The sequence below is a fragment of the Leucoraja erinacea genome, chromosome 28 (genome assembly GCF_028641065.1).
Source record: "Leucoraja erinacea ecotype New England chromosome 28, Leri_hhj_1, whole genome shotgun sequence".
Taxonomy (NCBI): Eukaryota; Metazoa; Chordata; class Chondrichthyes; order Rajiformes; family Rajidae; genus Leucoraja; species Leucoraja erinaceus.
The window spans coordinates 15644943-15716867 of record NC_073404.1 but is presented as its reverse complement, the minus strand read 5'-3'; the positions used below and the strand labels follow the sequence as shown (position 1 = coordinate 15716867).

The window sequence follows — 71925 nt, the reverse complement described above, 5'->3', positions numbered from 1 at the left end:
TATTTACAAACTGTGCTGCACAATGCCCTCACCTCAATCAGTTCTGGATCCGCCACGACGTAGAGCTTTTCTTCCGTCGCCTCCGCCTCCGTGATTTTTTCTATGGGAAGGAGTCCTCACCACCCAATGTTGAGCCATTCTCCCATGTCCACCGGTCCCCTGCTCTTGGACACCCCGAATAGCCTTCTACCCTCTCCGGACCTTTTTATTTCTAACTGCCGGCATAACATCAACCATCTCAACTTTTCCACTCCCCTTACCTACTCTATCCTCACCCAGGAAGAAGGGGCTCTACCCGAAACTTCACCCATTCCTTCTCTCCAGAGATGCTGCCCGTCCCGCTGAGTTACTCCAGGCTTTTGTGCCTATCTTCGGTTTAAACCAGCATCTGCAGTTCCTTCCTACACAATGCATTTTTAGTTGTCTATGCCTGGTCTATTTGTTCATTGTTGCAATGTGCTGCAAAGATTACGCGGTGCCAACACATTTGAATACAAGCCTTGGAAACAATTTTGTGTTTCTCTGTTATGCTTCCCAGTAGAGCAGAGAATCAGCCTTGCGAATGGATACCTGAATGATTGAATGAGTCATTGCCGGTCATTAGCACTGCTCTCACCAGTGAATAAACCTCCACAGCAACACTCTAGGGATCACCAGGTTTGTTCTGAATCCTGAACATGTTGAGCCTCAACCAGCACTTACAGATTGATTGACTTTTCATTCATTTATTAAGTATTTGTGGATCTTGTGTTTACAAGTTGGCCTCTTTATACAATGGATGTAATTGACCAGCGATGAACACTTTTATGATCTGGGTATGTTGGACTGTCATCTGCAAGGATGTGGACTCGGAGAACCTGAGCTAAGGGGAGAGGTTAAGTGTGCTAGGACTTTATTCCTTGGTACGCAGGAGGATGAGGGGTGATCATATAAGGGGTGTACAAGATCATGTACATATTAGATAGGGTTTTTCCCCGGAGTAGGGGAAATCAAGAGCCAAAAGGACATAGGTTTAAGGTGAAGAGGGAAAGATTTAATAGGAATCAGAGGAGCAACTTTTTTATTTACAGAAAGGGGGGGGGTGGGTGTATGGAACAAGCTGCCAGAGGAGGTAGTTGAGGCAGGTGCTATCACAACGCTTGAAAGATGTTTGAACAGGTACATGGATCAGATAGGTTTAGACAGATATGGACTAAACACAAGCAGGTGAAAGTGTACTGTAGATGGGGCATGCTGGTCGGTGTGGACTGGTTGGGCCGAAGGGCCTGTTTCCATGCTTTATGACTTTGTGTGATTCCCCCAAGACCTATGGCTTCTTCCCACATCCCAAACGCAGGTTAAACGACAGCTGTAAACTGTCCCGTGTGTAGATTGATTGAAAGGCTGTTGAAATGTGGGGTGAATAAGCAACAGGGAAAATTGATGGAATACTCAGAGAGCTGATATTGATTTGATGGGCCAAATAGCCTTCTCTGTTGTACGTCAGAATACTTCCATATCTCAATAAAATTGACTTCAGTCATTGAGTGTTAAATAGCAACAGATAATACTGTTGTTAGTTAGTTGAACTTTATACTTCTAGTTAAGGAATTGAATACAAAAAAACATTTATATTGATTGCACAAGTTAAAAATATTTAGTCAAAAATCATGCAAAATCAGACCCGCACATATAGTCAGCCATGTATCAATACATTGATCTTCACCAAAAAGTTCAAAAGAAAATAATGCCCTGGTCTCATTTGCATCTATAGTTTAAAGAAACCAGCATTTCACATATAAACCCAACAGAATTCATTTAAAAGAAGTTCCATAGTTGGCACAAATTAAGGTAGGAATTAAGAAACAAACCCAATGAGAAAAATGAGATATGTAATAACAAGCACATCCGTAATATGACAGCCTGCAAATAAGATGTCAGCCTGGCCTTTGAGAGAGTATGTGTCTCTTCACAATACTCTTCAGAGAGAGGGAACTTCCTGTTGAGCCCATACCAGCCATATTGCATGTAGTTTTGACCTCACTGCCCAAGAAAGAATCTACATTCCATTTAGCAAAGACACCAAAGATTCACTTGACTGCTTCCAAGAGTGGTTAGTTTGTTCTGCGAGTAGAGAAGGAGTAACCCGGGACTATATTTCTTTAGAATTGAAACAAAATAATCTTAAAGGGCTCAACAGGCTGGATAGGGGGAGGGACGTCCAGGTCCAGGAGTCAGTTTCCAAACAAGGGATAGGCCATTTGGGACCAAAACAAGGAGAAATTTCTACAGAGGGTAGATAATCTTCAGAATTCCTACATTGGGAGACAACAGAGGCTCATTTGTTGTGTTTATTTAAAACTTGGAGCAAATTCAGCTGAAACACGATTATTGTACTTGCTTTGGTCGGAGTAACATCTGAACAAAGATTGAATTACCTCCATAGAATGTTTCCTTGCATTCCCTTCAGAGACAGCAAGAGGGAGCTGCACATGAAAACACAGTCCGTTACAAGCAGCAAGAGAAAGTTGTTCTTTTGTACCAACTATCTATCAAACCCCCCTCGCCTGTATCCTCCTATTACCCGTCACGCTTTGTCCCGTCTCTCCACTCCTCCAGTTTTCTTCCCACTCCCCTATAATCAGTCTGAAGAAGGGTAACCCAAAGCAGCACCTATCCATGTTCTCAGAGAGGCTGCCTGACCCGCTGAGTTACTCCAGCACTCTGTGTCTTTTGGTGTAAACCCACAGAGGCTGAGACAAGCCCACCTCAATCACCACAGTGCAAACATGGCGAGGTTAAGCTGCCAAACCTGCGACTGATCATTTTAGGAGCTTTGCGAGCCAGGTTTGACAGAGAGGATCAGCACCTGAAACATTAACTGTTTCTCTTTCCACAATGCTTTGTTTACTGAATTTTCTGCTTTTATTGTAAATTAGAACATTGACAACATCCACTGGCAGTACACAGTACTGCACAAAACACCTTTTATTCCCCCTGTAGCTAACAAACAAAAACATTTCCCAGAGGAAAACTGTAAATTTTTGTTTTAGTCAAGATGAAGACATTCAGACCTGTCCAAATGCTTCGCGCGTTTCAGACCTGCAACTAACTAACCTGCACAATTGCCGTTGCAGTGACGCCAACCAGCTTTGGGGAGACACAACCCCAAAGCAAGCTGCACCTTCGGCCAGCTGTATGCAAGGTAAACCAGAAGTTCACACAGTTATTGGAGTTCTTTTGCCCGTTAGACAAAAGAGCAAAACGTACAAAGTATTGGGAACTCTGGGAAAAGTATCTGTTCATTAACAAGTTTGTGACGAAAACAAAGCTTAAACAGCATCAACGATTTCGGTTTTCACAGAGTGCGAGTAATCCTGCAGAGGGAGTGTTGGCTGCAGTGTCCAATCGGTTTGAGTCTCTTGAGAAGCAAGCAGCTTCTTCTCTCCAAATGCCACTTGAATACCTGGAAGCAAAAAGGATATCACTGCAGCTTAAAGTCATAGAGTCATACTGCATGAAAACAGGTCCCGTCGGCTCAACTTGCCCACAAGTGTTGTAACAGAGTGGAAGTATTTTGATATGAACCCTATTACAGGAGGTCCCCAGGTTATCACAGGGTTCTGTTCGTGAGAACTGTTCCTGGGTCGGACATGAACAGGAAGTGTTTGGGAGATGTTCACAGTAACAGCCGTGACAGGAGAGCAGTCAGGTCCCGTCAACCGGACTCATTGACTCTGTGAGTGAATGAGCAAGTCTCCTCATTCCTCCCAGCTCTCCTCAGCTCCACCAAGCTCTCCATCGTTGTGGCTCTGCAGAGCGGTGGGGGGAGAAGTCAAGTGGAACTGCCTCTTTCCCACCAAGCAGAAGATGCCTGCAGCCCCGCAGCATCCAGCAAAACCATTCCCATCCACTCCCAAATGCTTGTTCATAGATACTGGGTGTCCATAAATCTGACACTCGTAGCTCAGGGAGGGCCTGTATATTTGGACATGTTGAGATCGCACCTGGCGTATAGATCTGGTCTCCTTGCCTATAGCAATTGCCACTTGTATGCCATAGGGAAGCAGTACTGGAAAGATTCTCTAGACTGTCTCCAGAGAGACTGGGTTTGCTGTGCATTGAGTGGTCTGGGAATATATATTTTAGCTGTTCCAAGGAGAGGAGATCGCATTGAACATAACAATCTTAAAAAAGTTTAACAGTTGAGTTTTTAGAGATAATGCGCGGAAATAGGCCCTTCGGCCCCCCAAGTCCGCACCGTCCAGCGATCCCAGCACATTAACACTGTCCTACATGCGCTAGGGACAATTTACACTAATACCAAGCCAATTAACCTACAAGCCTGTACATCTTTGGAGTGTGGGAGGAAACCAAAGATCTCGGAAAAAACCCAAGCGGTCACGGGAAGAACTTACAAACTACTCCGTACAGACGGCACCCGGGTCTCTGGCACTGCAAGCGCTCGCTGTAAGGCAGCAACTCTACCGCTGCTCCACTATGCTGCCCAGGCTGGAGTCAGGGATGACGTTTGCCTAGCTAAGGAACTCTAGACCAGGGTTCAGCGTCAAGATAAGGGGTAGGCCATGTAGGACTGAAAATAAGGATTAATTTTTCCATTCAGTTGGTGGAAAGTTGCTGGAATTCTCTACCCTGGTGGAACATGAAGACTCAGTCATTTAAGACAGAGAGAAATTTATTGCTGGATATTAGGGTAAATCAAAGGATGTGGGAGCTGTGCAGGAAAATGGGAGCTCTGGTAGAAGATCACCCCAATCCGGATGAATGGCAGAACAGACATGAGAGGCAGCTCACTCTCAAGTGCCAACCTTAGCTCAGTGGTGGCACTTACACCCACATCATGATAGGGTCACCCCACTTCACAACGAAAATGTCCCAACAAACACGCCCAATGTTAGAGGGAGTGCTGGAACAGGCATTAAACCGGGTTCTTGCTCGGTCTCAGATAGAAGCAAACGATCTTTAACACTCCATGGAATCTATATGCTCCACACAAGTGCACTAAAAGAATACACAGCGGCATGGTTGCGCACGGTAGAGCTGCTGCCCCACAGCGCCAGAGACCCGGGTTCAATCCTGACTACTGGTGCTGCCTGTACGGAGTTTGTACGTTCTCCCAGTGACCTGCATGGGTTTTCTTCAGGGTCTCTGGTTTTGTTCCACACTCAAAAGACGTACATGTTTGTAAGTTAATTGCATTTGGTATAATTGTAAAAAAAAAAATCTCCCTTGTGTGTTGGATAGCTTTAGTGTGCGGGGAATCGCTGGACAGTGTGTACCCAGTGGGCTGATGGGCCTGTTTCCGCACAATATATCTCTAAACTAAACTACACTAATCTGATCACTCACTACGACTGCTGGCCAAACAGCCGGCATGTCCTTTCATTTGGGAACCAGGATTTCCCATCAAACTTACAAAATATTTAAAAAATAAACCTGCTATAACATCAAGGACAGCTTTGAGGTGTACCATTAACAGCATTCAAGCATGATTTTGTGTGAAAATAATGCAAACTTTGATGTTCTCCTTAAATGTAACTCAATGGGTTGTTAAAGTGAAGTCTGAAATTAGTAAAATTTGGGCCACATTGAAGAGAGGAGACAAGGAGAATTTTTTTTAAAGAAAGGAGATGAGGAGGGATTTCTTTAAGAAAGGAGATGAGGAGGAATTTCTTTAGCAGAGGGTGGTGAATCTGTGGAATACATTGCCACAGAAGAATGTGGAGGCCAAGTCAATGGATATTTTTAAGGTGGAGATTGACAGATTCTTGATTAGTACAGGTGTCAGGGGTTATGGGGATAGAAAGATCAGCCATGATTGAATGGTAGAATAAGGCACAGTGCTAGCATTTATTTCAAGAGGGCTAGAATACAAAAACAGGGATGTAATGCTGAGGCTCTACCAGGTGTTGGTCTGGCCACATTTGGAGTACTGTGAGCAATTTTGGCACTATATCGTAGGAAGGATGTGCTGGCCCTGGAGAGGGTCCAGAGGGGGTTTACAAGAATGATCCCAGGAATGAGTGGATTAACATATGATGAGCATTTGATGGCTGGAGTTCAGAAGAATGAGAGGGAACTTCATTGAAATGTACCGAATAGTAAAAGGCTTGTGCCGAACGCACTATAGTGCCGAACGCACTATAGAGTGAATGTGGAGAGGATGTTTCCACTAGTGGGAGAGTCTAGGAATAGAGGTCATAGCCTCAGAATTAAAGGGTGTTTCCTTTAGGAAGGAGATGGGAAGGAATTTATTTAGAGGGTGGTAAATCTGTGGAATTATTTGCCACACAAGGCGGTGGATAATTGTAAAGTAAAGATGGATAGATTCTTGATTAGTACGGTGTCAAGGTTTATGGAGAGAAGGCAGGAGGATGGGGTTAGGAGGGAGAGATAGATCAGCCATGACTGACTGGCGGAATAGACTTGATGGGCTGAATGGCCTAATTCTGCTCCTATTACTTATAACCTTCGTATACTTGATGGGCAGAATGGCCTAATCCTGCTCTAACTTATGAAGAATGGAAATTCCAACCAGGAACATGATGTTTTACAGGTAAACCTTGCCCCAGGTGGAGTCAGGACACTAGGTCTCAGTCAGTAAGAGGTGTACAGATACATCTACATTCCCAACCATGCATCCCTTTAGCCGGATCGTCTCGACACGTAACGTCACCCATTCCTTCTCTCCAGAGATGTTGCCTGTCCTGCTGAGCCTGATCTCTGATGACGATGAGAAGGCCTACCAGGAGGAGGTGGCTGATCTGGCACTCTGGTGTCAGGACAACAGCCTCCTCTTGAATATGAAAAAAACGAAGGAGCTGATCGTGGACTTTAGGAGGGCACATCACCCGAGGACGTACACACCATTGGAGATAAATGGGGATACTGTGGATAGGGTGAGCTGCTTTAAATACCTGGGAGTCCACATCTCAGAGGATCTGACATGGACATCACACACTGCAGCACTGGTGAGTAAGGCAAGGTAGCGCCTTTACCACTCAGGCAATTGAGGAAATCCAGAGTGTCTCTGAAGATCCTCCAGCGCTTCTACTCAGCGGCTGTGGAAAGCATCTTGCCCGGAAACATCACGATTTGGTTTGGGAACTGCTCTGCCCAGGACAAGAAGGCTCTGCAGAGTGTAGTGCATTCGGCCAAACGCACTATGAGAACTACACTCGCCGCCCCCTGCAGGAACTATACATCAGAAGGTGCAACTCCAGAGCCAACAAGTTCATGGGAGACACCTTCCACCCCAGCAATGGACTGTTCCAGCTGCTACGGTCAGGCAAACGCCTCCGTTGCCATGCTGTGAAAACATGGATGAGAGGATGAGAAGGAGTTTCTTTCCAGAGGCCATTAGGACTGTAAACTCCTATCTCACCAGGGACTAATTTACTATACCAATTTACTGTTGTGTGATGTCTTTTTAAAATTGCTGTTTTTTCCTGGTTTCCTCCCACAAATATGTAATATGTGAATATGTGATTCTGTTCCATTCTGTTTTGTAGTTTTTTTGCACAAATCCACAAGCTTTGCCACTCTTCATTTCACGGCACATCTCGTATGTGTATGTGACGAATAAACCCGACTTGACTGGAGTTACTCCAGCTGTTTGTGTCTATCTTTGGTTAAACCAGCAGCTGCAGTTCCTTTCTACACAGATACAACTTTGGTCATTCCCATTCCTCCACAGGGAGGAAGGAAAGAACTCCCTCCACTCCAGTGTCATATTAACAAGATCACAACTGGGAATTAAACAAAAACTAGGGTTGATTTCAATGTGCCCCGAATTTTAAAATAGCAATTGCAGAGGGGACCCATTGCTCAGCCTGACATAACTTACCAACTGTTCTGACTTTGGGTTTGATTGTGGTTTGAATTTTCTTGTTGTGCAGTTGATTCACTCCACAGAATCTGTTCACTCTACACAACTGATTGCTCAGTCCGACAGGTGTGCGGTTGATCATGCTGCCCGTGCTTGTCGATCGCCTGATCTTTGAAGATGGTGGGCAGTTGTTCGTAGAGGGGACATTTGCGGTCAGGGTGCAGCCGTCGCTCGAGCTGATCAAGCTGGACGTCCCGTTGGCGTTCTTAAAGCTCTCTTCGTCTGTGGTCTCGTGGATGGTGTACATGACCGAGGTGCTGGCGTCAAACAGCTGGTGTATGACCTGCAACAGCAGAGACAGGGTTAACTATTCTGTCACGAAGGGGGGGAGAAAAAAAAGGACAGTGCATTTTGAGAGACAACTGGTAGGGATGGCAGTACTGTTCTTTTACGGCCTTCTGTAGAAGTATCCTGTGTTCTGATCCGCTTGCTGGACGGACCTGGACATTCGGTGGGCTGGCTGACCGCCGTGTCCATTTTCAGCTTGTGCCTGGGGGAAGAATAATTAAAGTAATTTTATAAAGATGAGTCAACTGAACTGACAAAGAACGTGCAAGTACAATATTAGTTGAGAACAACTGATTAACATTAACAATTTATCCATCCAAAATTTTCAATGTGTTACATTAGGGCGGCCTTACAGTGCCAGAGACCCGGGTTCGATCCTGACCTCGGGTGCTGTCTGTACGGAGTTTGTACGTTCTCCCTCTGTCCACGTGGGGCTTTTTTGGGTGCTCCGGTTTCCTCCCACATTCCAAAAACATGTAGGTTTGTAGGTTAATTGGCTTCTGTAAATTGCCCCTAGTGTGTAGGATAGAACTAGTGTATGGGTGATCGATAGTCCAGGTTGGGACTGACTTCATCCATTTCGCCACTTACTTCAATCCAGCACTCATATTCACCTGGACCATTTCCGACATCTCCCTACCGTTTCTGGACATCACTATCTCAATCGCAGGTAATAAACTACTGACACTTCTTCCCACCCTGCTTCCTGTAAGGACTCTATCCCCCTACTCCCAATTCCTCCATCTACACCGCATCTGCACCCAGTATGAGGTGTTCCAAACCAGGGTATCGGAGAGGTCCTCATTCTTTAGGGAACGGGGGTTCCCCTCTTCAACTATAGATGAGGCTCTGACCAGGGTCTCCTCAATATCCCGTAGCTCCACTCTCACTCCCCATCCCCCCACTCGTAACAAGGGCAGAGTCCCCCTTGTCCTCACCTTCCACCCTACCAGCCGTCACATACAACAAATAATCCCCCGACATTTTCGCCACCTCCAACGGAATCCCACCACTGGCCACATCTTCCTATCTCCTCCCCTTTCAGCTTTCTGCAGAGACCGCTCCCTCCTTAATTCCTTGGTCAATTCATCCCTTCCCACCAAACCACCCTCTCCCCTGGTACTTTCCCTTGCAACCACAGGAAATGCTACACTTGTCGCTTTACCTCCCCCCTCGACTCCATCCAAGGACCCAAGCAGTCTTTCCAGAGATTAACCTGCACCCCCTCCAACCTCATCTATTGTATCCACTGCTCTAGGTGTCAACTGCTCTACATCGATGAGACCAAGTGCAGGCTTGGCGATCGCTTCGCCCAACACCTCTGCACAGTTCGCATTAACCAACCTGATCTCCCGGTGGCTCAACTCCCCTTCCCATTCCGAATCCGACCTTTCTGTCCTGAGCCTCTTCCATGGCCAGAGTGAGTCCCATCGCAAATTGGAGGAGCAGCACCTCATATTTCCGTTTGGGTAGTTTACACCCAAGCGGCATGAACCTTGACCTCCAATTTCAGGTAATCCTTGCTTTCTCCCTCTTTCCCCTCCCCAGTTCTCCCAGAGCCTACTGTCTCCGCCTCTTCCTTTCTTCTTCCCCTCACCCCCACATCAAACTGAAGAAGGGTCTCGACCCAAAACGTCACCTATTCCTGCCTCACCCGCTGAGTTTCTCCAGCATTCCTGTCTACCTATGGGTGATCGATGGTCAGCTTGGACTCCAAACGGGGCTGAAGTGCCAGAAATCTGGACAGCCATTAATAATCATAGGCCCCCCATCTCTCCCTCATGATCTGAGGTTGGGCTCTGGGGTTATATTTAAGGGGAACATGTCAGATGTTCAGGCCCCCTTCGGACCATAGCACAGGGAGCATCTTTGCACCCGATGAAAGACGGGATCCAAGCCTCAAAGCAGAGCCGTGTGTTGGTATAAATCTCGCCGCCCTGGTGTTGCCAAGGAATGCCTTGTTAGTCATCCAACCTGAGGGATCCCCAGCCCGTCAATCACCACCCCCATATCTCAATTTAAGGGGAACATTAATGCATTTCGTTGTCTCTGTACTGCCGCCCAACGCTACTGCCGCCCAACGCTACTGCCAAGGACACGATTCCCTACCCTCCTCCACCGGTTTGACACCACCCATCCCAATACACAGCCACTGCTCCCCAACTGGCCCATGTATCCGCCTCCGTCCCAACTCTGTTTGCCCCCTCCACAGCCCACACAATGCAAGAAAACCAGCAAATGACACAAAGTGTTGGTCACTCAACAGGTGAAACAGTATCTGTGGAGAACGTGAATAGATGATGTTTCATGTCGGGACCCTTTTTCAGTCGAAGGGCCGAAACTTCACCTATCCATGTCCTTCAGAGATGCTGCCTGACCCGCTGCGTTACTCCAGCACAGTGCGTCGTTTTTTTTTTGCGAACCAGCATCTGCAATTCCTTTTTTTCTGTGAAGAAACCAGCAAGTTGATCACAAAAGCAGCTGACAAATAATTGGTGCTGAAAGCACTCAGCATCAGAAAAACAAATTGTGCTTCATGGCAAGGGTTAAGCTAAAACATTATATCTTTTTCCCCTCTCCATAAGATGCTGTCTAGCCTGCTGAGTATACCTAGAATTTTCTCACTTTATTTCATACTGCCAACATTTGCAGCATTTTGCTTTTCAGCTGTTCTTCTTCTTATCGAGACCACATCACAAGATTAGAAATTGTTCAGCCAGAGCTGAACACACTTCTCAGCATCTGCATACAATGCGTCTTGCGTGTCTTGTACGTGGTGGTGGAAAGATTTGTGGAAACAGGGCCGCGACGTGAACGCTCTTTCCTTGACCCCTTTCAGCTGTTGACCAATAAAATTAGAGTCCAACTTGCCCATGAAGCCCCATTGAATGACTGAGGGTCTCCACAAGGAATGCTGACCACAAGCAAAATTGGTTGATGTTGTAGTGGTCCACACGTTGCGTAAACACTCTGTTTTTATAATTAACAGATGCAGCCCCGTCACTCATGCGCACATTGTTAATATTTTACTACTATTGTGCCATCGCTCGTGAGCACACCCGAGTTCCACTCCAACTGCCGATCCTTCGAATTCCAACTGCCGCCTTTGAATTCCAACCGCCTAACGGGCCCGCCCCCCTGACCACGTGATTGGTCGGCCCAGACCACGCCTGGTCCACGCGAGAGTTCGAGCCCGACCAACGATGGTTCGATACCAAAATGGCTCGGGCCGCCACATGCCCCCCCCCCCCCCCCCCCCCCGAACCAATGTAATGGAAGCGGTTAGGTTCACAAGTGAGGCGGCCCGATCTCGTGTATGGATCTCGTGTGTTTGGGGTCGCAGCTGGCAGAGTTGAGGGCGGGTGCGGTCGTGACGGTGGATGCCCTCTACGGTGGGGTTGTGCTACCTGCCCTGGTTTGTCAATGTTCAAGTGCGCCGGATTAAGACTGTCTACGGAGAGAGTCTCGTGCCTGCTGTCCATGTTAATGACAAAAGTCGTGGTGCCGTGTTGCAGTACCTGGAAAGGACCCTCGTAAGGCCTTTGCAGTAGCGTACGGTGCGAATCGCAATGAAGAAAGACGTACTGGCAGTCCTGGAAGGTGGCGGGACGTTGGAACTGGCGAGAGTGCCTACCTTCTCCCGAAGGCGCATCAGAATGGTCGTGGGTGGTTCCTGATTTCCACGTACCGCTTGGATGAAGTCCCCGGGACCGTAAGCGGGGGCGCCGTACGCCAGCTTGGCCGAGGAAATTGCCAGGTCTTCTTCCGAGGCACTGCATATATGCCCAGCAGGACCCACGGCAACTCGTCCATTATGCCCGAGCACGCGAGCCGTGCTTTTAGGGATGCCTTCAGGTGTCAGTGAAAACGCTTCACTAGGCCGTTTGCTTGCGGGTGGTAGGCCGTAGTGTGGTTCAGCTGAGCGCCAAACAGCCGGACCACTGCTGACCACAACTCGGAGGTGAACTATGCACCTCTGTCGGAAAAGATATCCACCGGCACACCAAAGTGGGCGATCCAGTGGTCAGTGAGGGCACGTGAACACGTCGCAGTGGAGGTATCCGAGAGCGGGATGGCTTCCGGCCATCTCGTGAATCGGTCCACGATAGTGAAGAGGTGGATGACACCTCTGGATGGGGGCAGCGGTCCAATGATGGCGACGTGGATGTGGTAGAAACGCCGGTGTGGCAGGGCGAAATTCTGCAGCGGCGCCTTGATGTGTCGCTGAATCTTTGTGGTTTGACAGGGAATGCACACCCTAGCCCAGTTGCCAACCAGTTAGCGCAACCCGTGCCACATGAACATGGCTGCCATCAGTGCCGTTGTTGCCAGGATGGAAGGGTGAGCCAAACCGTGGTGTCAGCGGCCCAAATCGCATATCCTCCAACAACAGGCTTGAGTTGGAAAGCCTAGGCAGCGTTCTTGAGGCCGAAAGGCATCGGTGGGAACTCAAAGGGCTGTCTGAACTCGTCTGCGGAACTCGTCCTTGGCCAGTTGGACCTTGTCAGGGGGCAGCCTGCATGCGCGTGCATGGAGTGGCGGTCCGATGGTGGGGATATGGTGCTTTACCCCATGCTTAAGGCTGGCCATTGTGAGCTGGGGGGTTATGATGTTGGGGAAATCGGCCAAGATCTGGGCGGACTTGTTGTCGGAGGTCACCAAGCCGAGATGTGGCGCAATCAATTCAGCGTGGCGCAAGGCGATCGACTCGAACGTCTCAGAATTGACGAGCGTTGTCCCTTCACGTCAACTACGCCCAGAAGAAATCGGCGCCCAGCAGAGATTAGGAAATGTCGGCACTACTTGAAGTGACAGGAAGGTGAACCTTCCTGAGGACCCCATACGTCTTGATTATGCTGCCGTTGGCGGCGGCCAGAGGAGATCCCCTCTTTCTAGAATGAGTGTCGGCCCCCGATGGACACAAAACACTGACATCTGTTCCCGTGTCCACAAGAAAATTGCACCCCGAATGACAGTCCCAGGTGTAGAGAAGGCGATGCTTCTGGCTGGTCGTAGTAGCCACTACTGGCGGCCGGCCGAGGCGTTTCCCTGGATGCGTGCAGGGTGGTCAGCTCAGAACCCCACCTTTGGTGGTAGTAGCACCACGTACCTTTGCCGGCGTTGCTCATGGCCGGCCTCACTGCCGTGCCTTCCGGTGGATGCTGGAACAGGCCGCTTGACCCGCCGAGGCACCACCACCACCCAACTGATGGTGGCTCCACCATGCTGATTGGCCTTCCACAGCACGTCCGCACGGGCAACCAGCCGTCGGGGGTCGGTGAAATTGTGGTCCACTAGGAGCAGGCGAATATCATCAGGCATCCGCTCGAGGAACACTTGTTCGAACGCAGGTCTTGTGTCTGTCCATCAAGGCGAGCATTTCATCCATAAGCACGGACAGCTTGCGGTCACCTGGGCCATCCATGTGCAGGATCCTGGCTGCCCTGTCGTGGCGGCTGAGACCAAAAGTGCGCAAGAGGAGCGTTTTGAGGCCCTCGTAATTGGCGTCGGCTGGTGGCTGGTGAAGGTAATCGATTAGGCGCCTGGCGGTGTCCTGGTTCAGCGCACTGACCACTTACTAGAATTTGGTGGCATCGGCAGTGATGTGGAACTGAGCTTCAGCCTGTTCAAACCACATGTGGGGTTGTGATATCCAGAAAGCGGGCAGTTTGATCGTAATTGCATTTTGCTGGTCTGGGTTGTCAGCTGCAAACATGATAAAATCCAAAATAGGCCGTTTTGGATCGTCGGGGTCACCACTGTAGAGGTCCACGCGTTGTGTAAACACTCTGTTAAATAATTAACCGATACAGCCCCATCACTCACACGGGCATCGATAATATTTTACTACTACTGTGCCGTCGCTCGAGAGCACACCCAGGTTCCACTCCAACTGCCGATCCTTTGAATTCCAATTGCCGCCTTTGAATTCCAACCGCCTAACGGCCCGTTCTCCTGACCGCGTGATTGATCGGCCCAGATCACGCCCAGTTCACGCGAGAGTTCGTGCCCGACCAACGATGGTTCAATAGCAAAATGGCTCAGGCCGGCACAACGTAAATTTAAACTTGACCAGGGTCAGCTTACAGGCACAGTCTTTGGACTCCTGGGACATGGGAACAGTGCGTGTGCACGGGTGACTATTCATATTAGATAACTTGCATATGTTGGGATGGGATTCTCTAATTGTGCGAATGAAGAACAGGAATGGATATCAGGATGCAACTTTAAAAATAAAAGCAAAATCTACAAAAAGGATTAGCTGAACCAAACACCACCAGCACAGAAAGTGAAACTGAACTGGCTGGAATTCAACTGGGGAAGTCTAAAAGAGCATCACCATACCCAAATCCAGAACGTGCAGCAGACCTGGTCAGTGAAAAACAGTTATCTGGAATCAGATTGCTATAGCTATAACAAAGCTAAATATACAGTTCAGTTTAGTTTAGTTTAGAGATACACTGCGGAAACAGGCCCATTGGCCCACCGAGTCTGCGCCGACCAGCGATCCCCACACACTAACGCTATCCTACACACACAAGGTACAATTTACATTTATACCAAGCCATATAGCCTACACACCTGTACGTCTTTGGAGTGGGGGAGGAAACTGGAGTTTCCCCAGAGGAAAACCACACGGTCACAGAGAGAACGTACAAACTCCTTACAGACAGCACCCTTGGTCAGGATTAAACCCAGGTCTCTGGCGCCGTAAGGCTGCAACTCTACCACAGCCCCACCATGCCGATCAGCATCACACGAGAGATTTAGAGATGCCGGAGAATGAATCATTCAATGTTGAGGCTGCTGAAACTGAAAGCAAGGATAAGGGGAATTTTACCACAGAGGTAAGAAAAGAAGCTGGCATGTGCCTCTGTGGGGCAGCCAAAGAGCCATAGAATATGGAAACAGGCCCTTCAGCCTAACTTGTCCATGTTGACCAAATTTTTAGTCTGGTCCCATTTGCCAGCATTTGCACCATGGTCACACCTTCTTTACTAATGTAGATACCAGGCTTGGCACCACACGGCTGAAAGGAAAAAAAGAAAGATACCACTGAGGCAGTGGTAAAAGCAGAAGAGTTGAGAGAGGAAATCTCATCCATTACACTGGATGTGAGGTTGCAGTTGTCAGGGTTGTTGCAGGCTGAAAATAAATGTTGGTTACTAGCCTGTTCCATGAAATGCAGGTTGGAAAGAGAAGGGGAATAATCAGGTAAACCACAGAACGGGTAAGGCTGAACTGGCAGCGAAGCAAGTGAAACTGAATGGATTCGGACACGAGCAGAAAGCAGCACTGACGAGTCAATGCGAGAGGCAGAATAGGGAAGAGAATCAAGCAGGTCTAGTCTCAAGAAAGAACATTCCACATCTCCCACAAAGTTGTAGGCATTGCTTGGTCCCAGACAACTCCCACAGCAACTAGTACCAAGTTCCCCTTTAGGCTCCAGAGTGAAAACATGTTCGATCAGGTTGAAGGAATCTCAGTCAGGCTCTGTTTGAGAAAGGCAGAGAGGGATATCCACCTCTTCTGATGCAGAGCAGAGGTGATGGGGTATTGTCTGTACACGCCACTGAATATAATCCAAGTTTGTCCAACCTATCCTTATAGCTAATGCTCTCTAATCCAGGCAGTATTCTGGTAAACCTCTTCTGCACCTTCTCAATGCCTCCACACCCTGACTATAATGGGGCAACCAGAACTGTACACAATACTCTAATTGCGGACTGACCAACGCGTTATAAAACTGCAACATGACCACTTGACACTTATGTGTAGGAAGGAACTACAGGTGCAGGTTTAAACCGAAATGCCAACCATTCCTTCTTTCCAGAGATGCTGCCTGTCCCGCTGAGTTACTCCAGCTTATGCTTATTCTCGACACTTATATTCAATAATTAGCATCTTTGTGGCTGACACTAAAATTGGAGGGACCATGGACAATTTAAGAAGTTTATTTAAGATTACAACAGAAACTAGATGAACTGGGAAAGTGCGCGGAAGGAAGGGCAGGTGTAATTTAACTCTAACAAGTGTGAGTTTATATATTTTGGTAAGATAAACCAGGACAGGACTTACAAACTTAATGGTAGGCTCCTGAAGAGTGCTGTGGAACTTAGGGAGACTTACAGTAGTTCATAGTTCCCTGAAACTGGTGACACGGGTAGACAGAGTGAAGAAAATTTGGCTGGCTTCCCTTCATTGGTCAGTGCATTGAGTACAGAAGTTGGTTCATCATATTGCACTTGTACAAATTGCTGAGAATATTGTGCACATTTCTAGTCGCCCTGCTATGGGAATATTATCATTAAAATGGAAAGGGTGAGGATGTTATTGGAAAGTTCAAATTATAAGGAGAGGCTGGGACTTTTACTTTGGCCATTAACAAACTGGGCTAGAGGGCTGTATAACTCTATGACTCTACATATACTGGGGACCATAACAAGAACCAGAAGCACCAATGTTGAATTATGACCCAGTAGCCAAAGGTTCCCTGTCTCTATTCTCACTAGCAGTCGAATGGGGCAGGTTTCTCTATGTCAAGTAAATTTGCCAATCACACGTCCAGTTGGGACACAGTTTCTTCTGGTGTTTTTGCCTGGTGCATTCGTCCAGCAAGTGGCCACCTCCCCGGTGAGGTGGTTGGCCAATGTGGTCCACTATTCCCAGAGTCCAGGCAAGCAATGTCTCTGTCACCAGTAACAGGGCTGACATTGAACACAAGGGACGAGATGTTTCTGCTGGACTGCAGAGATCCTGCTAGAGACAGAAGGCGATCGGAAGATTCAGATTCAGATTCAGATTCAATTTTAATTGTCATTGTCAGTGTACAGTACAGAGACAACGAAATGCATTAGAAGATGGAAGATGGACAAAGCGAATAAATTGTCAACCAAATTATAAAATTGTCTGCCTGCCTCCTAGACGGGAAGATCCAAGAGAGTTAGCAGGTTCTGATGGACCAGCTAAAGATGCAGTTTAATGGGGTATTTATGTCTTGCTTCTTGCATCAGTTTCCTACACACAAGAAAATTGGTGTAAGAGTAGGCCACTTGGCCTCTCATGCCTACCCTGTCGTTCAAGGCTGCAGGCCCTTTTTTTAACTAGTATCCCCATCAATCCTTGCTCTCCATCCATTACCCTAAATATTCACTCCCTCCACTACCATTGCACACTGACTGCAACGTGTACCCGCTGCAAATGTGCACTGCAATTGCTCGACTGCAACGTTGTCTCCCAAACCCATGCCAAACACATCGTGCAGGTTCCGCACCTCATGTACCATCTTAGAATTAAATAGTCTCCAGATCGCAATCCAGGAACTCCCCACCAAAGTGCGCTATAGCAGCACCTTTGCCAGAAGGATTGCAGTGATCCATGAAGACAGTTCACCATCACTTTCTCAAAACGGAGTAAGGGGAAGGGCACTAAAGGCTCGTTTGTGATGCCCAGATCATAAACCACAAATAATTACAAAAATACTGCTTAGACTCTCATACCATTCTAACTCCAGGAAGTCTCAGATATTTAATCGCCAGCAAACAGTAGAATGCTAAATAATATAATCTGCACCCAGCAAGCTCCCAAATACAGCGACACCGATAGCGACGGAAAGACAAAACAGGACTTGCCCTTCTTTAAGCCACCAAGAAAACTTCAACAAGGCCAGAAATAAACTTTACAACAAAAGGGAAGCGAGAAACAGAAATTAACTTTTCATTAACTTTTCACTCCCAAGGGTGAATCGTGGACCAGAGGATATAGGTTTAAGGTGAAGGGGCAAAGATTTAATAGGAATCTGAGGGGCAACTTTTTCTCACAAAGGGTGGTGAGTGTATGGAACAAGCTGCCAGAAGAGGTAGGTGAGACTGGGAATATCCCAAAGTTTAAGAAACACAGGTACATGGATAGAACACGTTTGGAGGGATATGGACCAAATGCAGGCAGGTGGGACATGTTGGTCGGTGTGGGCAAGTTGGGCAGAAGGACCCGTTTCCACACTGTACTCTATGACTCTATTTTCATTTGTTTCGAATCTTTACATTTCTAGCAGCAACACTTTTGGGAAATCATAATAATTACATTCTGAGACAAAAAAATTACAACTTCCCACTTTGACAGAAGAAACCTGTCATCGCACCAGAGTGAAATGGTCACCTTGGTTCAAAGGCTGCCTTCTCAGTCTCAACTATACTTCAGCAGTTCACCACTCAGGGGGAAATTAAATGGTAATATCACTATGCAGTACAGCCAAGCTGTGAACCATCCCACTTAAGATAACACATAATGCTGGAGTAACTCAGCGGGTCAGGCAGCATCTCTGGAGAAAAGGAATTGTGGACGTTTCGGGTCGAGACCTTTCATCAGACTGAGGTTTCCCACTTACATCTATAAACATGGGGTCAAATTTACAGAAATTGGGGTGAGGGGGTCAGGTGAATTTGCAGCCAAAATAAACATTTAGAAAGTAGGAGGGTGTAAAAAGCTTGTAAAAATGGACGTCACAACTTCACATTGCAAAGGCATTTTGAGCCACAATGCACTAAAAAGGAAGGGTTCTAGTAAAACATTCTGTTTTTCCTGTTGGGAGTCATAAAACCGCATGGAAAGTGTAGTCCTGGACTTCCCAGTTCCGCTTCAAACATGTGCTAGAGCAACTTTTACAACCGGCTACTGGTGGAGACCCAGCGGCAGTGCGGCACCCCTTCAGTTGGGCACCTCTCCTCAAGTCTCGGGGTGGGGGTTGGGGCTCCTGATTCAGGTCTGGCCCACCACTGCCACTGGCATTCACTAAAACTTCGGGGTGGCACAACACAGCTAGCTCTCCCCCAGGGAAGGTACTCAGATAGAGCAGGCCACGCCGGAGCAAGGATCTCTCCCGTGGCGAGGAAACCGCAGCCGTGGGCAGGCGAGGGGAGGGAAGGATGGGAGAGCTTCCACCGGGCGCCAAGCAAGAGTCCGATCAAAGCCCCGCAAGGCGTGGGACGCTACCTGTGGGGCGGCTCCTTGTCCTCCTCCTCCCCTTCCTCCTCCTGCTGCTGCCACCGCTTCTTCCTCAGGTGATGCAACAACAGCACTGCCGACATTTCCCAGCTCCTAGGCTGAACAATATCACCAGCCCACCCACCGTCTCTCGTCACTTCTGGTGCACGTCGGCGCGGCGACTGCCTGCCTGCTAACTCCGCCGCTATTGGGGAAAAACGAAATGAGGATTTAATTTTTTTCCAACGGACTAAAATGATTACCACTATGGGCAGATCGATGTCACAATTGCAAAGAAAGAATTGACAGGAGCACGCTGTTGCATTTGAAACCCTTCCACTTGAAACAAAACGGGCATCTTTTTTTTAAATCCTTCGTTGCAGAATTGCACAATAGTGGGTTCATTCAATTGGCTCCCAATTGCAATATTTGCATTGATTCTGATATTGGATTAATAACCTGGAGTTCTGAAAGTGGCGGTCACCGAAGTAAATAAGTTTGCGGTGGCCGAGAAACGATGGAGGAAACAGGCTTCCCATGGGCGGACTCGTAATGCACCTTTGCCATTTGCAGAAGTTACGTTTTGCATCAGACTTCACCGGTAAAGGAGTAGCAAATGGGAAGCCTCCTTCAAGACCCAAGGGTCCCGACCTGAAACGTGGTCTGTCCATTCTCTCCACTGATGCAGCCCGAGTCGCTGAGTTCCTCTAACATTATGTTTTTACTGAAGATTCCAGCATCCAGTCTTTTGTGTCTCCATGTTTTCTCTATTTCTCTGTCCTGAAAATTTGATCCGGACCAGAAGCGTTCACTCATTTCCCCTTTCCCAAGTAACTACTCGTTCTGTTTTTATTTCATTACAGCACCTAATGTTTTTTCATAAGCGCCAGTGACCCAGCTCTTGACCTTGGATGCTGTCTATGTGGAGCATATTCGTCCACTCAACCATAGCCCCCCACGGAAGGCCTGGTCCTCCAACGCAACCCATTCACCAAGGCAATATTCCACCACTCACCAGTTTCCCCAATGCAATATGTGACCACTCACGCATAGCAACTGCGCAGGGGCTGCTCATTTCACCTTATAGGGGGGTTGCACTATGGTAATCAGGTCAAAGTGCGTGCCGCATGGAGCAGTTCAATCCACGTGAAGGACATGGCGGCCGCGACACAGACTGTTAACACACGAAACGCGTACGTTCTTACCTGTTAAACGCCAAAATGGTCAATTTTTGCGCTGTAAACAATTGTGGGTGCTGTCATTGAAAGCGGGAAGGTATCAGGTTTAAACTTGTGTTATCTCATGGTGTGACGTCTTTTACAACGCGCGACTAATAGCCGCATTCATTGTCGTCAATTTGATTGCAATATTGTGGGGTTATTTTTTTGGGTGACAGAACGCTCTGAACCAAATGCTCTAGTATCTTTGCTCTGAACCCGAGCACCAAGGTGTAAGCTACCGAAGGAGCGCATCCCTCAGGACAGGCCCCATCACCTCCCTCCTCTCCCCTCCCCCCCGGGTCAGCGCTGTCCAGCCACAGCCGCCCTCCGCCCCGTCTCCCCATGGGCCGCACTATCACGGTCTGTGGGTTGGCAGCGCCCACGTACTGGGCCGAATGGAGCGGGGCCGCTGCTCCGAGCAGCGGACACACGGAGACGAAAACCCAGCAATGTCTCCGCCAGCTGCAGCAGAGTTGAGGACAGTCTGGTCCCTCTGCCCACCCAGAGTCACTGACTGCGCTGCACCGGCACCCCAATCTCCTCCTCCCCCCTCCGCCTGGGGTCCACGAGTGTGGAAGCAGTCAACGTGGAGTCCGGATGCTGGGACAGTAGACGGGCCCGCTACACTGGAAGCCAATGTAAGTGCTTACCTGCAATTCGCCGCGTGTACTCCAGTTGGCGTTGTGTGGCAACAGTACGGGTCACGGATCAAGACCTTGACTGCCGTGCAACCTCCCTATTCACCCCCCCTCATTTTAAACGTTAAAAAAAAATTCAGTATACTGTGACTTTTAGAAAAATGCATTTGCACCTGCTAGAGCTAGCAGGACTCAGTGTACTTGGATAGCAACAATGTTGCAAGCAGGGCTACGATCCCATTGTGATGTCATAGCGGAGGTAGAGTTCGGGGATAGGACCCCGGTACGCCTCAAACAAGGACCCTACAAAGAGGTGGGCATAGCTAGTGCTCATTCACGTGCCCTTAGCTACACCTTGTATTTGAAGGAAATGGGAGTCGTCATTAAGGGTAAGGACCAGCTCCGCTAGGTGGAGGAAAGTATCAGTAGATGGGGATTGGTTGGTTCTGCGGTCGAGGAAGAAACGGAGGGCTTTAAGACCCTCCTTGTGGGGGATGGAGGTGTGGAGTGACTGGACATCCATGGAAAAGATGACGGAATGGAGGCCTAGAGGAACAGAAGTCCTGGAGTAGACGAAGAGACTGCGAGGTGGCTTGAACATAGATAGGGAGGGATTTAGCCAGGGGGAATAGGATGGAGTTGAGGTATGTGGAAATAAGTTTGTTATACTTCTCTTTTATTTTTGTACTGTCCTTGACTTTCTTTGTCAGCCACAGTCGCCCTTTACTCCCCTTGGAATCTTTCTTCCTCTATGGAATGAACTGATCCTGCACCTACTGTATTATTCCCAAAAATACCTGCCATTGTTGTTCCACTGTCAACCCTGCTAGGGTATCTTTCCAGTCAACTTTGGCCAGCTCCTCCTTCATGGTTCCATAGTCCCCTTTGTTTAATTGCAATACCGACTTCCAATTTTCCCTTCTCCCTCTCAAATTGTAGATTAAAACATCATATTATGGTCACCACCTCCTAATGGCTCCTTTACCTTGAGTTCCCATATCAAATCTGGTTCATTATACAACACTAAATCCAGAATTGCCTTCTCCCAGGTTGGCTCCAGTACAAGCTGCTCTAAGAATCCAGAGGCACTCCACAAACTCCCTTTCTTGGGGTCCAACACCAACCTGATTATCCCAGTCTACCTGCATGTTGAAATCTCCCATAACAATCATGGCATTACCTTTACAACATGCCAATTTTAACTCTGATTCAACTTGCACCCTATCCAGGCTACTGTTTGGGGGCCTGTAGATAACTCACATAAGGGTCTTTTTACCCTTACAATTTCTCAGTTCTATCCATGCTGGCTCCACATCTCCTGATTAAGAATAAGGGGTAAGCAATTTAGAACGGAGACGAGGAAACACTTTTTCACACAGAGTTGTGAGTGTGGAATTCTCTGCCTCAGAGGGCGATGGAGTTCTCTGGATACTTTCAAGAGAGAGCTAGATAGGGCTCTTAAAGATAGCAGAGTCAGGGCGTATGGAGAGAAGGCAGGAACGGGGTACTGATTGGGGATGATCAGCCATGATCACATTGAATGGCCTACTCCTGCACCTATTGTCTATTGATTCTATGTCACCCCTCGCAAGGGACTGAATTTCATTCACCAACAGAGTTATCCCACCCCTCTGCCCACCTGTCTGCCAATTTGATAGGATGTGTACCCTTGAATATTCAGTTCCCAGCACTGGTCCTCTTGCAGCCATGTCTCTAATTCCTACAACATCATAATTGCCAATTTTTACCTGAGCCTCAAGCTCATCCAAATTATTTCTTATACTTTGTGCATTCATATATACTTTTAATCCATTACTCCCCTCAGCCATCACATCGATTACTATTTCACTTGGTCTTACTCTCCTATCCCTTCCTGAACTTTCTGCTCTGCGGAGCGGGCGATGCCATACCTGGGATAGCCGTTTGAAGCTCCGGAGTGTTGGGCCTGCTGATTCAACATTGTGGAGTTGTGGTTTGCGGTGCTTCCAGCCGCAGACGGCGCTGATTTCAACATCGCGGAGTCCTGGGATCCCTTTGCAAGGGCCGCCAGTGTGAATCTGTGGACTTCGGGAGCCACGGTCTCCAGTAAGAAGTGGTCGATTCGGACGTCCAAGCCGCTGAGACTGTTCTTCCGTTCCAACGTCGGAGTTCCATCATCCCAGCGAGAGGACCTGAACAGCGGGCCGCCCGTAGCGGAGGGTTCGGGAGGCCCCGACCACGGGTGAACAACAAAGAGGAGGATAACTGAAATTTGGTGCTTTCCCTCACAGTGGGAAACTTTGATTCCGCTGTATGGGGATGTTTATGTTAAAGTCTATCGTGCGTTGTGTTCTTTTTTATTCGTATGGCTGTATAGCAACCCAAATTTCACTGTACCAATTGGTGCATGTGACAATAAATGGCTCTTGAATCTTGAGGACTGTTTCCACATCTCCATACTAAATGGCTTACCCCTTATTCTTAAACTGTGGCCCCTGGTTCTGGACTCCCCCAACATCGGGAACATGTTTCCTGCCTCTAGAGCGTGTCCAAACCCTTAATAATCTTATATGTTTCAATAAGATGCCCTCTCATCCTTCTAAATTCCAGAGTATACGAGCCCAGCCACTCTACTCTCTCAGTATATGACAGTCCTGTCATCCCAGGATGGTCTTGTGTCGGTTATGAGATTTTCAGCCTAATTCATTAAGCTATCATGATCAGCTATCATTAAGTTACCTTCGTAGGTTGGCCTATTTTCCCCATCATGCTTCTCTCCTATGCAAGATTTTAGTTTAAGCCTACTACAAACATGCCCAATGTTCTTATAATTTCCAAAATATCCTCGTCAGTATAACTGTTAATGGTAAGAGGCTACTTTGTTATCAGATTCCAATTTGCTACAGTTGTTGCTGACTTCATTAGGAAATGTGAGAATTGTGTTCCTTAACCAAAAGCCTTGAATGACCCTGGAGGTCCATAATTTGAGATCCAGATGTTGAGCATTCAAGTCTGGTGTTGCAGGGTCATATGGGAACTCAAAGTACCATCTTGATTCAGCCAGCAGAAAAGCAAAGAGGTACATTCAGTCTAAACTGGAAGATCAGGCAGACATTTGTCAGCTGTGACAGGACTTGCACACCATTACTTCCTACAAAGTGAAACCCAGAACACTTGTTCTCCCTTCAATTACCTTCTTGGGTTCCCATAGTCAATGACATTGCAATTAGTCACCAAGGTCAACGTCAGAAGGTCCTTCGTAAGAGTGAACCCTTGGAAAGTGTCCTTAAAATCTGCGTGGACCAGCTGATTGGAGTTTTTGTGGATGTCTTCAACCTCTCAAAGCACTTCATCATAGGTGTTAGTACCATGAACAGTAGTACATGTGTCAGTGGTTATGGGGAGAAGGCAGGAGAATGGGGTTAAGAGGGAAAGGTAGGTCTGCCATGAATGAATGGCACAGTAGACGTGATTGGCCAAATGGCCCAATTCTGCTCCAGTCACTTATGAACTGATGATTACAGTTACGAGTTCAACACCACCAGCGCTTCCAAATGGAACAAATACAGATAACTAGATCTCTGCTTGTCCTTATGTAATTGGATCCTCCACTTCCTCATCAGCAGACCACAATTAGTATGAATTGAAAACACTTCCTACTCGATAACCGTCAACACAGGTGCATCTCCAAGCTGTGTGCTCAGTCCCCTGCTCTATTCGCACAAAGAAAGCTCACCAACATCTTCAGTTCCTTAGAATATTGAAGAGATTTGATATGTCAACAAATATTCCATCAAACTTCTACAGGTGTATGGTGGAGAGCATATAACCATATAACAATTACAGCATGGAAACACGCCATCTCGGCCCAACAAGTCCGTGCCGAACAATTATTTTCCCTTAGTCCCACCTGCCTGCACTCATACCATAATCCTCCATTCCCTTCTCATCCATATGCCTATCCAATTTATTCTTAAATGATACCAACGAACCTGCCTCCACCACTTCCACTGGAAGCTCATTCCACACCGCTACCACTCTCTGAGTAAAGAAGTTCCCCCTCATGTTACCCCTAAACTTCTGTCCCTTAATTCTGAAGTCATGTCCTCTTGTTTGAATCTTCCCTATTCTCAAAGGGAAAAGTTTGTCCACATCAACTCTGTCTATCCCTCTCATCATTTTAAAGACATTTCTCAAGTCTCCCCTTAACCTTCTGTGCTCCAGAGAATAAAAACCTAACTTATTCAACCTTTCTCAGTAACTTAGTTGTTGAAACCCAGGCAACATTCTAGTAAATCTCCTCTGTACTCTCTCTATTTTGTTGACATCCTTCCTATAATTGGGCGACCAAACTTGTACCCCATACTCCAGATTTGGTCTCACCAATGCCTTGTACAATTTTAACATTACATCCCAGCTTCTATACTCAATGCTCTGATTTATAAAGGCTAGCATACCAAAAGCTTTCTTTACCACCCTGTCTATATGAGATTCCACCAAGGAACTATGCACGGTTATTCCCAGATCCCTCTGTTCAACTGCATTCTTCAATTCTCTACCATTTACCATGTACGTCCTATTTTGATTTGTCCTGCCAAGGTGTAGCACCTCACATTTATCAGCATTAAACTCCATCTGCCATCTTTCAGCCCATTCTTCCAAATGGCCTAAATCACTCTGTGGACTTTGGAAATCCTCTTCATTATCCACAATACCCCCCTATCTTGGTATCATCTGCATACTTACTAATCCAATTTACCACACCTTCATCCAGATCATTGATGTACATGACAAACAACAAAGGACCCAACACAGATCCCCGAAACGCCCCACTAGTCACCTGCCTCCAACCCGACAAACAGCCATCCACCATTACCCTCTGGCGTCTCCCATTCAGCCAGTTGAATCCATCTTGCTACTCCTGCATTTATACCCAACAGTTGAACCTTCTTAACCAACCTTCCACGAGGAACCTTGTCAAAGGCCTTACTAAAGTCCATATAGACAACATCCACTGCTTTACCCTCGTCAATTTCCCTAGTAACCTCTGCAAAAAATTCAAGAAGATTAGTCAAACATGACCTTCCAGGCACAAATCCATGTTGACTGCTCCTAATCAGACCCTGTTTATCCAGATGCTTATATAGTATCTCCAAGTATCTTTTCCATTAATTTGCCCACCACTGAAGTCAAACTAACATATGGACTGCATCATATCCTGGTTTGGCAACTCAAACACCAGGAACAAAGAAGAAGACAGAAAATGGTGGACATCAATTGACAGGTACCTTTAAATCAAGGGTTCCCAACCTGGGGTAAATTTATTAATTCTGAAACTTAAGATAATAATGTTATAAACAGTATTTTGTAGGTCACTTTATTATGGTAGAAGTGTAAATTCAAATTACCGAACAGCAGGGTGGGGGTATATTTACTTTCGAAAAAAAAAAAAAAAAAAGTGGTCAGGGGTAAAAGGGACGAAAAAGGTTGGGAACCCCTGCTGTAAAAGTACTAAAATGTTCAAGAGCACAGACATCTTGCAGTGCACAAGGATTTGGTATCCTTCCTCAACGAAAGATACACTTTCCAGAGGCAGCACAAAGGTTCAATTGACAGATAATTGTAAAATGTGTTGTTTTAGGAGAGTCAGACACAAAGTGCCGAGTAACACAGCGGGACAGGCAGCATCTCTGGAGATGTCTGAAGAAGGGATGCTATCTGCACCGCTGAGTTACTCCATCATTTTGCATTACCTTCGATTTAAATCATCTGCAATTCTTTCCTAAAACATTTTGTTTTAGGAGAGAATTGGCTCATCTGGCAGACTCAAATATAAAATATCATAAACATAATAATCACAACACTTTATTAGCCAAATATGTTTTGCAACATACGAGGAATTTGATTTACCATACAGTTACCAATAACAAGCAACAGAACACACAAGCTACATTTTAACATAAACATCCACCACAGTGACTCCTCCACATTCCTCACTGTGATGGAAGACGAAAAATGTTCAATCTCTTCTCTTCTTTGTTCTTCACATTCGGGGGCCTCGAGCCTTCCGTTGACAGGGCGATCTTGGCTCCCATAGCCGGTGGTCGGGCTATCAAGTTCCTGAACCAGGGGAGGGGGGAGAATCTCAGCTCCCCCGCACCAGGCGATCGGACCCCGGGTTGGGGCTAGTGGAACTTCTTGCGACTTGAGCTTCCCGACATGGGTCTCGATCCGAGACTGCGAGCTCCTCGATGGTGAAATCCGCAGTTGGAGCATCAATCCCAGGCAAGGAATTGGCAAGTCCACATCTCTGCAGTGGGGCTCAAAGTCACTCGAGCAAGGTCTCCAGCACCATGATGTTCGGCCGCAGAGCGACCGGAGAAACGATCCAGAAAACAATCGCATCTCCGGCAAGGTAAGAGATTGAGAAAATGTTTCCCCTGACCCCCTCCCCCACATAAAACATAAAATAGCAAAAAAAGACAAAAGGACAGAAAGATTGTTGGTGAGGCTGCCATCGTGCAGTGCACCCTGGTGGTATCGATATTGAAGCAATCTCAGCAATGTGTTATTGTTAGTGGGCTTAACAATGCAGCTACCTCGAGAACGTTTCATCAGGTGAGCACTCTACAATTAGAGAACATGGCCTCAGGATAAATGGGTTAATTACTCAAGATTCAGATGAAATTTCGCCCCAGGACGATGGATATTTAGAATAGTGCCCTGGAGAGCCAAGAAAAAAGTTATTGAATATATTCCAGGCTGAGATACAGATTTTTGGACTGTTGGGGAAATTGAGGATTAGAGATCAGAAAGAAAAGTGGAATAAACGCCAAAGACCAGAATTAGCTATGATCTTGCTGGATAGCAGAAGCAGCAGCAGCAGCTTTAACCAGCTGCTTGGGGCAAGAATCAGACACAAAACAAAAGCAAACAATTTTCCAGAGGATTTAAATTTATGGGTTGCTTTGCATCACCAGCAATTTATCAGATAATGTATTTGAAATAGAAGGGAAAAATCACAGGATGCAAGTATTGCATATGTCAACTTCAGAGATCCTCTGTAGGTGTACATTTATTTGCACTTACAATTAAATGCATGGTAGCAGAATAATCTTCAGTGGAAGTTTAAAAAACAATGTTGGAGAAATAATGCTTGTAATTTAATGACAATTTTACATCTGCTATGACGATTGAGTTTTAAAAATAGATAGCAAACAGACATAGCAGCAACCAACACTAAACAACCACGTGTATTGGAGGTTTGAAACCGGCTGGAGGAGTTTTCCTCATTCCATACATATCGATATAACCAATTATTTGCTTCGGCTCTTCACAAAGTCCTCGCCTTTCTTTATGGAAGCCTTCAGTTCACCCATAGCTTCTGCTACAAGCTTTTCTTCAAAGGCAGATAGTTTACCCAGCCCAAGGTTCTTCTCTATGCCACTTTTCTAAGGAAAAATAAAAGTGAAATACACCAACTTCAGACATTTTCTGAAAGCCAATTCAGAGCACAATATTGATCTGGGTAAAAAGAGAGACCAGAAGTGGAGAACTCCAAGTTACAAAGTCACAGATTATTTCTAAAGAAACCAACCTCAGCTTAAACAGCTGATCCCATTATTGCTGCGAAAAGGATGGTGGGATTTTGAAAATAGAGAAAGGCGAGGAAGCTTCAAAGTTACAATGACTAATTTGATCCCTGCATAAAAGGGCAGAGCTGAACTCAACTGCAATTCCCTATAGTGACAGTACACATCACCCACTTTCACATGAGAGAGGACTCTTGGGAAGGGTTGGTGACATAGAAACATACAAAATAGGTGCAGGAGTAGGCCATTCGGCCCTTCGAGCCTGCACCGCCATTCAATGTGATCATGGCCGATCATCCAACTCAGTATCCTGTACCTGCCTTCTCTCCATACCCCCCGATCCCTTTTGCCACAAGGACCACATCTAACTCCCTCTTAAATATAGCCAATGAACTGGCCTCAACTACCTTCTGTGGCAGAGAATTCCAGAGATTCATCACTCTCTGTGTGAAAAATGTTTTCCTCATCTTGGTCCTAAAAGATTTCCCCCCTTATCCTTAAACTGTGACCCCTTGTTCTGGACTTCCCCAACATTGGGAACAATCTTCCTGCATCTAGCCTGTCCAACCCCTTAAGAATTTTGGAAGTTTCTATAAGATCCCCCCTCAATCTTCTAAATTCTAGCGAGTACAAGCCGAGTCTATTCAGTCTTTCTTCATATGAAAGTTCTGACATCCCAGGAATCAGTCTGGTGAACCTTCTCTGTACTCCCTCTATGGCAAGACTGTGCCATGCCAAGATCCAACATTTCAGTTCAGGATGTATCGTTAGGAACAAGGGATATGGGGAGAAGGCAGGAACGGAGTACTGACTGTGTATAATCAGCCATTATCACGTTGAATGGCGGTGCTGGCTCGAGGGGCCAAATGGTCTACTCCTGCACCTATTGTCTATTGAACACTAATGGAATTAGTATAGACAAGGGTTATAGCTTTTATGTTTAATGCTGAGAGCTAAACACAAAGTGCTCAAGAAACCAAGCAAGTCAGGCAATATTAGTGTGGAGGGAAAGGACAGGGTCAAGGCTGCTCTTCGGACTGATTGTACTGGGTGGGCGCGGGGGGGGGAGGAATGCAGGGAGAGGTTCGGGCAAGATAAACCAGACTCGCTGAGTTATTCAACTACTTTATTTTTGTTTATGCCACATCTGCAATTCATGGGTATTTTAAGGATTAGCCACTTGCAACTTATAATTGGGGAGGAAACATTTGAAAGCTGAACAATCTGCCCAGATTGAAAGCGAACAACTCACCCCAAGTAGTAAAGGTGTGGCGAAGTATGGAGATTCAGTTTCTTCAGACCGGACAAATGCACATTCCACCACTCCTTCTTTACCATTCATAGCATCCAAGAGTGAGAAGACAAATCTGGCACCAGCATAAGCCATTGAGAGGGTGGCAGAACCTAAATAACCAGACAGAAAAGTCAGAAACTGCATTGAATATCCACAATGCATATTCATTTAACAGGGACTTTCGGCAAGAACTGAACACAAATCATTTCCTAGTTAAATATAGAACAAGAATGGAAAAAATGTTCAAACAGCAACAGCATTAGTAAATCAAATTTCACAAGCTAAAGGAAATCCTTCATAGTCCCTTATGAGAGGGTGCTTCTGTTGGTTATATAACAGGTGGAGATTTGGAGGACAGCATGTTGGACAGCTACTCTAAATCTACAAGTGAAGCCATTTGACATGCACTTCTCACATTCCCAGCTACTAATGTTTCAAATCTTGGTGAATTGAAGCACTATTACTGCTGGCAAAGATTATAACACATTACTATCAAACCTCAGCCCTTCAGGCACCAACCCCAAATTATGGTAGCACATGTGCAGATAAATAAATCATCTCAAAGTCATAGTCAGAGCTACACAGTTCAGAATCAGGCCCTTCAGCCAAATTCATCCATACCAACCAAGTTGCCCAACAGTTGACTAATGCAACCCGACCCATATTCCTCCAAGCCTTTCCTGTTCACATACCTGTCCAAGTGGCACCAACAACCATCTCTACCCATGTTGCCACTTTCACAGAACTATGTACTTGGACCCCAAGGTCTGTTCTCAACATCACTCCCCAGGTATCAAAATGCATCAACTTGCATTTAATCAAATTACTTTTCCAAGCCCATTGGCCCAGTTGATCAAGATCCTGTAGCAATCTTAGATAACCCTTTTCAATGTCCACTATGCCACCAATTTAAATGCCATCTGCAAAATTACAAACATACCAGCCACAATAACATCCAAATCCTAAAATAACAATCAACTGTAGACAACACCAATTCCGATAGCATACCAGTTATTACTGGCCTTCAGTCTGACAAAACAACCCTCTATCACCACTTTGTCGCCTATGACAAGGAGAGAGAAGCCAACAGGTGTAGAATCAGGCAAACCATTAACAATACAAGTAGAGAGCAAGGTTATAGAGCCTTCAGTAAAATAATTGGAATTCAGTTCAGTAAACTAATTAAGGAAGAAACCATTGTAAACAGCACACGCTACTGAATTGATGCTTGCGTGGCATCCAATATGATTGACATTTGTTTGAGGAGCAATTATCTGACCGAACCTTGCATGTAATTCAGCTGTATTCAACCGTGGGCGGCCATGGTGGCGCAGCTGTAGAGTTGCTGCCTTACAGCGCGTGCGGCGCTGGAGACCCAGGTTCAATCCCGACTACGGGTGTTGTCTGTACGGTTTGTATGTTCTCCCTGTGACCTGCGTGGGTTCTCTCTGAGATCTTCGGTTTCCTCCCACACTCCAAAGAGGTACAGGTTTGTAGGTTGTAGGCTTGGTAAATGTAAAAATAGTCCCTAGTGTGTGTAGGAGTGTTAATGCGCGGGGATCGGTGGGTCGGAAAGCCTGTTTCCGCACGGTACCTCTAAACTAAACAACCCATTAACAAAGGAAGCCTGATCAAAAAAAGTAGAATCTGAGAAATTATGAACCTACAGTGGATACCAGGCAGAGGATATTTTATAAAAATGGTAAATAAACCTGCTCCAGCCTTGGCCTTGACCACCTCTGTGCCAGCCTCTTGAATTCTTCCTGTCAAAGCCTGCAACTTATCCTGAGGGATTTCCACTTTAGGATTGCACTGAAATCAAAACAGAAACTGAAGTTAGCATACAAATGCTCATTTTTAGATGTACAGGGTCAATTGTAAATAACCCATGAAATATATATTTAACTGCAAAAAAAAAAACCCAGCAAACTTATTTGTCTGCCTTCAGATGGTCAGAAATACATTTTCTTGGTTCATCATTAAAAAGAAAAAAAAAATCCTACATTACAGGGTACAGCAGAGCTACCAATATGAGAGAAGGGGTTCAAACAATCAGTAGATGCATGAGAGAATGGAGGATTTTTTTTCCACCAAAATAATGGTGATCTGAAATTCACTGCTTTAGTGTGCAGTGGAGCCAGGTAACCGTATCTATTTAAAAGGCTACCTGGCCAAATACCTGAAGCATTGCAACTTGCGAGTAATGGCAAGAGCTGGGAAACATTTGTTCGACATTTGACTGGCAGATGCATTGGGCCGAATAGCTTTGTCCTGATGTGACAATTCTACAATTACAAATGGCAATGCTAATAATTTACAAAGGACTATTTCACAGCAAAGAGGGAACGACAACAGCTTACATAACCCGCTTGTGAAGAATCTACAAACAGTGAAGAACAGACACGATTAACCCATACCAATGTTTCTCGATAACAGGAGAAGCATTTCTCCAATAAATGCAGTCATATGGAATAGGAGTAGAATTAGGCCATTCAGCCCATCAAGTCTACTCCGCCATTCAATCATGGCTGATCTATCTCTCTCCTAACCCCATTCCCCTGCCTTCTCCGTGTAACCTTTGACACCCTTACTAATCAAGAACATATAAATCTCTGCTTTAAAAATATGCAATAGCTTGGTCAGCACCATTGTCTATGGCAATGAATTCCACAGATTCACCACCCTCTGATTAAATAAATTTCTCTTCTGGATTCTGGACAATGATGTAGCTTTCAACAGTGTGAAATTAAGACTTAGTATTTCATATATTCAGAACCGCGGCACACCTAGTAGCAGAATCATCTATCGTTTTGTCTTTATCAAGCCTATGTACCTGAGAGATCAGAGGGATGATGGTCTTTCCAGCATGGCCTCCAATCACTGGTACAGACACACGTGCGGGGTCAAGGCCCTGCAAAACAAATAGAATGCAAAGTTCCATGAAAGAGGCAGGAACAATTGTCCAGTAACCGTTAAGTCTTGTAGTCAGGAGTCCATTGGCTGAATTGAACTTAATGTGCACTTCTTGGAGTACGTCGACTATCACCCAATTATTCCAATCTGCAAGGAAAATCCCAGCATTCTTAATTGTCTTCTTTACAAAGAATTGAACCACCAAGAAAGCATCCTGTAACTTGGTAAACAGCTATTTAACCCTTAAAAGTAATTAAAAAAAGTACATACATAACAATTTCAGATCAGGTATTGAACGAACAGCATACTTTTTGATTTTTGGCTGATGACAATACATTTAAAAAAGCCGAGCACGAGAAATCGGACAGACAAAGCTCACCAGCCTGTAGAACTGATAAATAAAACAAATTTGTATTATTTTTATCCAAATTTTCAAAAGCACATTCCATTCAGTCAGGGCTAACTTGCCCTTTTTGAAACCCAAATGTTTTGGGGACTTGACTGCAAAAAAAATATTCTGTCTTCCTTGTACATTAGTCATTAACTTTGAATCCAGTTCACGTTTAGAAATTGATTTATTGGAAAAAACGATTTTCATATTTTTTCATTCTAGTTGTTATTTTTTTAATTGCAGAAGATTTCCAAATTTGATTCTCACTTCAAACTTGGCACATTCTACCCAAACCAGGTGGGTTATTTTTCAACTGTGTAAAAGTCAGAAGAAGTTTGGATGTACTTTATTGCTTTTCATCAACAATAAAGAATTTATTAATCAAAGGACTGTTTTGAAGATTTATCTGTGAAGAAGCTCTGAAGGTCTCTGACGGAGAGCTCGCATGCGTATAACGACATTCCCCTTAACCATGCAGTCCACTTAGCGGCTAACGGGAGTAATCTCTTGAACAATGTAAAAATCTGCCGCTACAAATATAACAGCTTATTTATTATGTAAGCAACTTCAGTTAAAATTAGATACTCATCCGAAACCAAACCCAACATGGATCACAAAATCAATAAATAATGAAATAGAATAGTCTATTACAAAAGTAAAGTAGAATAAGAAACCACCATTTTGATTATGGAATCTAATGTATTATTCAATGTATTCAGTTCCCCCCAAAAACTGCAGCAGAATATTTGATACATGACACTACATTAGCTGTTTATGTACCCCAATCATTATTCAACTGCAATATGGATTAGTACCAGGTCTTTTCAAAGTTCTGTCTTTCCCAAAATTATTTGTGCAAAGGAAAAGGATAAAGTAACACCGATTCATGTCAAAGGATTTACAATTAAAATAGCCACAAATAGGGCTATGACCAAGGTGTAGACCATTCAATTTCATGTTCACCTTAAGCTCAGCAATAAAGGTGTTGGCTCTGACGACATCCAATGTTGACACACCAAAGATTTTGTTAGGGTTGTATACTCCATGTTTCTTGAAGATTTCTGATGTAATTGGTATTGTGGAGTTCACCTTGAAAAAAAATTACAGATGACAATATCAGAACAAGAGAGAATATCAAAACAAATTGTTTTGTACAAATTCAGTAAAATGTTGTGCTTCCCTAGAAGGGTCTGTATACTTTGTAGATTGGCATTTATTCTGAAATGTTTTCTTTCTGTAACACCATTAAAGACCAAACTACAATTCAATTGGTACAAAAACTCATTACTCAAAAAACCCAAAAACTCATTACTCAAAAAAACACCAAAAACTTACAAGTTCCAGTCATGCAAGCGCAACTCAAAGGATATTTGTGGTAGCCATTCCTTGCTCATACAAGACGCATATTAGGCCAATCCTAAAATGCAAAGGTTGCCCAATCACTTATGGCTAAACACGTTGAGTGCATTCTTTGGTTTAAAAAGGCGATCTTACTTAAATTTGCAAGATTTAAAAGGGGGAATGTCAATGTAGATGTTTACATTTTTCTGCTAATGGGAGCATTTCAATCCAGGGGATGATCATTTAAAATTTAGGTGCATCAAAATCTCTTCTTGCAGAGGGTAGTTAACTTCTGGGATCCTTCACCCAAGCAGGGTTGGAGGTTAGAACATTGGGGGGTATTCCTTACTCAGCAAACTGAGTACAAGATGCATCTTGTCACTGCTAATCTCTGCATCCTTAGTCTGGTATCTCAATAAATTGAATTGTTGCTCCCGATACGATCACATCAATGCTATTTATCAGTACTCAGTGTCCAGTATTTTCCAAAACAAGGCAAAACTGTTTTTAAAAAAAACCTTTAAACATAGAAAATAGGTGCAGAAGGCAGCCATTCGAGCCACCACCACTTTAGGCAGTATTTTACAATATTGTTGGAGGCAACCACATAAAACAGTTTGCCACAGCATATTTAAATAACTTAGGACCAAGAGCAGACAAGTTGAACTCCTTCTGCCTGTTCCACCATTAAACAAGGCTATTTTCCACCTTAAAATATTTTCCTCTCTCAATTCTGTAAATATCCTGAAATCAATTTCAGTTTTTAAATGTAACCATCACAGCCTTCCAAGGTGGAGAATGACAAAGATTTCCAGCTCTGTAGATGACTGTGCCACAAATGTCAAATTGTCACTTGTCTAGGACAGGCATTACCAGGTTATAGAACTCACTTACAGGGTTGGCGATGACGCAAATCATTGCCTCCGGACAATGCCGGGCACAAGCTTCTGTTAGATCTGCAACTATTGAAGCATTTGTGGTAAACAGATCATCTCGAGTCATGCCTGAAATCAGAAGTAATTTTAATATTTACACTATATCCACACAATAGCACTCTTATAAACATAAATACAAGCTGCAAATAAATCCCTCCATATTTCCCAGCTCCACACATGAACTTATTTTTTCATATTTGAGTGATAATGTATGCAACTTATTGGAAACGCGTTTTAACAGTGTGTAAGCTTAACAGCAGCAATGGCATGAGAAAAATGTGTGTTTATATTTCAAATCAAGATATGCTTCTGTGATAAAAACAAGAAACTTTTACTCATCATTTATAAGTAACCCAATCAAATATGCTTTCCATCTCAGTTATCTGCAATGCTTTGTTGGGAATGCTCTTGTTTGTGAAATAGATTGAAACAACTTAAATTACTAAACTAATCTTGGACACAAATGTAGATTGGTTGGTTGGCAGGTTTCCAGCCAACACCAAAATTAGAGCAGACAAGAGTGTTTTATTGTCATGTGCCCCAGATAGAACAATTAAATTCTTATTTACTGCAGCACAACAGAATATGTAAAACATTGCACAGTAAACAATGAAAGAGTCAGGAAGTCACATTGTAGCCTTATAGAACTTTGATTAGTACACATGTGACATTTTGCTTGCCCCATTACAATAAGGTTCTGGAGGCTCTTGAGATGGTGCAGCAGAGACTTCCCAAAATGCTGCCTGGATTGGAGGGTTTAAGCTATCATGAGAAGTTAGACAAACTTGAATTGTTTTCTCGATGTGTCAGAGTCTAAGGAGAGATCTGATGAAAATATATACAATTATGAGAAGCATAAATAGGGTAGAAACTGAGAACTTTTTTCCAGGGTGGTAATGTTAATGGAGATGTGGGTAGCAAAGAGGGAGTAGCAGAGGAGTAGAAAGGCACTTCCAGGAATGATGGCGGAGGCAGATTTGAAAGGGACATTTTAAGATGTTTTTAGATGGTCACATGAAAATGCAGAGAATGAATGACATACAGGAAGAGATTAGTTTAACTTGCATCATGTTTGGCATGGACATTGTGAGCAGAATGGCCTGTCTCTGTTCCATTACATGAAACCAGAAAAACTAATGAAAATTACATTAGGTTGAGGTTGAGGTTGCGATACAAGCAAAAACTAAATAAAGTATTCTTTAGAAGAAGAGATTTCTTTATTACAGCAAAAATTTAAAAAAGTTTCAATAAAATCCAAGTTGGTGCCTTTATGAAAGAACATTTGATTAGTACAGGTGCCAGGGGTTATGGGAGAAGGTAGGAGAATGGCAGAGATAGATTAAATCGCAGAGTAGACTTGATGGACCAAATGGCCTAAATCTGCTCCTATCGCTTATGACCTTATGAACAGAACACCAGAAACAAATCAGGAATAAATCTCTCTGCGACTCATACACACGGTATAATTCATCAAGATTATATCTAATTTATTTAAGAACAACCTTTTCTGTACTCAACACCATAGATCATCAAATCTCTTAATATCTTAAACGTCTCAATGTTGGCCTGAATACTCATGTGAACCCACACTGTTGCTTTGCAAAGAGAATTCCAAAGCTCCATTTCCTATTCAAAGAAATTTCCTCTCTTCTGTGTTGGATGACTGTCCCCTAGTTCTAGACACCACAACCAAATGGAAACAACTTCACATTTCAACAAGATCACAAACGCGAGAGCACAGACCTAACCTGCTGAACCCCCCCCCCCCCCATTCAACAACAGCACCATCTCAGAAGCAAGTTGGGCAAAACTTTACTGCACTACTCAATTGAAAGTACATCCTATCCTCAAAAGGAGGACGAGATCTACAGACAATATTCCAGATTTGATCTCACCAAGCTCTATACGAGTCTCTACTCTTGCATCCCTATCCTCTTTTAATAAAAGCCTTCATAATTGAGTAAAGCTATAGTAAGACTTTTGATAAAGTCCCTCATAGTAGACCGATCCAGAAGACCAAGATGAATGGGATTGACGGCGACTTGGTCATATGGATGTAGAACTGATTTATTCATGGACGACAGGAGGGTTGTGGTGGAAGGAAGCTATTCTGGTTAGAGGTCTGCAACATCAGAATTGGAGGCTTTGCAGCCACTGGGGAAGACAATAAAATATGTTATTCTGAAATGATTTTAAAGTATCACCACATTCAAAATAGTCATTCAAAAGTACTCAGTTATGATGAAGGCCCATCACTCTGAAATGTTGGCCATTTGCTTCTCCCACAGATGCTGCCTAACCTGGGTGTTTATAACACCTCTGCTTTACATTTATAATTTCTAGTATTTTGATTTTCCATCTCCCTCCCTAACAGAATGCAGTGTGACCCATATAATTACATATTTGCTTTTAACAAGCCATTTCAAAGCAGGGATGTATTGTCAAGGTTTGATATGTCTTTTCAAGCAAGTTGAGATTTAATCAACAACGTATTACTCCAGGATTTACGTACATACCAGGTTTCCTCGGTACTCCAGCAGGAATAACCACCAATTCACATCCTTTTAAAGCATTAGGCAGCTGCTCAGCACCCATAAAGCCTGAGCAAAAACAACATTTCTGTTTTAATAGGGAGAAACACATTTACAAAGACTTGCAATTACATTGAATAAGTTATAGTCATTAAACTCTGCAAGGTACTCCATAATTCCTTGTCTTTGAAATGTAACTACTATTACATTGTAGGTAATGAACCAGGCAATTTGCATTGGCAAGTCTCTCAAACAGTTAAGTAAGAGAACTAGGATATCGTAAAATTAGTACAGGCCATCCTCAGGTTATGGATGAGTTCCATTTCAACACAATTCGGGGAAGAAAAAAAACAAAAATCACTTGATATGGAAGCATTATTTACACAGCACTGTAATGAATGGTGTGGTGAAGGCCAATTAATATGCACATTTATACGTTGGCTACCCGTAGCCTAGATATAATGGCTGAGCCAGGATGTCCCATGCTAAGTGGCTGGTTTCGCTGGGCTGAAATTGTCAATGGATGGTATGTTTAAAGAACATCACTACACAAGTATCAATAGAAATAATTGCTTGTCAATTTTCAAAGCAACTTGAATAGAGTTTCCACTAGTGGGAGAGTCGAGGACTAGAGCTCATAGCCTCAGAATTAAAGGACGCTCCTTTAGGAAGGAGATGAGGAGGAATTTCTTTAGTCAGAGGGTGGTGAATCTGTGGAATTCTGCCACAGAAGGCTGTGGATGGCCAAGTCAATGGATATTTTTAAAGCAGAGGTAACTTCTTGTACGAGCGTCAGGGGTTATGGGGAGAAGCCAGGAGAATGGGGTTGATGGAGAGATAGATCAGCCATGGTTGAATGGAGGAGGAGACTTGATGGGCCAAATGGCCTATTTCTTCTCCTATCACTTATGACCTCCTTTAAAGCTGTACTCACCAGTTACTTTTGCCCTGGTCTCAATGTGACCGAGATCTGCTGCGACACCAGGCGTGTGAGCAATGTCATATAGCGAGAGCTCACTTACAAGAGGACTGTTCTTCAGTAGCAGAGAGAGAGGCTGTCCAATGCCACCTGATGCACCCAATACTGCCACCCTGGCATTGCTCTGCACAAAAGAAAATGTGAAATATTACAAGTTTGATTGCAAAAGCCCTTAGTAGAAATAAACTAGAAAATAAACTCTTCTATTTGTAAGCTAGCTTGCTAGTTTCTAATGCAATTTATTTAAAATCACTTCTTACAACCATTCGACCTACAATGAACCTGGTTAATATTAAGATAACACAAGTACTGATTTTCCCATAATTCCTCCAAATTTAATCTTGAAGTCACAGCTACATTTCACTTTCTAACAAAAGTCTTCAGTCTGAAGAAGGGTCTCGACCCAAAACATCACCCATTCCTTCTCTGCTGCCTGTCCCGCTGTTACTCCAGCATTGTGTCTATCTTTGATTTAAACCAGCATCTGCAGTTCTTTCCTACACCTCTCACTTTCTAACTTCAACTTTTCTTGAAGGGTCATTGGTCAACCCATTACACTTCCTGTAGACTAGGATTCAACTCCCTTCCATTCTTTTCCTTTACTAGCCTCAGTGTCAATGAAAATGGCAACACAAACACTTACTGGCAATACTTCAACAGTCCATATTGCCACGTGGTATCCTTATGAAATTTCTTGGCAATAAAGATACATCCCAGAATGTATAATGAAACACTGAAGCGAAATGAGAACCTAGCTACGCTTAGGTTGGTTGACGACATACCAAATTAAAAATGGTTGCATTGTACAAATTGATATGTTCACAAACGCCACAAAAATACTACATGGAAGCAAGTCACTTGTTCAGAAGTGTTAACACAATGAGCTACTGTCAATGTCCCACACTCATCTTTTTCACTTCATTTGCTACAACTACAATTTTAACTTGCTCCAAAACTTGAAGTGACCTCAGTTTCATTCGCTAACTTCAGTAGTGCATTCCATTTTCAACACCACACGCACCTCAATACCAGGCTAGATTGAGGCAAAATTGAACATTCCCTTCCTGGCGGGTACAGCCTAAAGCACTCAATATTCCACTGTGACATTTAAATGTAAACTATACTAGTTCTAAATGCATCTCAATTTTAGACTCTAAATAGCCAATAAGCTTAATGCAGTATTGCTAGTTAACAGATTTACATAATTCAAAGGATTACTCAAATTAAATGCAGAAAATGAAACTATTATTCACTCCAGTTGGCTCCTCTGTGAAAGATGGAATACAGAGCAGCAAAGTGTATGGTCTTGCACTTTGGAAGTAGTTATAAAGGTCTAAAGTAGACTGTTTCGGAGGTACAAAGGGACTGGTGCAGGATTCTCAAAGGGTTAATTTGCAGGTTGAATTGGTGTTAAGGAAGGCAAATGCATTGCTAGTATTCATGGAGGGGACTAGAATATAAACACAAGGATGTAACACTGAGGATTTATATGGCACTGGCGAGGACACATTGTGAGCAGTTTTAAGCCCTATATCCGAGGACAGATGTGCTGGCATTGGAGAGGGTCCAGAGGAGGTTTATGAGAATGATCCCTGGGATGATTGGGCTACTATCTGAGGAGCGTTTGGTTGTTCTTTTGATGAGCCTATACTTGCTGCAGTTTATGAAGATGAGGGGTGGGGGTGGTTGAAACCGCCTCAGAATAAAAGGACATAATTTTAGTATGGAGACGAGGAGGAATTTCTTTAGTCAGAGGGTGGTGAATAGCCAAATTCATTGCCGCAGACAGCTGTGGTGGCCAAGACATTGGGGATTTTTAACGCGGACCTGGTTGGTTCTTGATTGGCAAAGGCATCAAAGGTTACGGGGAGAAAACAGGAGGATGAGGTTGAAAGGGAAAAAAATAGATCAGCTATGATCAAATGGCAGAGTAGTTTTGATGGGCCAAATAACCCAATTCTGATCCTATGCCTTATGAATGTTACAGAAGGCAAATAAAAAAAAAAGAGAATGCGTTAAAACTAAAAAAAAAAAATCAAAATGCTTGAAATACTCAGCAGGTCAGGCAGCATTTTTGAAAAGAGGACAGTTAGCACTTCAGGCCAAAAGACCTTTTGTCAAGAATGTAGAGTTGCAAAATGCAGAGGAGGCAGCCATGCCTGACCAGTCAGGCTTGGCATGTCCAATACTCCCAGATTTTTTGGAGCGGGTGTGGGAGCAAGGGCAACAAAAACGTTATCAATATCACAGATGGACAAATGATGCAGACAGAAAATAACTAGTTCTCATTCCAACTCTGACCAATCAGTTTGCAGCCTCCTGTACTGTTACATTTAATTGGAACCTAATGAGCAACATTTTATCTATAGCATGCTGGCAGTGACAAGCATAGGTATACAAAATAACATTTCCAACAATAGGCATTCTGTTAATGCCATTCCAATAACCTTCGACAGCTAGCATTACTTTTGCAGGTCAAAGAACACTTTGGTTAAGGTCATACCAGTTGTATTGTGAGAGAGATCAGAAATTATCTTCTATCTGCTAATGTTTGACATGGTGCATAATGAACAGAATCTTTAAAATCAGGAAAGTTTGTTATCGAAAGGCATTTTAAAATTAAAGTCAGATGACAAAATGATGGTATCTTACACAAATAAGAGGCTTTTGTTTCAGAGTTCAGCATTTCCTGATTTTGTCTTTTTTTTAAAATAACAAACCACATTGTCAGCCAATATTACTGCATCAATGAATTCCAGCTATGCCTGGAGTCCAGGTTAGTATACGCATTAAAAAAAAAAATTAAATTGAATGCTGGTCCAAAAGTCAATTGTGGCAAAAATGCAGTGTATTGTATCCCAAAACAAGCACATTCTTTTGTGTGGGAACTACAGATGCTGATTTAAACTGAAAATACACAAAAAGTTTGAGTAACTCAGCTGGTCAGACAGCATCTCTGGAGAAAAGAAATAGGTGACATTTCAGGTCAAGCCCCTACACTGAATCAAACAAGAGATATAGCAAGTTCTTTTCACAGATAAGTAAAATTTCTAGTTTTTCCTTGGTGTTGAATGTAGATCACATATGCTGCTCCTACTCAGTTGCAAAAGACAATATAGATAAACATTCCTCTGAGAGACAACTCATTTTGACAAACAATCACTAAATTTCATATGCATTATAGTAAAAACTGAAGTAGTAAATACACCCTGATAATGGTGTAATATGCAGCATTTTTTTTTAAATTTACAAACTAACATTAGACTCAATCTTAAAAGTCACAAGCAACTGGTTCAATGTAATGTTATCTGCAACAAGTGTTTGCCATTGCTTCTTTTAGCACTGGAACATTGGTCACTGGCCACTGTTCAACAGTATTACCAGTATTACCATTAAACTCTGCAGCTCTCCTAAGAGTCTATCCTGCCTCCCTTTGACATGTTAAAAGTAAAAAGCAATGGAGTAAATGCAGATATGTTATACCAGTTAGGTAAAATCCAAGGGGGTAAAACTCAAGTATGCCATGTAAAAGGGGCAGGAAATGAGATGACAGTAGGTGAGACATTCATTATTGCCATTTCCAAAATAATTTGCAATGTTCACATTAGATCCTGGGTTTAACTGTGCAATACCAGATGAAACAACAAGGACAGACTGCAGATCCCAATTCCCAATTAGGCCGTGAATGGTATCTGAGACAGTAACCCGCTACGTTCAACTACACTGCCGAGCAACACCAACTCGCCTGCGGCCGGGGAGATTAAGTGGCATTGAGGCAACAGTGTCCAGCAGAGACTCCTTTATGCAAACGCCTAGTTTCTCCATCTCCCCCGATCAGTGACCCCCAGGCCTTGATGCAGAGCCCGCCTGGCCTTCAGCTCTAACCACAGAGGGGACTAAACTAACCAACCGATCAGGACTGGAGAAGAAGGCATTTAACGCTAATCCGTTTGGCGCTGCCTTGTACCTGTGAGGTGCTGGAGAAACTCCTGCCGAGCCCGGCGGCAACAGGCCTAACAACACGGGACAACATCTCAGACCGATCTCCGAAGCGATGTGACTCGAACGACCTCCAGCAGCTAAAGGACTAAAGCGAGGACGGTGCTGCATCCTAACTTGCTCTCCCGGGCGCACAGCGACCAATCCGTTTCTTCCTTTCCCCTTTCCCTCTCGCTGACTGGCTGGCTGGCGCCCCAGTGACGTCACGGAGGTCTTGCCCCGCGCATCACGTTAGGATGCAGCGCAGAGCATGCGCACTCCGCAGTTAGTCGTCGGCGCTGCACTCAGGAAGGGGGAGGAGTCTGCGCATGCGCCCCTCTCGCCCCCCCTTTCGCCGTCACTTGGATACCATTCAACAAGAACTGTAACTAAGGAAGCCCTGGGCTGTGGAGTGTGGATCAAGCTGGAGTGTTGGAAGGATTTAGTAGGCACCAACCCAAGACTTGTTGATAACCCTTGTCATGAAAAATATTATATTTTGTGATGCAACAGAGCTCTATAATATGCTGAATCAAAGCACAAGGTATTCCAGGCTGACAGACCCAATTTATCTCTATTTAATTGGTGAGTAAAAAGGGCAACGTTTAAATAAAGGGAGATAATATTTTTATTTATTTATTTATTTATTTTTATTAGAAGTAAGTACAATAATGTAGTACATAAGTATCCAATACAGAATGAGATAATACAGTTTGTGTACAACTTCTGGTTTCAAATTTAACAGAATAGAACAGAAAATGAGATGTCCAGATATATCATAAGCCGTAGCGATGGTGTTAATTCGTGAGACAGTAAAGAATAAGGAGATCATATAATAAAAATAATATAATAATAATTTATTTGTCATTCGAACATATTAGTATACTTTTGAATGAAATGTCGTTCCTCACGGGGCTGAGGTGCAAGGTTGATATTGATGTGAGGTGCCAGTGGTTGATATTGATGTAAGGTGCCAGTGCAGTGTGTTGGATGATAAAGAGAGAGAAGGCCCACTTTCTTTCCTGTAATTACTCTATTGGATTTTCTCAGTTTCTCTGGTGCCACCATTTCTCTTCTGATGCAAACGCCTTCACACCAGTTACTCTGAGATATCTCTCTTCTTACTTTATCGTAGCTTTGAATAAGTGAAATGCAATGGTGGGGATAGGTTTCAGCAGTCGGTGGGCAGCCCCTTGGCGAGAGCTGGGGGCTGGACATGGAGAAGAGTTATGTGGTGGGAGAGGGAGGAGAAATGGGGAATACGGATGGAAAGGAAGAGGGAAGTTGAGTGCAGAGGGGAGAGCAGGAGAAAGAGAAATACGGGGAAAATGGAGGGGTGGTCCAGATGGAAGGGGTAAAGTGAGGGAGGTGGAAAAAGATTGTTTGTGTTCTAGACTTGTGCAGCAGAATCTGGTCTCCAAATAACTAAGACTACCCTACTATTGTAATTGGATGACACTCTATCAAGACGACAAGATAATTGAAGTATACTAGCCATCTCAGCTCAGAAATGGAGAGGAAGCAAGTCTGCATGCTGTGTGGCGGGACTGCCTGAGAAGAGCAGGAATCCCTAATGAAAAAGAAGATTTGGTAGATGAGAGCAAAAACCAAGATTCTCTTTAATTTGCAAGATAAAATGATCACAGAGTAGTTAACTGTGTTAAATGTACATTTGTGGGAAGTGCAAGTGTTGTAAAGTCTTTAGTGTCACTTACATTAAGGTACAGCATTGCAAAGTTAAACATACAACATTGCAAAAAGCATGCTCAGGTCATTTAGTATAATTTATAGAAATCAATAGATTTCCTAATACTCCTAGTCTGAATGATTTATGAAATATTTCATAATGCAAGAAAAACTCAGTATGATTGATTATTACAAAAATCAGTCTTTATTTAAGGACCCAGATGTAACACCAAGAATGCATTGAGACCTGCAAGTCCAAATTTCCAGCACTGATTCCTTTGGTAACCTGAATAGTAGCTATTTATCAGGACTATATTTCTATGCGCTAGCTAATCCGATTTCCATACTGTTATGTCATGAGTTCTTGCCCTGTGTAGCAAGTTTTTATGTGGCATATTTTTCAATGCCTTCAATACGACCTCTTTTGGTAGATGTCACTTTCCATTTTACAGAATTTCCTGTGGCATTTCTGACCATTAATTTTTATTAGCAACCTTCTGTGTGCTGCCAGGATCCCAGCCTGGATCACTCAACCTGATAAAGGCTCTATGCAATTCTGCTATGACTCAGGACAAATGACTTTATAAATATTGTTCATATTAAGCTTTTAGTATTATTTAAATGGTTCTTCTGAAAACGTTCTGGTAACTATTAAAGATGATGTTGCCAGAAGTGAATTTAGCCAAAGCACTAAATGTTAATGTTATTTTGGGTGAGCTAAATCTCAGAAAAGCAGCATAAGGGTACACACAAATTGTGTGTCATAATGTTGATCTTCTGCTTATAACAGGCTTTATATCTTCCACAAATGTTGCAAAATTGGTGGTCACAATTTTTGTCCACTGAAATTCTTTTCCGACATTGTAGAGATTTATTTTAAGGCAGTGTATCGTCCAGCTGACAATGATCAACCTCCAAGAAGGTTTACTGATAATAACCATGAAGTCCAGCGTATGCATACGCTTGCATTAAAAAAAAACCACAATGATTTCCCTATTGGTATTTAAAAAAATACAAAAATTGCCAGCCACAAAAATAGTAACATATTAGGGTATTAATGCTAAAATTGAGTAATGAATGTGACATTTGATAGCATACACTGCAAATATTAAATATTGGGCATTTTAAGAAGTAACACAAATTCTCAAGCATCCTTTAAACATCTAATACAACATATCATATTCTATCCTTATCGTAACTTAAATTCATTTCAATACAGTTCTATAAAAATCTATATTTACAGATGTACGGACCAAATATCAATATGATGAAAGTCATGTGATAACAGCCAAGAGAGCAAAAAAGGTAATTTTTTATAGTTATGTTTGATAATAGAGGAAATAAGTTAAATGCATATAAAGTCTATCCTCATGAGTTCTCAAATTACTTTAAAAGCAATTGATAAAGTATAGTGAATATTTATATTCGGAAACATTTGGCCCAATGCAAGTACAGTGAATGCCAGGTTGGACTGAAATGTTGGTCTTATCTTTGATTGAAATCCCTGTAGTTCCACTGGGTAAAAATGACTCTTTCATTCACTTGAGCAGGTAGGTGAACCCCAGTTTAACATATCACTCAAAATGCATTGAATGAGATGCATACAGTGCATTTTTGAACATGCATACAGTGTACTGTGCACTACAATACAGTGCATTTTTCAACATGCATACAGTGCATCGTGCACTAGAATACAGTGCACTTTTTAAGCTGCCAATGACCAATGTTTTCAAGGCCTGGGATGCTTGTTTTCTGATTCAGAAGGAAACGTGTTACAACAGAACCAAGCTAAAATTGAATAGAATTTGACATATCATCACCAAGGTCCATAATATGTCACGCCGAAGCATGAAGTTACACAGTTTAACAAAAACATAAGGAAATACAATGTTGTGTTAATATTCAGATGTTCTGTGGCTTTTTCCCTGAGAAGGCTTAAGAATCATAGTCCGAGGAAGACAATTTAGGTCTCAGAGAAATTTCTTAACTCATAAGGATATGAATCATTGGAATGCTATGTCAGAATTGATGTTTTGTCAATGAGTCTGTTCACCATTGAGATCAATGGATTTCTTTTTGTTAATAAAGTAGTTAAGTTTCATGGAGAGCGGATGGGAAGCTGCCATTGATGTAGTTGAATCACAATCTTATTGAATAATAGAACAGGCTCAGATTGCCATATTGCCACTCCTGATTTTATTTCTTTCCGCCTAATATAAGTGTTGGAAACAGGTTAACTCAAGCAGCTCTGGCCAGTGAACTATAAGCAATATAATTTTCAGTAACAAAATTAAAATTGATGTACACTTGATGAGATCTAGCCTAGGAGAAAGACAAGAGTGGACATTTCTGGAGCTTTGCTAATGTATCTTCATGGGCCACAGAAAGAGGACTGGAAAGAGGACTGGAGAACAATTTTGTTCCTTTATTTAAAAAGGGCAATAGGGATAATGGCTAGTGCAGAGAAAATTATTGGAGAAGATTCTTGGGGAACAGATTTATTCACATCTGGAAAAGCATAGACTTATTAGGGATAGTCAGTATGGCTATGTGCAGGGGAGGTCATGTAGGGCACAATTGATAGATTCTTTTGAGGCGGTAACGTTGACGAGGATAGGGCTGTGGATGTTATCTATATGGACTTTAAAGCATTTGATAGTAAAGCTTTTGTCATAGTAGACTGATCCAAAATATTAATTTGTGGCTATCATGTGTCAGAAGACAGAAGGGTGGAGGAGTGGTATTCTGATTGAAGATGTGTGGCCGGCATGCAGGGATCAGTGTTGGGGCCTCTGTTGTTTTTGATTATACATAAATGATTTGAATGATAATATAGGTGGGCCGATTAGTAACATTTGGAGATTACACAAAAATTGGAAGAGTTCCACAAATGGTGGTGGGTGCATGGAACAAGCTGCCCGAGGAGGTAGTTGAGGCTGGGATCATCCCAATGTTTAAGAAACTGTTAGACAGGTACATGGAGAGGACGTTTGGAGGGATATGGACCAAGCGCAGGCTTGGACATGTAGCTGGGACATGTTGGCAAGTTGGGCCGAAAGGCTGTTTCCACACTGTATATCACTCTATGACTCTATGGAAAGCATGCAGCAAGATATAGTTGGGAACATGGGCAGTGAAATGGCAAATGGAATTGAATCTGAACATCTGTGAAATATTGCACTTTGGGTGGTCATATATAAGAGGCATACTGTAAATGATAGGACCTTAGAGGCATGGATGTATAGGGATTCAACAGCTCACTGGAAGTGGCAACACAGTAGATAGAATGGTAGAGAAGACATATAGCATACTTGCCTTCATCAGCTGTTGGGGCATTCTGTATAAAAGTAGGGAAATTATGTTGCAGCTGTACACAACTTTGCTTTGGCCACATTTGGAGTATGGTGTACAATAAGGAATATTGTCTCACTGTATGACAGGAAGGGTGTGGGGGCTTTGGAGAGGGTGCAGAATTGGGGGTTTTTGAATTGTGAGGATGATTTATGATTTGTGGATGAGAACTTATTAGATATAAGGAGCGGCTGCACAAACATGGAATGTTTTTTCTAGTCTGTCAAAGGATGAGGAGAGAACTGATAGAAGTACCAGAGGTCCCTGAGTTCCAGTATATAATCAAAACCTGAGAACTGTCTGTAAACTGAATTTTCTGTAAAGCAGAAAAAATTTCCCTCCAAATCGCAATTTGAAATCTTCCTCCTCTACAGCATTAGGGGTTGGTTAGTGTACGTGTGAGGAGTTGATATCAACAAGCGAACTGTGATAAATGTTTGTCTGAATGCTGCCCAGGTGGAGTGATGGGGTGAACTGATTTGCTAATCTCTTGGCAGTCTAATAAAAGATAGTGAAAAGATAATAAAAGATTGGGGTTCATAATGTTTGAACTTACCAAAGGGAGAGTTTGGAGAAGGCATTGGCTTTCTCAGTGGGAGATCTCTGCTTTATATCCAGGTGAAGTGATATATAGACTACAGTCTCTGAGAGGAGTGTCTTAGTTTAATTTTCACAATCCGATCTTTTGTAATCTAGTGACCCACTATATATAAAATTACAATAGGCATAGATGGGGTAGACAGCCAGAATCTTTATCCCAAGGTGCTAATGTCAAATACTAGAGAGCCTGGCTTGAATGTGAGAGGGGGAAAGTTGAAAGGAGATTTACAAGGCACATTTTTTTGCACAGTAAGTGGTAGTTGCCCGGAACATGTTGCCTGGAGTGGTTGTTGAAGCAAATACAATACAATTGTTTCAGAGGCATTTAGACAGGCATATGAAGAGACAGGGAATGGAGGGATGTAAACCATGTGCAAGTATATGTTCAGTTTAAATTACCATTGTGGTCAGCACAGACATAGTGGATCTGTTCCTGTGCTAGATAGTAACAAAATGCTGGGTTCCTCTGCTACACTGTTCTGCATTTCCTTTGTATGATTACGCTGACAATACAAAATAAAATCTATTAAACATTACCAGTTAGCACCTAACAACAAACATATCGATGATTCAAAAAAATTGCTTTCTTTATAATTTTTGTCTACTAGTCTGAAATGGCAAGCCGGTTAGAAGCCAAAACAAGTGTTTGCCTAAGGCTTTGTGCCAAAACTAAATGTTCAATTCTTCGAATGGTAAAACATACTAATTAATTAAATATTATATTCTTCCAATTATGCTTTGTATTTGTTTTTTTGCAGGACGAGTATGGAAATTATTTGTTGCCAGAAGATGTAGAGCTTGAGTGTGTTAAGTATTGTGTGGTTTATGATGGGCACACAACCGCACTGAACGCATCAGGTAAAGATGCATTTAGAAATTATAGTTATGACGATACCCTAACAGCATAGTAATAATACAGGATTACACATTCATTTTGAGCATTTGTGAAAAATTTAGTTAGAATTTAAAATCGATTGAATAGAATTGCTGGCCATTATTAACCAAATTGCCACTACGTAATTTACATTACAGAATAGTAGAATTTTACTTCGGAGTCACGTGAGTGACTACGTGAAGAACCCACCCAGCGCGCAGGCGCGGCATTACGTCAGCAGTGCAACAGCGGCAGCAGCTGGAGCCAGGCTCTCCAGCTGCAGCATAAAGACGAGACCTCAGGTAAGTGCCTTTTTTGTTACAGAGTCGCGCTAGAGAGAATAATGGCCTCTCGCAAGCGACCAGCCAGGAGGACTGCCTGCCCAACTCCACCCGAGGACGGGTCCATAGCGGGACGGCAGCCTCTCGCAGCGGAGGAGCTTTTTCAACGCTCCCGCTCACCCGACACCGAGCCGCCCCCAGTGCTGCAGATTTCAACGCCCCGCACAGGGAGGAAGGCGACACATAAAACCGACCGGCCGGTGTCCTCCGATGAATCGGAGGAACGGGAACACTCTCCCCCACCGAAAAGGGGAGACGCTCGGATCAGCTGCATGAGGCAGCTCCTCGAGCGCATGATAAACGAGGAGATGCGGCATCTCCCAGGAGGACGGGCTTTGGCCTCCTCCTCTCCACACCCTTCTGTACCCTCTATGTTCGAGGGCAGTAAGGGAGGCCAGGACTGGGCTGGCCTATCCCAAGGGCAGGCGGAGGATATCGTCAGCATGCCGGGCGTGCCGGAAGAAGAGCTACTGGGTGTAGTGGGCCGATATGCGGCACCACCAACAACTGGGATGGTGTTGCCACCCAGAATGGCGGCAACTATAAACAGGCTGTCCAACAACCCGCTGCAGGACAAGGCTGTCCAGCAGGCCCTTGACAACTACATCGCGCCAGAAAATTGCGAGGCGCTGAGGGTCAAGACGGTCAATGGGCAGATCTGGAACCAGCTGGGGCAGCAAATAAGGGCTCAGGAGGTCAAAATGCAGCGAGTCCTGAAGCTCCACTCAGCAGCCGTCACCGCCTTTGCTCGGTCCGTTGGGGATGAAGACCTGACCATACCCCAGCAGGATGCCCTCGCACTGATGTGCAGCACCACGTATGAGCTAAACAACCTACGGCGGGACAACATCAGGCCTGCCCTCAACCCAACTTATGCCGGCCTCTGTAAAGCTCCAGCGCCCGAACGACAGGCGCTGCTATTTGGTGCGGATCTGGCCAAAAGGCTCAAGGAGTTGGAAGAGGCGGCAAAACCAGTAGGCCTCATGAGGGCAGGGCCAGGACCGAGCAGGGTGAAGACACCCAGTTGGCCGCACGCCTCGGCAGCCACCAGCAGATACCGAGCTGGTGAAAGCCTGGTGACCACCTCCCACTACCCCCAGTGCTCTTTTTTAGAGCGGGGCCCAGGGCGGAGCCGTGGGAAGATGCGCCGCCCCACCGCAGCACCAACACGGACAACCTTGGGCCAGACCCACCGAAAACGACCCCACAAGTGAACATGGAGGTAGGTGGGTCTGGTTCCTGTCAACATACACAGACAAAGGGTGTAGTATTAACAGGGGGACGTTTGAGGTTCTTCAAGCATGTTTGGTGCTCCCTTACTAACAATAAGTTTATACTCAACAGTATTAGTGGATACAAAATTGAGTTCAAACCAGGCGTAGAACCGCCAGTTCAGCACATGCCCCAAAGGGTGTTCCTTCCCTCGGCAGTTGAGAAGGTAGAAGGACAAGCTGAACTTGATCGGCTCGTGGCTAAAGGCATCATAGAAATGACCACACACGAGCCGCAAGAATTTGTATCAAATATTTTTCTCAAAACCAAAAAAAAAGATGGTGGATGTCGCATTATTATTGATCTGACATCACTCAATCAGTCTGTTGAGTATCAACATTTCAAAATGGAGACATTTGTCACTGCCAGACAACTGATCTCCAAGGGATACTACATGGCAAGCATAGATATCAAAGATGCTTACTATTTGGTACCCATTCATAAAGATTACTTTAAATATCTGAAATTTATCTGGAGGGGCCAGCTATGGCAGTACCGAGCTTTGCCCAATGGTTTAACGACAGCTCCCAGACTATTTACGAAAATTCTTAAAGTGGCCATGAAGAAATTGAGAGAACTAAAACATCTAGTAGTGGCCTATCTGGACGATGTTCTCATATTAGGAAGAACACGGGAACAAGCTGTCGCAGGAGTGTTAGCCACTAAACAACTCCTTGAAACTTTGGGTTTTATCCTTCACCCAGATAAATCAATATTGGAGCCTACTACTAACATGGATTACTTAGGCTTCACTATTGACACGATTCACATGACTGTCACTCTGCCCAGAAACAAAACAGTTTCACTCATTGAAGCTTGTAGCCATTTAATTGCTACACCGCAACCTAGAATACGGCATGTAGCCAGAGTTATTGGCTCTATAGTAGCAGCATTTCCGGCTGCCCAACATGGGCCCTTGCATTATCAAAATCTACAAAGAGCAAGGACTCATGCATTACGCCTTCATAGGGGGCATTATGATCGCAAAATGGATTTACCAGCTGAAGCCAAATCAGAACTTCAGTGGTGGTGGGTTGACAATATTTGGCACAGTCACAGTCCTATCGCCGTAACCAATCCTAACATAACCATTGCAACGGATGCCAGTGCTTTAGGCTGGGGAGCTACTAACTCCATAGACAGCACAGGTGGCAGATGGACTAACTCAGAGGCATCGCTACTACAATCACTGGGCATTAACTTTTTGGAAATGCTCGCCGCCTTTTATGGGCTAAAAGCATATGCATCTGATATGCGGCACGTGCATGTTAGAATTATGATCGACAACACTACGGCACGGCAGTATCTTATATCCAGCACATGGGTGGCATTAAATCAGTATCATGCGACAAATTAACTGCTATAATCTGGCAATGGTGTGTCGAGAGACATATTTGGCTATCAGCTGCCTATTTACCAGGCAAGCTAAATTTAGTGGCGGACACCAGGTCACGAAAATTCAACGACAACATCGAATGGATGTTGGACCCAAAATTATTTGCTAAAATTGTCAAGCAATATGGTACGCCAGATATAGATTTGTTTGCGTCTAGGTTAAATCACCAACTACCCATGTATGTGGCTTGGGAACCAGACCCAGAGGCAGCAGCGGTAGATGCCTTCACGCTGGATTGGGGAAATTTCTTTTTCTATGCTTTCCCTCCCTTCTGCCTCATCAGTCGGGTACTCCAGAAAATTCAGGCAGACTCAGCCTCTGGCATTCTGGTCGTGCCCGACTGGCCTACCCAACCATGGTTCCCAATGTTCCACGACATGGTGGTAGAGACACCAATGGTCCTTCAACACCACCCCCAATTATTGACTCACCCGGTAACTGGCATTAGCCATCCATGCCACCAAAAATTGAAACTCCTGGTTTCCAGATTTTGAACAGGCCTTACCGGGGATTGGGGTTATCAGACAGAACAATCACCACCATGTCGGCATCCCTGCGAGTTTCCACCAAGAAACAGTACCTGACCTTCATCAGGAAATGGGAACAGTACTGTCTGGACGCAGGGACATCCTACAAGACGGCTTCGATCTCGGATGTGCTGGAGTTCCTGGCCCACCTGCACCATGATCTCAAGATGAGCTACAGTGCCATCAATACGGCTCGGAGCGCACTGTCCGCATACCTCATGCCGATAGAACAGCATAGTGTGGGATCCCACCCTCTGGTCATCAGACTCCTTAAGGGGATCTTTAATAGCAAACCCCCTACACCTAGATACACTCACATGTGGGATGTGAGTGTAGTTCTGACACACCTTCGAGGTTGGCCTCCGGTGGGATCCCTGAGCCTGGAACAGGCCACTTATAAAACCCTCATGCTCATGGCGCTTGTCTCAGCTCAAAGGGTTCAGTCGCTCCATCAGCTAAATCTGAACTACATGGTGACCACCCCAGATACCATTACTTTCACCATGCCGGGGTTGTGTAAAACAAAGTAGACCAGGTACATCAAACTCCCCGTTGATCTTCCGGGCTTACCCTCCAGAACCTAGGCTGTGTGTGGTGACCCACCTTCATCATTATCTAGACACAACCCAAACGCTTAGAGGGAGAGAGAAAGCCTTATGGGTTAGCCACAGAAAGCCTTTTGGACGGGTAACCAGCCAAACATTATCCAGATGGTTGAAACAGGTCCTCAGCATGGCAGGGATTAACACAAATGTTTTTAAATCCCATTCAACCAGGGCAGCGTCCACCTCAGCAGCGGATAGGATGCAGGTTCCCCTAGACCACATCCTCAGAGCAGCGGGATGGTCAAGGGAATCGACATTCCAACGATTTTACAAGAAACCGGTGATGGAACAGGACGTCTTTGCGGATACCATTTTAAAAACCGCAAAGTTATGATTTAAAGCCCATGGGAGCTATTTTTTGTTATAGTTAATAAACATTTCTTTTATAACTAAACAAACTTGTTGGTCTCTAGCTACCACTTCCTCCCTCGATGATCTTTCGGCAGTGAGTGATAAAACTGTTACACGGTTTGAAATCACAGACCTTTGAAGTCTTCACGTAGTCACTCACGTGACTCCGAAGTAAAATAGTAAGATTAAACGAGTACTTACCAGTACGAAGTTTGATCTGTATTTTATGAGGAGTTACGATGAGGGATTACGTGCCCTCCGCTCCCACCCTCATTATATAGATCAAATTCGGACTAATGTCTCGTTGGTCTTTACTATCTTTACTTCAACTAGTGTCTATCTGTGATTCCACACCGCTGCTTGGAAGTATGCCGCGCCTGCGCGCTGGGTGGGTTCTTCACGTAATCCCTCATCGTAACTCCTCATAAAATACAGATCAAACTTCGTACTGGTAAGTACTCGTTTAATCTTACTATTATTTTGGTACTGAAGGAGGCTAGTCACCATATTGAGTTCGTGAAAGTTTGCTTGTATTGCTAAACCATTTGCTATTATGATTACATCATTCACTATTTCGCACTTGAGTGGCCTAACTAGAAGATCAGCATCATTCCACTCTTCTGAAGATACAGTCGTTGCAAAATGTCCTCCAAGAACCTTACCCACATCTTTGTTGTAGGTTATCTTTTTAACCCTGAATGATGCTCGATCAATACTTGGTTATCCTACTTCTGTTTGTCAACTTACAAAGCCTCACCAGATTTCCTTTGACTTTACTTGTCAGTACTATTCAGAACTTCTTAATTTCTCTTTCAATTTCACTCTACATATTGGTACTCTTCCCAAAACTTCTGGTGTATTGAGGTCTTGTACCATCTAAGTAACGATTTCCAGTCCATTTTTCCTAAATCATTCTCAATCTAGTAAAATTGACCTGGGCCCAATTTGGATCTTTTACTACTATTTTATCTTTTTTTCTACAACAGTCTGAATCTCCATGAAGGATGATCACTTCCACAAAAATGCTCACTCACTGATAATTCTTCATCTGGCCAGCATCACAAGAAGGCAAGTTTCATCTTGTATATTGTAACCATTCCCTTGCTTGAGACTCTCCCATCAATGAAATGTTCCCTTTGGATCTTGTGTGTTTCATTAATACCACTCCTCATTCCTGAACACCAAAGAATGCAGATTCCTTTTCCTTTCATTCCTTAAAGCTAAATTCTTTATTTGAAGATGCATAATTTCACACCAATGTGTGTTAGCTTTCATCTGCCATTTGACTGTGCAGTATCCCACCGTTTTACAGTGTTCTTCCAACATTTGACAATCTTTCTCCCCATTTACTACACTGATGTTGCCTGCACATTTGTATGTCTTACCCCATTCTTATCCAAATTGTTGGAGTGTATAAAGCATGTAGTAGTTTAAGCACTCATCCTGGATTTTTGTCTACTATCCTACAGCTTAAAGAACTGCTTACCATAATTCTCTGCTTACTGCCTTTTAGCTAATTTCCTTTTCATGTTGCATTTATTCATTATTTTATGCTCACAGTTTAACTAAATATCCACTGGATTTCACTAAACGCTTTCTGAAAACTCATGCTGATGACACTACATTTCTTCTTCAATCTTCTCTGTTAACTCATCAAAATATTCAATCAGATTACTCATATGGATTTTGTTTTTAACAAACTGTTCCGATCCGCTTTTTTTCATGGAAACTTTTCCAGCTTACTTGCTTATTCTCCGATTGTAATCTGTAAAAGTTTCCTTGCAATTGTCTTGAAAAATGCCAGGCATGCCTCTACAGCCTTTTTGAACAAGGGTATAAAATTTCATATTCCTCAGTTCACTGATTCCTCAACAGTATCTAATTTCCTTAAGTAACCCAGTTTGTAACCAATCTTTAACCATTACTAGCTTTTTGAGAACATTAGCAATTTTATCCTATTGACCACTGACTCCCATATCAATAGCTATCAAGACTACACTGCTTCCCACCCTGCTTCCTGTAAAGACTCTATCCAACTACTCTCAATTCCTCTGTCTACATTGCATCTGCGCCCAGGATGAGGTTTTCCATACCAGGGCATCAGTGATGTCCTCATTTTTTAGGAAACAGGGGTTACCCTCTTCCATTATAGATGAGGCTCTCACTAGGGTCTTCTCGATATCCCGCAGCTCTGCTCTTGCTCCCCCTACCTCAGAAGGGTCTTGACCCGAAACGTCACCCATTCCTTCTTTCCAGAGATGCTGCCTGTCCCGCTGAGTTACTCCAGCATTTTGTGTCTTCCGTCGATTTAAACCAGCATCTGCGGTTCTTTCTTAAGCAACTTTTATCCGTTATCCCATTTGATAAGGTATTAATAGAGATATTCACGGAACCTCTTTATTTGATGAAGGCTGACACAACTTAAGTATTGTAGCCTTACCCTCTGACCCAATGCATATTTGCTATTTTCTTGGCAATAAGAATATGACTTTCACTAATCAATGACTTTCCTAGAACCACTGCCCATTCGCTATTCATATGTCTATAGCAGAGTTTTATGTTTTTGTTTATGTTAACTGCCATTTTATTCTCCTATTCTGCTTTTGACTGTCTCTTTTTCCTTTTCACCTCGCATCTTAGCTTACCTTGTTCAGCTGGTCCTCACTTGAGTTACTGACATGCACCATTCATCTTGTGTTTCATCATAAATTCAACCTCTTTTGGCACCTGGGTGCTCCCACCTTTCCGCTTTGTGGGAATTAACCAAGCCTGTACCAAAATAGTGTCGTTTATTATTGTCCCGTGTACCGAAGTGCAGAGAAAGCTTTTTTGTTGCATGATACCCAGTCAACGAAAAGACTATACATGATTACAATCAAGTCATCTACAATGTACAGATACAGGATAAGGGAATGATATTTAGTGCAAGATAAAGACCTGTAATATCCAATCAATGTTAATCTATGGGTCACCAGTGATGTAGATTGTGGTCAGCACCACTCTCTAGATGGCAATAGGATGGTTCAGTTGCCTGATAATGGCTGGGAAGAAACTGTCCCTAAATCTGGAGATATGCGTTTTCACACTTCTGTACCTCTTGCCTGATGGGAAAGGGGAGAAAAGGGAGTGACCTGGGTGAGACAGTTCCTTGATTATGCTGGTGGCCTTGCCGAGGCAGCGTGAAGTAAAGATGGAGTCAATGGAAGGGAGGTTGGTTTGCGTAATGGTCTCGGCGGCTTCTGCAATTTATTGTGGTCTTGGATGGAGCTGTTCCCCAAACCATGCTGTGATGCATCCCGATAAAATGCTTTCCACAGCGCATCTGTTGAAGTTGGTGAGAATAGTTGGGGACATGTTGAACATCCTAAGCCTTCTAAGGAAGTAGAGGCATTGGTGCACTTCTTTGCCGATTGCTTTTGTATGGCTGGTCCAGGATAAGATGCTGTTGATTTTTACTTCTAAGAACTTGAAGCTTTCAACCATCTCTACATCAGCAACATCAATGTAGACCAGCGTATATGTATCACTTTGCTACCTGAAGTCAATCGCAATCTCTTTTTCTGGCTAACATTGAGGGAAAGGTTGTTATCTTGGCACCAGGTTATAAAGTTTTCAATCTCCTTCCTGTACACTGTCTCGTCATTATCTGATATCCAGCCCACTACAGTAGTCTTGTCTGCCAATTTGTAAACTGAATTGGATTTGTATTTGGCTTCACAATCATGAGTGTACAAGGAGTAAAGAAGGGGGCTGTGAACGCATCCTTGCAGGGCACAGTGTTGAAGATTCTCATCGAGGATGTTTTGTCACCTTTCCTCATTGATTGTGGTCTGTTGGTCAGGATGTCAAGGATCGATTTCCAGAATTGAGTGCTGACTCCAAATTCCACGAGTTTGAAAATACCTCCTTTTTTATGATCTCGTATTACAGCCAATGCCTTCTTTAAACTCTCCTTCAAGTAAGTTCAAACATTATGAGCCCTGTGCCACATCATGTTAGTGCACACTACCATTAGACCTCCAAGAGTTTTCTAGCTAATTTGCAGATCAGCTTCCCCCATCACTCTACCTCGGCTGTATTTAGCCAAACATTTGTCATGGTTCACTTGCTGATACCAACTCTGAACACCTAAGCTGATCTTCCCCAGAACCAAAGGGTTGAAGTATGAAGATTTCAGATTGCGATTTTGGGAGAAATTGTTTCTGATTTACAGAATGATTTATAATTCACAAAGGTGGCTCGTATGACTGTTGCCTGAATCAGAACTATTAGAAATAAGGAGAGGATGGACAAACATGAAAAGTTTTCTCTAGAGCATCAGAGGCTGAGGGGAGATCTGATTAGCAGACATTCTTATCTTCAGACTATAATCTTACCATGAGTATTTAGATTGCATCCACCACAACAGCCTCCGTACAAAGAACACACAACTGGGAAGCTGATCCAACTTTATTTGGGGAACATAAGCTATCCCACTTGTAAAAATCAAACTCCTTCATTGGGTCTACGTCTTTGTATTTGCTAGACTGGATGTTAATCCTGATATTCACTCTGGCCTCTTTGAAAGATCATAATGCTGTTGTTTAAATATTACACCCCCTACCCCCTATTGTAGAGTCCATACCTTTGAATTTCTAACCTATACCTCCATTGAAACATAGAAACATAAAAAATAGGTGCAGGAGTAGGCCATTTGGCCCTTTGGCCCATTCAATATAATCATAGCTGATCATCCAAAATCAGTACCCCGTTCCTGTTTATTCCCCTGGTCTGATTCCGTTAGCCCTAAGAGCTCTATCTAACTCTCTCTTGAAAACATCCAGTGAATTGGCCTCCACTGCTTTCTGCGGCAGAGAATTAAACAGATTCACAACTTTCTGGGTAATAACGTTTTTCCTCATATTCCTAAATGGCCTACCCCTTATTCTTAATCTGTTACCCCAGGTTCTGGACTCCCCTAACATCAGGAACATTTCCCCTGCAAATCCCTCAATAGGGCTTTGGAAATAGTGTTATACTCAATGGATTAAAACACAAAATGCTGGATTAACTCAGCGGGTCAGCAGCAGGGCACGGATAGATGATGTTATAGGTCCAGATTATTCTTAGTCTGAAGAAAGGTCCCTAACCAAAATGTCACCTGTCCATATCTTCCAGAGATGCTGCCTGACCTGCTGGGTTACTCTTTCTTTTGTAAACCAGTATCTGCTGTTCTATGTGGCTACACTAATTAGATTAAGATATCGTTTTACATAAAAATGTTGTGATAATGTACTTTTTGCTAAATGTTTATGTTATTTTTAAATTTGTAATTTGTAGGTCATGCAATGCAATTTGCAAACCTTTTGGAAGATGTCTGCCGATATCCAATTAGAGTCCTAAATGGTGGATATGAATTTTTCTCTGCTTGCTATCCATTCTTCAGGACGCAGAAAATATTTTACATGCCACAGGTAAGGGCATGAGTTGTGCTGAACAGGAGGGTTGAATAACTAAGAGACTTTGAACCATGTGGCTTTGCCCAGCATATAGTGACTTATATTTTCATAAGAGCAACTCACACTTCTGTTTTGTAATTTGTGTGCATCTGCAGTCCGGTGTTTTTTAAGGAGAGTCATGTTTTGGGTGTTATTCAGTACCTATTAATGGACGTCAGAGTAAAAAAACCTGCACAGAGTACACCTTTATTTAAGAAGGGCTGCAAGGACAAGTCGGGGAGCAACATGCTGGTGTGTTCAACATCAGTGAAGGTAAAGTTACTGGCGAGGATGTTGAAAGACAAGATCCATCTGCATTTGGAAAGGCAAGGAATGATTAGGGAAGGCCAGCAAGGTTCTGTGCGTGGGAAATCATGACACAAATTTAATTGAGTTTTTTGAAAAGTTGACTAAGAGGATTGGCAAAGTGCATTGTCCATATACACTGATAATCGTCTTTCTAAGGTCCCACATGGTAGACTGGTCAGGAATATAAATTTGGTTTTGAGGAAGGAGTTAGCAAGTCGAAGTGCAAGATTGTTTTTTTCAGATTGGTGCCCTGTGACCAGTGGTGTGCTGTGGGGATCAGTGCTGGGTTCACTATTGTTGGTTATATATAACAAGTTGGATTTGAATGTACACACCAGGATTAGTAAGTTGTGGATGGCACCAAAATTGGTGTTGGACAGTGAAGAAGATTGTTTAAGATTACAACATAATCTAAATCAATTGAGAAAAAGGGCAAAGAAATGGCAGATGGAATTTAGGGCAGCCCCGTGGGGCAGTGGTAGAGTTGCTGCCTTACAGTGTCAGAGACCTGGGTTCGAAACTGACTATGCGTGCTATGTGTATGGAGTTTGTACATTCCCCCTGCACCTATTGTCTATTGTCTAATGTCCTCATAACCAGTGCTAAGGGTGGGAATTTCATCAGTTTGGAAATTTATCATAGAGGCGGTATGGAAATGTTGTGTACCTCAAATACTAGTGTACAATTAAGTGGTAAGTATTAAAAATGTTATCTTGTTCTTTGTAAATTTGCAGATGACACAAAGTTGGGTGGCAGTGTGAACTGTGAGGAGGATACTACGAGAATGCAGGGTAACTTGAACAGGGGGAGTGGGCAGATGCATGGCAGATGAAGTTTAATGAGGATAAATGTGAGGTCATCCACTTTGGTAGGAAAAACAGGAAGGCCGTAAGGTCTGAATGACAATAAAGGTAATTCTATTCCATTCTATTCTATGACTATCTAAATGGCTTCAAGTTGGGAAAGGGGAAGTACAACGGGATCTGGGGGGTCCTTGTTCATCAGTCTATGAAGGTAAGCATGCAGGTACAGCAGGCAGTGAAGAAAGCGAATGGCATGTTGGCCTTTATAACAAGAGGAGTCGTGTATAGGAGCAAATACGTCCTTCTGCAGTTGTACCGAGCCCTAGTGAGACCACACCTGGAGAATTGTGTGCAGTTTTGGTCCTCTAATTTGAGGAAGGACATTCTTGCTATTGAGGGAGTGCAGCGTAGGTTTACAAGGTTAATTCCCGGGATGGCGGGACTGTCATATGCTGAGAGAATGGAGCAGCTGGGCTTGTACACTCTGGAGTTTAGAAGGATGAGAGGATATCTCTTTGAAACATATAAGATTGTTAAGAGTTTGGACATGTTCCCGATGTTGGGGGAGGCCAGAACCAGAGGCCACAGTTTAAGAATAAGGAGTAAGCCATTTAGAACGGATACGAGGAAACACTTTTTCTCACAGAGAGTTGTGAGTCTGTGGAATTCTCTGCCTCAGAGGGCGGTGGAGGTCGGTTCTCTGGATACTTTCAAGAGAGAGCTGGAGAGGGCTCTTAAAGGTAGTGGAGTCAGGGGATATGGGGAGAAGGCAGGAACGGGGTACTGATTGGGGATGATCAGCCATGATCACATTGAATGGCGGTGCTGGCTCGAAGGGCCGAATGGCCTACTCCTGCACCTATTGTCTATTGTCTAATGTCATCATAACCAGTGCTAAGGGTGGGAATGTCATCAGTTTGGAAATTTATCATAGAGGCGGTATGGAAATGTTGATTACCACAAATACTAGTGTACAATTAAAGTGGTAAGTATTTAAAATGTTATCTCGTTCTTTGTAAAAATTAATTTCTTTATAGATTAAATTTTTAGTCTATAAGGTCACAAATTACAAAAGGTAAAATCCCCTTTAAAATATAGGGTGATTAAAAATTAACTATTAAGTAAATAGCAACTTGAAATAATTGAAGATATAAAACAAGATTTATTAGAAATGGCCAGAAATGTGATGTGTTATAGCATTTGGGATTTGGTAAAGACCTTGATTGGCGATAGCAATTACACCTCCATTAAGTGCTTACATTTTGAGGAACTTAAAGGATTACAAAGCATAAAAATGCTGAAAAAACTCACCAGGTCAGAAAGTATCTATGGAAAGAGAAATATAGTTAACATTTCCAATCAACGCCCCTTGATCAGAACTGAGGAAAGAGGAAACAAATTAATTTTAAGTTATGGCAGAGTGGGGAAGGGGTTTTTTGAACCAAAGGAAATATCTCTTAAGGGTGAGGCCTCGTTAAGGTTTTTATGGACATAAGATGTAGACATCATCTGATCAATGCATTAATGGGAGCAGTGGGAGGGGGAGAATACAAACAAAGCAAAGCCAACTAACTGGCCAACTCTGATACAGATAGAAAAAGCAAATTCACTTAAATTGCAAAATTTGTTACTGAATACAGAAAGATGCATTGAGCCTCTCTGGGGGATAGACAAGAGGTGCAGGAGTAACCCATTTGGCCCTTCGAACCAACACTGCCATTCACTGTGATCACGGTTAATCATCCACAGTCAGTACTCCACTCCTGCCTTCTTCTCATATCCCTTGACTCCGCTATCTTTAAGAGCTCTTTTAACTCTCTCTCGAAAGCATCCAGAGAATTGGCCTCCACTGACTTCTGAGGCAGAGAATTCCACAGAATCACAACTCTCTGGGTGAAAAATGTTTTCCTCATATCCTTTCTAAATGGCCTACCCCTTATTCTTAAACTGTGCCCCCTGGTTTTGGCCTTCCCAACATCGGGAACATGTTTCCTGCCTCTAGCATGTCCAATCCCTTAATAACCTCGTATGTTTCAATAAGATCTCCTCTCATCCTTCCAAATTCCAGTGTATACAAGCCCAGTCGCTCCATTCCATCAACATATGACAGTCCCGCCATCCCGTGAATTGACCTCGTGAACCTATGCTGCACTCCCTCAATAGCAAGAATGTCCTTCCTCAAATTTGGAGACCAAAACTGTACACAATATTCCAGGTGTGGTCTCAATAGGGCCCTGTACAACTGCAGAAGGATCTCTTTGCTCCTATACTCAACTCCTCTTGTTATGGCCAACAAGTCATTAGCTTCTTAATGGTACTCTGCTGTATCTGCATGTTTACTTTCAGCGACTGAGGAACAAGGACTCCCAGATCTCGTTGTACTTCCCCTTTTCCCAACTTGACACCATTCAGATAATAATCTGCCTTCCTGTTTTTGCCACCAAAGTGGATAACCTCACATTTATCCAAGATACTTCAAGCTTGCAGTAGGCTCGTTATAACAGCGCATGAGGCTACAGATTGAAATGGATAAGTACCATTAGATGGGGAGATGTAGGTGGAATGGAAGATTGGACTGGGCGGTAGGAACGGGTAGAACTCTTTTGAAAAGCTGAAAGTCGAGAGGAAGGAAAGGTGGTGGAATCTTGATGGAGGTGGCAGAAATTCTAAAAGATGTACATTCAATATGGAGAATGGTGGGTGGAAGGTGAAAATCAGGGGATCTCGGTTCTTGCTCTCTCCAGGAGGAAAATAAGAGAGAATAGAGGTGTGAGTGATAGCTATGATGCAATCAAAGGCTCTGTCAAGTATGATAGAGGGGATGCCACAGTTATGGAAGAAGATAGATATTTCAGAGGTACTTGTGTGGAAAGTTGTGTGGAGCTAACGAGTATGGAAACAGACCCTTCTGACCATCTGATCCATGCAAACCAAGTTGACATTCTGGGCTTCTCTGATTAGTCCGTATCTGGTCCAAAGCCCTTTACCCCTTCCTATCCATATATGTGTCTAAATGTCTCTTTAAGTCATAATTGTATTCCCTTCCAAAGCTTCCTCTGGCAGCTCATTCCAGATATGGATTACCCTCTGAATGAAAAGGGGATTCCATAATATCGCCCTTTCATCCTATGCCCTCTAGCTTTGGAATCCTCAATCCTTGAAAAACACCAAGGACAGCATGGTGGTGCAGCGGTAGAGTTGCTGCCTTAAAGCACTTGCAGCACCAGAGACTTGGGTTCAATCCCAATTACACTGCATGGAATTTGTACGTTCTCCCCGTGACCGCATGGGTTTTCTCCGAGATCTTCGGTTTCCTCCCACTCTCTAAAGATGTACAGGTCTGTAGGTTAATTGGCTTGGATTTGTATACTTGGTATAAGTGCAAATTGTCCCTTGTTTGTGTAGGCTTGTGTTAATGTGCGGGGATCGCTGGTCAGTGTGGACTCTGGGGGCCAAAGGGTCTGTTTCCATGGTGTATCTCTAAACTAAACTTTACGCATGGCCCTCATGATCTTGCCACCTCAATGAGGTAACGCTTCAAAGCAAACACAACAGAGATGGAGGAATTTGCAGTGTCCTTAGAGGAGGCTCAGTCAGGGGGGAGTTACCTTCCTGAATTGTGGCTTTCCCTCTGTCATTATTGTAGGGCTCTTGACTGCATGTCATCTATTCCTATTTTCTGCACCATTGCTCTCACCCCCTCTGCTGGAGAGAGAATAGATAGAGTTCCTCTGCTCCTCGCCCTCCACCCCACAGGCCTCCACATTCAACGGATCACCCTATGCCATTTCTGCCAGCTTTAATTAATCTGTCACTTGCTGGTTTGGAATGTGTGGCTACAAGTGACAAACATTTTTCATAAAAGAGTGGCCAGGAAACATTGGGATTCACATTCACACTCATATGGAAAAATTCCTTCTTTTCACCCTTGTGCAAGAAATGGCAGCAGTTCTACAAGGAACTCCTGTTACTTTCCTGAAAAATCATGCTCAGTAAGACGTCAATTATTCTGTATTATATATTGCTTACAGGAGTTGGATGCCTTTGAGCCCTATCCAATTGAGATATTGCCAGCCAAACTTTACATGGGCGACTACAAACAATCCTGTAACAAACAAGTCCGGAAAGATCTGAAGATCAAAGCATATCTCAACCTCTGCCACGAGAAAGAGATAGAGTGAGTTATTGTGTAGATGTTCTTTACTCTTTCAGAATATGCACATTCTGAGGCTTGGTACGTAGAAAGTCATTGATTTATGTCTTGTACTGCTGGTAAATCTTTACTGTACAAAAAATAACTGTGGAATAGACAATGATGGGGTTTGAAATGTAGGAACCTTACAGTATCTTTGAACGTATGAGCCTTCAGATCATCCACTGAAGGTATCTACTTACACTTGAGAATCAACAGAAACCTCTGCAAAAACCTCTGCATGTCGGAGACCCAAGACAAAAATGCAGTAGATCCTCATCGGGGAGTTAATTCAAGCGTCCCATACAATGAATTCCTCCAGCAGAAAATGGAATGATCCTGTGATGTCTGTAATAGTTTGATTTGATCGTCACAGAGATGAGAACCATGGCCCAGGATGCAGATGTACCATCATTACATTGGTACCGGCAAGATACTTTGTTTTCCTCCCATATCCATGAGGTGTACTGGTATGTTAATTGGTGATTGTAAATTGGTAAAGATTTATTATTGTCACATGTATTGTACACACTGTATACAGTGAAAAACATTTGTTAGTGTGCTATCCAATCAAATTAGATAATACTATACATGAATACATTTAACCATGTTTTTGCACCTTCTGCCCAAAGGGAACGAGGTATAGATGGAATGACTGGTATGGAAAAGGTCCTTGATTTTGTTAGCTGCTCTCCTTAATGTAGATAAGTGGCAGAAAAATGGAAAAGAGAGTTGTGGATATGTGAGAGAGAATATATTGGAGGGCTCCCAGGAAATTAGGAGTGGGGTAATCAGACTGGTGGGATTGCTTTGCTGAGGCCTGGCATGAACCGGATGGGCTGAATAACCTCCAGGGGAGCATTTTGCCTCACATCTGTCGGAAACCAAAGATTAAGTGTGAGCTTGGGTGCTATTTACATAAGTTTTTAATGTTCTCACAGTGACCACATGGGCTTTCCCCGCTGCTCCAGTTTCCCCTCACATTGCAAAGATGGGCTGGGAGGCAAGTGGCAAAAGAATCAAAAGGGGAATTTGCAAGTCTGCAGTGGGGGAAATTGCACTGATGGGGCTGCTGTGCAGGGAGCTGGCATTGGCTCAATGAATTGAATGTGTTGTAATGAGTATGTTTGTCAGAATTACCCAACAATAGCCTGAAGGAGAATGGCAAACTGCAGGTCAATTGAGTCTAGAGTGTTCCATTTTTACCCTTGATGTTAATATTTGACCCCAGTGGAAGAATGTGTTTGATTCCACAGAGCCAACAGCACTCATCTTTTGAGCTAAGCATTTAAGCTAACCTTTTGTGCTAAGCATTTTGAGCAGCCTACTTTGTAGATGCACAATCTAAGGAAATCAGGGTCATGCAACTGTACACATCAAGATTATTTTTGACTCGGTATAAAACTATGAGAGGTATAAATAGGGTAGGCAGGCAGTCAGAACCTTTCTTCCGGGATGAAAAATTAAATACTAGGGGGCATTGGTTTAAGGTGAGAGGGGCAAAGTTTAATGGAGACATGCGGGACAAGTTTTTTACTGGGGATGAGCGCTTGAAACACACTGCCTGGTGTGGTTGTTGAGGCAGATACGATAGTGGCATTTAGGAGTTTTTTTTGGTTTAGTATAGGGATATGCAGGGAATGGAGGGATATGGATTATGTGCAGGCAGATAAGAGCGGGCCATGCATCATGTTCGGCACGTACATTGTTGGCCAAAGGACCTGTTCTTGTGTTGTACTGTAATGGATTCTGTAAATAGATATCTGTAACAGTATTGGCTCATGATGTATTTGATCATGGCCTCTATGTCTGCAATCTGTCCCGGATTACCTATAAAAGGCAAGAGGAAAACTGGTCTGCTAAAATAATGTGGATTACTATGTAAATATGATTATCGGTGAGCCTGGCATCAGCTCTGTCTGCCCACATTTGATATCCACACAGAACAACAGTAGCATGGGAGCGATATCTCTGCTTGGTTGATTGGTACCAAAAGTACATACAGGGAAAGTGATTTGTTTTAACAAAAACATATGACCATGTGTTGACTTGTTCATTCATCCTACGACATGTCCATGTACTTCTAGCATTTTTGCAACATAACATACTGGTAGTACTAACATGCTAACAAATTGTCCTAAAATACAAATATGTGTGTACAACCACAATTCACTACATTAAGAAACAATTGCTTCACTCTGTTTATCTTTTTTAGCGTGGGAGAAGATGAACCCATTTCAGTTTTACACATAACTTCTTCAAATTCCACCGATTTCTCTGCCCATTTTCCAATGATCTGTAATTACCTCGGTGAGTTAATTAATAGCTCTGCAAATTTTGAATTTATTTTGTAGCATGCCAAGGATATATGTTAATACAAGGAATATTATAACCTTGAACTTAAATTTTTATTCTTTTGATTGATGAGCCCTGCAATCGATCCTAAAATTATTGTGAATTTGGGAAGATGCATTAACAGAAACTGCTTAAAATTGATCAGCTAGACAGGAGGTATCTGCAGAGAGAAAAACAATTAATATTTCAAGTCAATTACCTTTTTCATTGCCTTTATTTTTCTGCCTCCTTACAGACGTCCTTAATGTGCTGAATATTTATGAATTTTCTATTTTATTTTAAATTTCCAGCATTTGCTTTTGGATTATGGAACTTAAACACGTTTTTCAAGCCAAAAAGCTTAATTGCGGCTATTTATACATAGCTGGTTTTTTTTGACAATTTTTTGTGCTCTTCAGCGAGATCAATGCCAGGGGATAGAATGTTAACCATTTCATAAACCAAGAACTACCTCTTGAAACTTGAAAAATGACTAAATCATCCCAGCAATTTTACTGGACTTAATCCCATAATTTAAGAATTTAAGTTTATATTTACACAGCAATGTTTTCAGGAGAGCAATATGTTTTTAGGCAAGTAATATTTGGTGTTTGAACATTTACCAGAAATATTCATTCCGTGCTGTTAATGTAAAATAGTTTGTATTACATGGGTGAGTGGTAAGATCATTTTGATCCTTCTTCTAAGAAATGGTCATTTTGTGCCAATTGCATAACAGGGTTATGCCATTGGTGGCAAAGGCCGATTCATTATCAGGGTGTTGTGAACTTTGGCACATTTATGGATTTAGCTGCAAATACTTCTGCTCCTAATCTTGTGGCAGGGGGCAAGTCTTCAAAGAAACAGCTAACAGTGACAGCTGCTTTCTCAATATCTAGGATGGAGGCTTGCCACTACTTTGGCAAACTTTGCATCAATAATGTACTGAGTGATTCTATGGAGACAGGGTATAGTTTAGTTGCCATTGAGGCCATGAAATTTGCCATGAATACTTAAATTATTTCCGTAATAACTAGGGCATTGCACAAAAGAATGATATATATCTTTTAGTAGCTTCTCAGGATCTTCTGATCTTCACAGCCTTGTACCATACAGTACCAACGTCTTGAGAAGTACTGTCAAAATGTTTGGATGTATGATACAAAGCAAACCATTTGTGTACTAGATTCTCGTAACTAGGAAGAACCCCAAAACCCCTAAAAAAAGGTTGCAGAAATATTTAGACAATCAAGCACATTAATAATCATTTGTTTCAGTGGCAGACCAAATTCTAAATGTTTAAACAAGTTGTCTGGGAAACTGTTTTCAAATGGGAATTCACCCCACCCTCCCATACCACTAAACCCAGATCATTACGGATGGAACTCCATTGCAGTCTTTGTCAAAAGGGGGAGGCTCTTGCAGAAGCAGAATCTATGTAATCTGGGCCTTCTCATTAAAGTCACCAAAAGCGTAAAGCACATCTCTCTCTGCCTTTGATGGCTGCTTTCTATTTTAAAACTCAGAGTTCTCGAGGACCATGCATTAGCTTAGCCTCTAATGCCCCCGTCCCACTTAGGAAACCTGAACGGAAACCTCTGGAGATTTTGCGCCCCGCACAAGGTTTCCGTGCGGTTCCTGGAGGTTTTTGTCAGTCTCCATAATGGTCGAAAGTGATTTCCGCTTTTTCTATGTTCCGGCGATTATTTCAAAAAATTCAAAACCGGCCGCAACTAAAAATAGGCTGCCCGTTTTAAAGATCGGTAATTTTTTTAGTCGAAGCCGGTTGCGATGCTAGTTGAAGGTGGTTGCCGGAGGTTGCAGGTAGTGGAAGGTAAGACTTCCACTACTAAGTCGCGGCCGGTTTTGAATTTTTTGAAATAATCGCCGGAACATAGAAGAAATGGAAACCACTTTCGACCATTAGGGAGACTAACAAAAATCTCCGGTAACCGCACGGAAATCTTAGGGTGGGGCGCAAAGTCTCCAGAGCTTTCCGTTCAGGTTTCCTAAGTGGGACAGGGGCATAACTTTTCATACTGACCTCCAAGCATATTGTGGGTCCCATTAAGATGAAAAAAGCAGAAGCATCCAAGGTATCACTTACTCCACTTCAAACATCCCAGAGGGAAGTGTTGTACAAGTTACAAATTTCATCTTTGGGTCCTAGTGGGGTATCGTGATGTTTATTAATACCTGTACAAAAAAGGAACTTCAGGATCTATAATTCTAATATTGTCCATAATGTGTGCTGATGATTTTTGAACTATACTTTTGAAGTTATAAAGTAAGTTTGCATGAAGTAATTATTGCAACTATTTGATACCTGACTTCAAGAGGTTCTGGAATGACACAATGTTACTTTCTTATTACACACAGATGAGCGTTTGAGTAAAGGTGTTGTGTGCGTAATCTCCACAAAAGGTATAAGTCGCTGTTGTACTGCAGTGATGGCCTACCTCATTCATGATCAGAGGCTTCCACTGAAGGTAAATAAGAGAATTGTATACAAATCATTGATATGTTGGAACCAGCAGCCGCCCTGAACTGAGAGCTATACGATAGAACCACTGTTAAACTGTCTGAATAATAATAGTATTGCTGCCATCCTGATGAAGATATTTGCTGATTGTCAGGTCAAAATAGCAATGGAAATAAGATGAAAAATCTGGTGAAAAAATATTATCCCCCCTCTCTTCAGACTCTGACTACTGAGTGTTTTCAGCATTTTCATTTTTATTTCATATTTCTGGAATTGGCAGTTTGTTTACTTTCCATCACTAAAAATGCTGCTCCGACCATAGACCCAGAACGATTTCCCTTTTAATGAAATTGGTCATTATGTATATAAAATCCCTTCTGAACCCAGCATTTCTGACCAGCAGAAGAATGGCTGAATTAGTTCAGCAAAAGCATGGTGGAAATAGGAAAACAAAATCATAATTTTTTTCTCCAATGAAGCGCTATCTACTTTCATAAGAAACAATTATTTCAGGACAATTCGTTCACCAAGTTAAATGTTTTTTAATTGGAACCTTTCTTTTATCCATTAATCCATCAAGGGAGTAAACATTTCTTCTTACTTCTTCATTTTGAGATTGAATTTCCATTTTCCTTTTTAAAATATTTATAATATCAAATCCTCTGTTTTTAAAGTTGGAACTAAAAGACTTAGTAATAACAAGTCTGGGTCAGCATCAGCATTTGAGGTCTTATCAGGTCTATCATTGACAGAGTGGGTTGAGACCAGTGTAAAATTGTGGAATCTCGCAGAACCAAATGACTGATCCAATTAGAGGAATTAGCTGTTTGGACAATTCAAAGAAATATTACTAAATAATAACTATCTGTGGGAAAGGTTCTGGAAGGGGGGCAGTTGCGCAATTTACTGCACTCTCCATCCCCCCCCCCCCCCCCCCCCCCCCAAATCACATATGAACCCCACTATGGCATCAAAGATGAATAATGAAGCCTCCACAGCTTTCTTAATAGTTTTGTGAGAAATAGGCAATGTACTTTGTTTTATTGCTCTTTTTTGAAACCTGCGTTTGCACGTTAAAATGTGCCTCAATATTCCTTTTCCTTAGGATATATGGGCACACGTAGAGTCGTGTAAAGCAACCATTCGGCCACATCGTAATTTTGTACATCAACTTTCCGCATGGGAGGAATTTATCCTAAAGGAAAAGATCACCGATGTCTCTGATCCTTATTACTGAAATAGTAGACCATTATTGTCAAAAATATTGGAAATATTTCTGTTTTTTTTTAAATGAGTCAATGATTTAATAGCTCAAAAAGTACCTCCAATATTATCTAATTTATAATGCAGTTGTAATTTAAATTCCCTTCATAATTTCTAATTGTAATGTCACTTATGACCACAGTTTATTGTTATTTGAATTTACTGCAGATTTTACAGTTTAAAAGAGTGATTAACAAAAGGCATATCTTATTCAATGTCAACATGTTACATAAAACTGCAGTGAGCAAGGCCTATTCAATATTTAATCTCCCTGACATTCCATACATCCATAAGTATTTTGGTGAGGTATTTCAGCAGGTGTGGGATAACACACCCAAACTGGGGCACACACTGCTTGCTACGAGTCTTTCTCTGATATTGGAACTCTTACATTAAAGTTTACCAGCCTCTGATTCCTAGTAGAAAATAAAAGCACAATACCCGACCATTGTCCATGTTGCAATTCTCGACACGGGACCCTGGTCACTATCCAGCATATCCTTCCCAACTACAGCATCTGGTTGCTGTTCAGGTCACCCTTCCCGACTACAAGATCTAGTCACTGTTGTCTTTCCCGACTCACGACCCTGGTGGCTAAGAGATGTTTTTTTTCAGTGAAGCTGTGCCAGCTGTTAATGCAGCTGCCTCTTTGCACTTTTGTTGAGTTTAACATTTAGCCTAAGCAAGCAGGAATTCAAGTCAAACTACATGACCCAGCAACACTTTTAATACATCATGTAACCACAATTTCAAATGGGAAAATGGAGTCTCAATTCTTTTTTCATTTACATTTTGTGCCTGACAATGCAACGTTTCCCAGCTATCTCTTCTGACTGCTCCATCTTTATTTCATTTGTTTGTGATAAAAGCCAGAGTAAACTACACAACAGTTACAAAGTTGTTATACTATAGAGACATGGAGCACAGAAACAGGCACTTTGGCCCACCAAGTCCACGCCTACCATCAAGCTCCCATTAATCCTACACTGATCCGATTGTATTCTTCTTTACTAACACTTATCTAAACGCAAGTGGTAACTATATTGGCCAATTATCCTATTGATGCATTAGTCCTTGGGATGCAGGAGGAAACCCACACGATCACCTGTGTG

General features: G+C 43.3%; 3 protein-coding genes across 6 annotated transcripts; 1 reads left to right on the top strand and 2 right to left on the bottom strand.

Moving 5' to 3' along the window:
- Window positions 1-1552: 1552 nt before the first annotated feature.
- Window positions 1553-20075, bottom strand: LOC129710691 (uncharacterized). Of its 4 annotated transcripts, none has more exons than XM_055657857.1 (4): window positions 19619-20075; window positions 8270-8378; window positions 7847-8171; window positions 1553-3445 (listed from the first exon to the last, which is right to left on the bottom strand). In XM_055657857.1, the coding sequence occupies exons 1-4, from the start codon at window positions 19828-19830 to the stop codon at window positions 3312-3314; spliced, it is 780 nt and encodes a 259-aa protein (XP_055513832.1). In that variant the 5' UTR covers window positions 19831-20075; the 3' UTR covers window positions 1553-3311. The 4 variants fall into 4 exon arrangements, with proteins under 4 accessions (XP_055513832.1, XP_055513833.1, XP_055513835.1 ...); XM_055657858.1 differs by lacking the exon at window positions 19619-20075 and adding an exon at window positions 19169-19326; XM_055657860.1 differs by lacking the exon at window positions 19619-20075 and adding an exon at window positions 10787-11007.
- Window positions 20076-28031: 7956 nt separating this feature from the next.
- On the bottom strand, window positions 28032-43097 carry mdh2 (malate dehydrogenase 2, NAD (mitochondrial)). Its single transcript, XM_055657855.1, has 9 exons — window positions 42940-43097; window positions 38928-39096; window positions 37979-38062; window positions 35422-35531; window positions 34150-34275; window positions 32716-32793; window positions 31595-31694; window positions 29841-29992; window positions 28032-28447 (listed from the first exon to the last, which is right to left on the bottom strand). Exons 1-9 carry the CDS (start codon window positions 43003-43005, stop codon window positions 28313-28315), a joined length of 1020 nt encoding a protein of 339 aa, XP_055513830.1. The 5' UTR covers window positions 43006-43097; the 3' UTR covers window positions 28032-28312.
- A 136-nt stretch (window positions 43098-43233) lies between these two features.
- Window positions 43234-71255, top strand: styxl1 (serine/threonine/tyrosine interacting-like 1). The gene is made up of 8 exons (XM_055657856.1): window positions 43234-43535; window positions 45880-45941; window positions 49346-49445; window positions 59273-59406; window positions 64574-64719; window positions 66950-67044; window positions 69448-69557; window positions 70656-71255. Exons 1-8 carry the CDS (start codon window positions 43433-43435, stop codon window positions 70785-70787), a joined length of 882 nt encoding a protein of 293 aa, XP_055513831.1. The 5' UTR covers window positions 43234-43432; the 3' UTR covers window positions 70788-71255.
- Window positions 71256-71925: the final 670 nt, after the last annotated feature.

Coding starts and splice junctions, on each gene's coding strand:
- styxl1 (XM_055657856.1), top strand. CDS start 43,433: ATGAAAAATATTATATTTTGTGATGCAACAGAGCTCTATAATATGCTG. Junction 43,536..45,879: donor AATTTATCTCTATTTAATTG/GTGAGTAAAAAG, acceptor CTATATTTACAG/ATGTACGGACCAAATATCAA. Junction 45,942..49,345: donor CAGCCAAGAGAGCAAAAAAG/GTAATTTTTTAT, acceptor GTTTTTTTGCAG/GACGAGTATGGAAATTATTT.
- LOC129710691 (XM_055657857.1), bottom strand. CDS start 19,830: ATGGACAGACCACGTTTCAGGTCGGGACCCTTGGGTCTTGAAGGAGGC. Junction 8,379..19,618: donor CGCCACTTTCAGAACTCCAG/GTTATTAATCCA, acceptor TTCTTCCCCCAG/GCACAAGCTGAAAATGGACA. Junction 8,172..8,269: donor CAGAAGGCCGTAAAAGAACA/GTACTGCCATCC, acceptor CTGCTGTTGCAG/GTCATACACCAGCTGTTTGA.
- mdh2 (XM_055657855.1), bottom strand. CDS start 43,005: ATGTTGTCCCGTGTTGTTAGGCCTGTTGCCGCCGGGCTCGGCAGGAGT. Junction 31,695..32,715: donor TCATCCCTCTGATCTCTCAG/GTACATAGGCTT, acceptor TTTTGATTTCAG/TGCAATCCTAAAGTGGAAAT. Junction 28,448..29,840: donor CCACACCTTTACTACTTGGG/GTGAGTTGTTCG, acceptor ATTTTTCCTTAG/AAAAGTGGCATAGAGAAGAA.